Source organism: Odocoileus virginianus, chromosome 30, assembly GCF_023699985.2.
Source record: "Odocoileus virginianus isolate 20LAN1187 ecotype Illinois chromosome 30, Ovbor_1.2, whole genome shotgun sequence".
NCBI classification, from domain to species: Eukaryota; Metazoa; Chordata; class Mammalia; order Artiodactyla; family Cervidae; genus Odocoileus; species Odocoileus virginianus.
In genome coordinates, this window is record NC_069703.1 from 23,835,642 (window position 1) to 23,907,730 (window position 72,089).

Genomic DNA, 72,089 nt, shown 5'->3' on the forward strand with positions numbered 1-72,089 from the left:
AAATAAATTAATCTGGAGATCCAGAATTGTAGGGAAAACTTTATGAATTAAAGCTATGGCAAATTCTGGGGCTTCCCAAGTGTTGCTAGTGGTAAAGAACCTGTTTGTCAATGCAGGACACTTAAGAGATGCAGATTCAATCCCTGGGTTGGGAAGATCCCTTGGAGAAGGAAATGGCAACCCACTCCAGTATTCTTACCTGAAGAATTCCATGGACAGAAGAGCCTGGCAGGCTACAGTCTATGAGATTGCAAAGAGTTGGACATGACTGAAGCAACTTCGCACACACACACATGCCCCAGGCCTGACTCAAAGGCTGCAAGTGCTGGGTGTGGGCTGTGTGCTCATGAGCCCTCCATCACTTAAGTATCTGTCTATCAAGTTGCCAGCTCATGGCTCAACTCTTGCACCCACAGAAGGCTCTATGGAAGCATCCATTTTGGGGACAGCTGGAATTAATCTTTGAGCTTTGGGAGGTATGTAGTCATGAATATTGAAATAAGAACACTAATGATACTGTGGTTGATGGCAGCAGACAGAGTCCTGCTTTTTCTGTGTCTCCTTTTAGCCAAATAGAATACTGGCTGTGGAGTGCCAGAGACAACAGCCAGGGTAGTGACCAAAATCAGTGAATGAGCAGACTGTGTCAGCAAAGCCAAGGCAGAATGGGAGGATTTGGCTGCAGATCAGAAACATGAAAGACTGAGCACCTAAGCACAGCACAGAAACAGGAAAAGTAGGAAACACTGGGGTTGAGAACTAGGATGCGGGGAGGTTAAGGGACTAGATGAATTCTCTGAGCTGCAGTGACATAACCATACTTCTAAACAGGGCATCTGCTGCCTTTGTCTTGGGTTGGAGAGTTGCTGGTTTAGTCTCTGAATGGAGCTGTTTGTGTGGGAAGTCTTGGGACTCTACCAAGCTAGATGCTGAATCATCACAGGGAAGAAGGAGGATGGGTGAAACTGCTTACATGTTGGATGTGTGAAAAAAAAAGGAATGGAAAGGAAAGGAAAGTTAGTTACACAGTCGTGTCCGACTCTGTGATTCCATGAACTGTAGCCTGCCAGGTCCATGGAATTTTCCAGGCAAGAGTACTGAAGTGGATTGCCATTCCCTTCTCCAGGGGATCTTCCCAACCCAGGGATCAAACCTGGGTTTCCTGCATTGCAGGCAGTGTTTGAAGGCACTAGCAAATAGTCCAAGTAATTCAGAAAGTATTAACTAAATGTGGGTTATTTGCTCCAGATTACAATAGACATTACTGTGGGACACATTTTGGGGTCCTCTAAAGAAGCAGTGGAATACCCTAATTTTAGAGACCTAGAAGACCTTGTGGTCTGACCAATTCATGGAATCCCTCTCTACAAGGATTCTAGATTAGGTTCTACCACTTACTTGTAATGAAAAGCATGAAGCTATTAACTGACTCCTTAGAAATTATTTCTTCCTCTGAAAATTATGAATAATCCCTTCCCTGTGTGATAATGTGTCTGTGGGTGTAGGTACATTATAAACCTTCAAAGATTTTACAAATGCAAGCTTTGTTTCTTATGGTTAAAAGAGGAGTAAAAGACACCATGGGATAATAGGTAGGAGTGGATGATACAGCATGAATGTGGCTATGAAAGTAAGGTTTTTGCCAATTACAGGACTTTGATTTTTTAATTTTTTATTAAAGTTTTTTAAAAGATTTAAAAAAAATGTAGACCATTTTTAAAGTCTTTACTTTGTTATAGTATTGTCTCTGTTTTATGTTCTGAATTTTTGGCCATGAGGCATGTGGGATCTTAGCTCCCCAACCAGGGATTAAACTCACACTCCTTGCATTGGAAGAAGTCTTAACCACTGGACGGCCAGAGGAGATCCCCAACAACGGGACCTTGATAAGGCTGAACCTTCACTCACGCTTGGAAATTTGAAATCCTCAAATTTGGGGATATTCAGAGTGAGTCTTGCCATTGAATTCAGAAAGGTCAGGCCTTGGAAGACTGACCCAAGGTACTCAAATTCTAGAGAGACTGATATAACCAGACTACCAATGGTTTATTCCAATACTGCCCCCAACCCACCCACCCCCACCCGCCAAACACACATACCGCTGGTCAGCACTAAATGTTAAGATACTTTGATTCTGTGATAATCTTCATTCTGTGATCTAATGCATTTTGCCTATAGCCTGGTTTTGGATTAATACAAGCAACTCATCTTTTGCATTTTTTAAGTCTGAGAATTTAAGCTCAGTTCCCCTTTCTGATTTTACAGAGAAAAGAGACAAACACATGTTAAACAACTCACAGGTTACATAAGGTTTCAGGGAGAAGAGAGCAGGGTAAGACCTCCCGTGTGCTCAGTTTTACCACTTCTTGGGGAGGCCTGGTATAAGAAACTAATTTTAGACCTCTTTTACTAGTCATTGTTCTCTCATTAAGTGGCTTCAAAAAAATACCCTTACATAGGCTTGATTCAGACATTTATAAGGTGTTGGTACATTTTTTTTTAAGAATACAATTGGAGGAATAAATTTGGCTTGCCCATTAATACTAATATTAGACTCTTGGCATACTAATTTGTATAAACTCCCTTATGTATCTGCATGGCCATTTGGATGCCTACCTGCCCACCATACTCACATTTCTCTATCGATCAAGAGGGAAAAATAAAATCTTAAAAATTTACCAATTACCACTTTACTGTAGAAAATGTGCATAAGAATCTCCAGAGAAAAAGGAATGAATTACTAAAGTGTTATAAACATGAAGCTGGATTTTCCCTCATTTGCCCCAAGAAACACAAGGGACTCCTTCTAGTGCTAATTTAATAATATGCCAAGGTTCTGCATCTATGTGCATATCCAAAGACTAATTGCATTTTCAGAGGGTGTCTCCAGTTAAACTGAGTTTTGATAAGATATTTAAATATCCCAGGTGGTGTTAATGGTAAAAACCCACATCCCAGTGCAGGAGACAAGATCCAATCTCTGATTTGGGAAGATCCCCTGGAGGAGGGCATGGTAACTCACTCCAGTATACTTGCCTGGAGAGTCCCATGGACAGAGGAGCCTGGTGGACTACAGTCTATAGGGTTGCATGGAGCCGGCCACAACCAAAGTGACTCAACATGCAGGCATGCACAACGTGTATTTGGCTCTGCCAGGTCTTGGTTGCAGCATGTGGAATCTTTGATCTAATTGCAGTATGGGAACTCTTAGTTGCAGCATGTGGGATCTAGTCCCCTGACCAGGGATTGATCCCTGGCCCCCTGACACTGGGAGCCTGGTATCTTAGCCACTGGATCACCAGTGAAGTCCCTTGTGAGGACATTTTAGTGGGGTCAGGAGAATGACCTTCACAGATCTCTTCAGGCCAGGAATACCATTCCTGGGTGTGGGGGCTGGGGGTGGGGGCATGTTGAAGGGTCAGGTTGGGAATGTGCGTCCCCCTATAGTTTCACTGTTGACTGCCCAACAATACTCCCTTTCACACTCTGACAATAATTATGATTAATAACTATACTGCATGGCACTAATTATCTACTACAGTCTACAGATACCTTCATATTTTAAAAGAATCTTATTTAATTATTTGAAGATTGTGGAAGGTAGAAATGATCCTCCTTTTACTAATGAGGAAACTGAGGTCCACTGAGGTTCAGCAAGGTTTCTAAAGTTACCTGGCAGGTCATAAAAAGAGTTGGACTAAGGCCCAGTTCTTGTGACCATGGACCTGCTTTTCTGAATTATATCTCATCCATTGGAGGAGGTAAAAACACACTTTCCAAATTCACAGAAAATTCACTTTGCAAAAAGTTTCACAACAAAGTTCTTTGAATTATCAAGTTCTCCAATGTTCTTAAAAATCTGATCTAATTTACAAGCCATTGTTTATATTACTTTAGAAGAAATAGCTCCAGCATGAATATCTGTTCATACAAAGGGACATTGTATGGGATGGGAGGGAAGCCATTTTGTCTGCTTTAATGGCAGAAAAACCCAGCAGATCTCTAAATTACCTTTGGATGGCACCATTTGACTAACACCCAAAATATTTCACTGCTCAGATGCTGAGAACTTCAGTACTCTAAGCGTTGTTTATCTTGTTTTAGGAATGATGGGAAAATTCAGTAAGGATTTGAGTCTTTTATTGTTGCTATTACTAATGCTACCTTTTGAATGCTGATGAAAGAAAGCATTTCAATTGCTCAAGTTGGATTGGATCAGAGAAGACATTTTAAAAAATCAGACAGAATCATTCCGTTAACAAGATTAGTCCAGAGGTTGATGACTAAAGAAAATAGAAAAAAGCTAAAAAGAAAGACCAAAAGAACTTTCATTAGAGTAAGCCCATCTTATTAAAAGCTCAACTTTGCGGTCTTACTTATACAGTCACATCAGTGAAATTGACTGCTTGCAGGGTGTGATTAAAGCTATGTCTATACAACAGCAAAATGCCAAGTTGAAAAGTCAAAGATTCAATTGACAAACTTTTGTTTTTTTCCCTAAAAGATGTTGTACAACTGGTTTTGTAGCATTTTCCTCATTAGACGGACAGAACCAACCACTTGGTCTGGCATCACAATGATAGGGTCCATGAAATCTTTCTGAAGGTTTCTTCTCTTTCCTCTTGAGTGTTCATTGACAGATTTTTTTTTTTTCTTCCCTTCCTGGCCTTTTGCTGAAGTTTAACAACAATCCCTATGACTTAGGAAAAACACTGTCCCAAAGTTGTTCATGGATTTCAGGGCAGCTTAATTACATGCACCCCAAGCATTCTGAAACAACTTTATTCAGTGATTATCATGATTTCTTCATTTCCCAGTTTTTGCTTAAACAGATCCCATCTGTGTGTTTGAGGATCAGTGTGGGTGGGAAATCCAATTACATCAATATTTTATTTTCAGAAAAATAGCCGGCAGGAGGGTCCACCGAGACCCATTACATTTTTCGGAGTTCAGTACAATTGAGTACTATTAAATAAACCACTGGCATATAATCAACTGCCATTTATTTCCGTGAGGAATGATCTGTTACAGTGGATAGAAACCATTCAGTACCATCGACAAACAGATAGTTCACAGCCGTAAATTAGTTAGCCTATTTTTGTAATGAATAGAGACTTAATTCGAGTTTCCTCATCCTGGGAACATGAAACAAAATTATATCATACAGTGAGTAACGGTTTGAGAAACTTTTAATTTAGTTTGGCACCGCGGGTTCTTCTAATTACTGCTGAGTCTTCACACAGCAGAGACAGTGACCCCAAGCCCAGGAGCAAAACAGCTGCTTCTCACCTGCAGACTCATTATCGAACTAATTATTCTTCAAATAATTTTATAATATTCACACTGAACACCATTGTGGACCTATAAATATAGGCTGAAGTCACTTAGGGCGCGCTATCCTGCTCACTCCTACACCCTACCCCCACCCTACCGAGTTAGACACAGAATATGCCCCAGCCGCCTGGGGGTGGGGGGGATGGAATGTCTTTGGCTTTGAAAAAAGTTGGTTTTGTTTTGAATTAGCATTCTGAATTCATGTTTCCAGACCCAGTGTGGCTAGTTTTTGCTGTGGGCCAAAGAGTGTTTATAAAAACCTCCAATTAGTCATCAACATTTGGAAATTGGAGATTTTACATAGGAATCTACATTTCTGACTTTTCCTAGAGATTGGACTGGCAACACGGAACCTACTTTTCCAAGAGACACCAGTTAGCTAGGGCTGAGTCATAAGTTCCCCTTTCAGAAAGGGCATGCGCTTGCCAAACTCTACAGTCCATGTGGGTTCCAGGAATCAGTTACTGGTCATCATTCTATACCTGTCTCCATTTTATTTCCTACCTGGTTCTAAGGATTTGAATTTCATAGGCTCTAGGCATTCTAACTCTTAGAGGTCCTGTTTCACATCACATTAAATATATTTAAACCACATGCCACATTTAATAGAAATTTTTGGGGAAGGGAGGAGCCAAAAAGGATTTGGTAAGAATTATAAATTTTCTCTTTTGAAAAAATATGTTTTTCCATTTTCATATTTTGGAATATATGTCTATATTTGGATATAGAAACAAAATAGATAATATACATATGTATGTAAACATATATAATACATGCATGTATAATATGTATAATATGCAATATGGTATATAATTAAATATATAATAATACAATTAATTTATATACAAGTTTTCATACACTATCATAGATCCTTTAAAAGTGCATCTGCATAAGGCACTGCCTGAATTGCTTCAGGAACCAAAGGGGCCTACAGATCTCCATAGGTGTTTGAAGTTGACCCTTGGCTTGGCACAAATTGGCATTTTAGAGATTAGAAAACCCTGGACGGTATCCCAAAGGATGAGGGAGGAATTCACTGACACCGGAGTGGGAGGAAGAGTGTGGCCTCCCATGTCTTCCTGAGGTTTAGAGTTTGGAGATTTCATTCAATAAGAGCCCTGGGTCTTGCTGGGACACTGTTTCCAAGCTTGCAGTGGGATGTTGCTGGGGTGAGGGGATGGTTCTGGGTACCAGACACATTTTAAGACCTTGTTACCTTGAGCACATTCACTTTGGAGGCATCATTACATTCAACTTAATTAATTTATTTTTAGTTACAGTTGGATTTTACATTTGCAGACTTTTAATTGAGCCATGAATTAATTTTAGATTTTGTAGCTTTCTTTTTGCAGTTTGGAGCCAATGTGTTTATTTTATTCAGAGACTCCAGCTCTTTAATTTGCCCTTGACAATTTTTTAGGCCTGAAGCATGAACCTTTGTTGACTTACAAGGATGACACCTCTTCAGTAAACAGGCTCATGGTGTCTCTGGGGTCTGTAGGATTTCTGGCCAGATGGTTAGTGCCTCTCTCTGACTGTCTACGGCTTGACTTCTCTTCCCAGTTTTTAGCAGATGATGCCCAGAGAGAGCTGGTTTTTAATATGGCTCTCCTCAAAAGCCCCTGAATTCAAATCCATAATAGCACTGTAAGTCCCCTGATGGGGTGAGAGGAACTTAGCCCAAGGAGCGTGTCTTCTTAATACAGCTCATGCAACACCCATAAGTCTCTATCTCTCCCAGTGTTGAGCAAAAACTAGAATCAACTGGGAGTTTATTAAAAAGTATATTCCCAAATTCGTCCCCATAGTTACTGAAATTTTAAGCTGGGAAAGAATTCAGGGTACCTTTTAAATTGATGGTTAAAAATATGTTTATTTTCTGTAATCTCTAAAAAAAGATAGCGTTTTTATTATAATGGTAGGCAACAAAACATAATTACCATTAACTATGCCTGTGACTTGTCACAAGTGGAAATCACAGTTATTTTTATATTACTTTACAGTGTTGGTGAATATCTTGAATTGTCTTTTATGCCCCTTTCTACTTCAGAATGATGATAGTTATGGAACCAACAACTAGGTCTTACTACTTATTATAGTAATAGAGAAGCTTATGTATTTTGATATTTCTCATTTATTTCTCTATTATAATATCTTTATAACTGCATCCTGATATTGGTGTTCTTTGTTATTTTGTGTATTTTATTTTAGGCATTAAAGCATTCTTCTGAGAAGGTGTCCATAGAGTTTACTAGACTGCCAAAGGGATCACTGTTACAAACAAAGGAAGGCTGGACTAGAGCTGAGGTCTGGCTGGTAAGCAGATCAACCCTTCAGCATTAGGAGGACGATTACAGGCTAAGGAAGGAGGTGGAGCAAAAGGCTTTGTGTGGGAAAGGACCTGGGGATTTTAAGATCAGAAGAAGCCAGGGAGGTTAGAAGCAAGGGGCATGGAAAAAGTGGAATATATGTGGTTAGTGAACTAATGGGGAGAAAGAGGGGAGTGGATTTTACTCTGTGTTATCGGAAGTAGTTGGAGGGTTTTGGCAGGGAGTGATATGATTAAGTCTGTGGAGTAGAAAGGTTTTTTTGAGGAAAGGTATTAAGTACAAAAAAATCCCACAGAATTCTAGGCATAAGTGGAATTGCCAAACTATCAGAATACAATTATCAAAACATATCATAAAATTGTTACATAAAATATGTGTATTTTAAAATGCTGGAGAGGGTGTGGAGAAAAGGGAACCCTCTTACACTGTTGGTGGGAATGCAAATTAGTACAGCCACTATGGAAAACAGTGTGGAGATTTCTTAAAAAGCTGGAAATAGAACTGCCGTATGACCCAGCAATCCCACTTCTGGGCATACACACCAAGGAAACCAGATCTGAAAGAGACACATGCACCCCAATGTTCATCGCAGCACTGTTTATAATAGCCAGGACATGGAAGCAACCCAGATGCCCATCAGCAGACGAATGGATGAGGAAGCTGTGGTACATATACACCATGGAATATTACTCAGCCATTAAAAAGAATTCATTTGAATCAGTTCTAATGAGATGGATGAAACTGGAGCCCATTATACAGAGTGAAGTAAGCCAGAAAGATAAAGACCATTACAGTATACTAACACATATATATGGACTTTAGAAAGATGGTAACGATAACCCTATATGCAAAACAGAAAAAGAGACTCAGATGTATGGAACAGACTTGTGGACTCTGGGAGAAGGCGAGGGTGGGATGTTTCAGGAGAACAGCATTGAAACATGTATATTATCTAGGGTGAAACAGATCACCAGCCTAGGTTGGGTGCATGAGACAAGTGCTCGGGTCTGGTGCACTGGGAAGACCCAGAGGGATCGGGTGGAGAGGGAGGTGGGAGGGGGGACTGGGATGGGGAGTACATGTAAATCCATGGCTAATTCATATCAATGTATAACAAAAACTACTGTAATGATGTAAAGTAATTAGCCTCCAACTAATAAAAAAAAAAAAATGTGTATTTTATTAACACATTAAATAATAAGATATAAGGTGGAGGTAACCATTAAATATTATGTAGCAAGAGTAGAAGTAGAAAAATGAGAAAATTGGAAGACTCATATTTTCTAACGTCAAAACTTTATCACAAGGCTACAATAGCGAAGATACTGTGGTTTTGGAACAAGGGGAGACATGTAGATTAGTGAAGAGAATTTACAGTCCAGAAGTAAACATTTATGTTTGTTGTCCACTGGTTTTCAAAAAGGGTGCCAAATAATTCAGTGGGGGAAAGAATGTCTGTATTAACAAATACTGGGATAATAGTGTATCTATATGTTACAGAAAAAAAGAAAGAAGAAGGTAGATACCTTCATACAAGAAACTTAAGGGCCATGGATCACAGACTTAAGCAGAAGTGCTAAAACTATAAAAACTGTTAGAAGGAAGTGTAGGAGTAAATCTTTGTGACTTTTAATTAGGCAGTGATTTCTTAAATGTGATGCCAAAAGCAAAAGTGACAAAAGAAAATAATAAATAACTTAGATTTCATTGAAATTAAAAGTTTTATGCTACAAATGAAGCCATCAAGAAAGTGAAACAGCAGCCTGCAGAATGGGAGATGATATTTGCAAATCATATATCTGATAAGGTATGCGCATCCATATACAGAAGCCTTACAACTCAATATCAAAAAGACAAAGCAATTAAAAAATGGATGAAGGATTTGAATAGCTGTATTTCTCCAAGAAGGTATGAAAGTGTTAGTCACTCAGTTGTGTCTGACTTTTTGTGACTCCATGGACTATAGCCCGCCAGGCACTTCTGTCCATGGAATTCTCCAGGCAAGAATATTGGAGTAGGATGCCGTTTCCTTCTCCACTCATCTTCCCCACCCAGGGATCGAACCTGGGTCTCCCACATTGGAGGCAAGCTCTTTACCAACTGAGTCACCAGGAAAGAAGGTATACTAATGACCAATAAACACATGAAAAGATGCTCAGTATCAATAGCTATAAGGAAAATGCACATCAAAATCACAAGATACCACTTCACACTAGAAAGGCTATAATTAAAATCACAGAGAATAATGCATGTTTGTGACAATGTGGAGAAATTGGAACCCTGTATGCATTCCTGATTGGAAATGCAAAATGGTGCAGTCACTTTGAAAAAGGTATGATAGTTTCTCAAAATGTTAGTGGAGTTAGAGTTGCATGTGATCTAGCAATTCAGTTTCTAGGTGTCTACCCAAGATAAAAGAAAGCATATGTCTGTGTAAAAACTTGCATTCAGGTATTCACAGCAGCATTATTCATAATAGCCAAAAAGTGGAAACAACTCAAATGTCCATCACCTTCTGAACTGAAAAAGGAACTGTGGCACAGCCATATAATCAATGGCACTGGACAGTAAAAAGGAGTGAAATACGGATGCAAACTGCAACTTGGATGAACCTCAAAAACATTATGCTATGTCTAAGAATCCAGTCACAGAATAGCATGTATTGTATAATTACACAAATAGGCAGAGGCAGAACATAGACAAGGAGTTACCTGGGGCTGGGAAAGTGGGGTTAAAGTGGGAAAGTGACTTTTAATGAGTTTAGGATTTCCTTTTATGGTGATATAAATGTTCTGAAATTAGAGATTGATGGTGGTTGTTGAACTCTGTGGCTATGCTAAACATTAAATTGAATTTTACAATTTAAATGGGTGAATTCCTAGAATGTAAATGACATCTCAGTAGAGCTGCTAAAAAGGAAAAGAACAGAACCAGAGAAGCCATAGTTAGATGTTTCTAAATAGGAGAGAGGTATCAATAGCTTGGATTGGAGGGCAGTTGTGTTGATGGAGAGAAGTGGATAGATTTGGGACCTCTATATTTTTGTAGTAGAGCTATAAGACTTGCTAGAGGAGTGGATATAGTGTGGGGAAGAGAAACCTTAGAGGTGGAGCAGGTGTGACTCTAGTGGCATGGTCCTGTCCCGTTCTACATATCTATCATTCTATAGCTGAGTGGTCTATGAACATATCCAGTTGGGTTATTTGGGGTCTAGCTGGCTTGCTTATGGCATGGGGAACTGATGAGACCAAACTACGGTTACATGCCTGATGATGCAGTATCTACTTTGCTAGAAAACAGAGGAAGTGTCCAGGATTCAGTGAGAATGTCTCTGAATTTCCTCTTCAATTCTGGAAAAGTTGGCTATTTGCAGGGCTCTTGAAGAGTAACAACCATTTTAGCCCCAAATGTTTCTATACAGGTCAAAATAGTTTTTCTTCCTCATAAGCATTTTCTCTGAGAGTCGAGGGTCTGCTTTCAAGTTTAAAGCAGCTTTATAGTGGTATCGTCTCTTTTAAACCTGGATCAGAAGGTGAATGTTCTGGAGAGACTAAAATCACCTGGGTAACCGTTACAAAAGAGACACGTGCATTTAAAGACCACAGCACTACTGAGATAGGGAACTTTCAGTGTAAATTCAGCCAAAGCTGAAAGCCTTTATTTCCTTCCCGCTCTGTTTTTCTTCATGAGAAACAGGAACAGATATTTGAAGAGGGGGTGAGTTTCAAAACCCAAGCGATTTTTTTTTTTTCATAAGAATCCAGCTCAAACATAATCACTGAGAGATTTGTGAAATACATGGTCACCCTGAAAGAAGATGCTAACTTTGCTAAAAGGGACAGATTGCCACCCAGGATCCTTGTTTTATTTCTGAAAACATGTGAGCACTGAGTCTAGTCAGGGGATCTGGAAGACAGAGCGAACTGCAGGTTCATGCAAGAGAAAGCGAAGCTGCCTAGGCTACTGAAGTCTTTTTACTCCCAAGATAGAGGACCACTGGCAAAACATGAGAGTAAAATTCCTTTGAAGAAGGACCATTACCTGAATGGAATGCAGTATTTGAGCATGTGAGGTAGGCTAAAAAGGCGAAAGGACGCACAGTGTCCGCTTATAGACCTGGGTTCCAAGTCACTTAATCAGTGGAAGGCAGTGTAACTTCATGGTCATGAGCACCAGCTCCTTGACCAGACCACCTGGATTCAAATCTCTTGTTTTTTGCTTATGGTCTGCATGTCAATAGGCAAATTACATAACTGTTCTATGCTATAGATTCTGTATCTTATAATGCAGACATGCATGCTAAATCACTTCAGTCATGCCTGGACTCTTTTTGACGCCATGGACTGTAGCCCACCAGCCTCCTCTGTCCATGGGATTCTCCAGGCAAGAATACTGGAATGCATTGCCATGCCCTTCTCCTGGGGATCTTCCCAACCCAGGGATCGAACCCAAGTTCTCTTATATCTCTGGCATTGACAGGTGGGTTCTTTAACCACTAGTGCCACTTATGGGAAGCTCATAAATACAGATAATACTACCTAACTCATAGGGTTGCTTTGAGGATTAAATGGGTTTGTGCCTCAGAATGTTTATAACAGTACCTTGGCACACAGTATATGTTTAATAAATATTAGCTATTATCATCTATTGAGTATCTCTTACGTCCCAGCAAATGTATTATACTCGATTCTGGGATTGCAGTAGTAGACAAGATAGAAAATATCTGTGTGCTTATAGAGCTTATAGGTGATTAGAGTATAACTTGCACAAACATCCTCAAGGCATATGTGATCCAGAGGCAAGAGATACAATTCAGAGCTGCCCAGCTTCCAGTTCTTCTGTGATAATAGAGAGTTTATTTATGACAAAGATGTGGAGCCTGGATGCATGCACATAAAAGTCAAAAAGTGATTCTCAAATGTGGGCAGAATCGTGGCTGCCTGAATGAATCACTGTTACTCATGGGAGTTGTTAGGGGTGGAAATAAGTCTGTGAATCTCTGGCTCCAACCTCAGGAGGTGCTGTGTGTGCCAAGGTTTGTGTGTTCCTGGTTTGTGAGTCACTATCCCAGGAAAGTGAAAGTGTTAGTTTCTCAGTCATGTCTGACTCTGTGTGACCCCATGGCTGTAGCCTGCCAGGCTCCTCTGTCCATGGAATTCTCCAGACAAGATTACTGGAGTGGGTAGCTACTCCCTTCTCCAGGGGATCTTCCCAAACCAGTGATTGAACTCAGGGCCTCTGCCTTGTAGGCAGATTCTTTACCATCTGAGCCTAAGGCTTGCCTGTTAGCTTAGTGGTAAAGAATCTACTTGCAATGTAGGAGAAAAAAGAAAGAAAGAAAGTTGCAGGCAGATGGCCATCAGGGAAGCCCTGCAATGTAGGGGATGTGGGTTCAATCTCTTCATGGGGGTGGGGTGGAGGTGGGGGAGATCCCTTGAAGAAAGAAATGGCAACCCACTCTAGTATTTTGGCCTGGGAAATCCCAAGGACAGAGGAGCCTGGCAGGCTACAGTCCAAAGGAGGGGTTGCAAAGGAATTGGACATGACTTAGTGACAAACAACAGAAACAGTTCTAGGAAAGAGAAGGAGTGAATTGAGAGGCAGGTTTTCTATAGGGAATTAGAGTTGTGGCTGTTTCAGATTTTCTGCCTCCTTACAGTCCCATTGCTTCTTTCTCATTTAACCCCTACTGGGAATGGAGAGCTAGCATAATGATGCCCTGTCAGTATTTGTTAGGAGACGGGATCAGTATTAGCCAGGTTTAATGATTGAGGAAAACCAGGAAGACCTCAGTCTTCTCTAAAGTGCAGAGTTACTACCAGTGGTGACAAATCCGTTATCACTGTCCCAGGATGAAACCTGGACTGAGTTTCCAGGATCTTGACAGATAGGCCTCTGGTAGAGGGACTGAAGGGTCATTCAATTATATATATATATATGTATATATATATATATATATATATACATATATATATATAATTATTTTCTGCCATCCTCTGGTATCCATGTATATTCTTCATCAACTACCTGTCAGATTACTTTCTTTAGAGTAATATCATCTATCTTCTCACCTCTGTTATGTTGGGGGAAGGATAATTAAAGTCTTACTTGAACTTCTACTGGTTATATCCTACTGTCTTCTGCCAGTCCCAATCCAGAGAAGCTGAGTCAATTACTTATTATGATTCTCGAAGAAAATTCCTGAAGAAAATAGAATCTGCCATGAGATGGGTAATTAAACAACAACAGCAACAAGCCCATGCCTGGTAGAGGTTATGCACTGATTACAAAATAGTCCAATGTATGTGTTTATGAAAGTCCCCATATTATTTCTCTAGCTAGTGAAAACTCAACTTTATGATAAATCCATTTATCCTATCACATAATGGGGGGCAGAAAAATATTAAGTTCAGCAGTCAGGAAACATAATCTATTACCTTCTAAGGCTCAGTTTCCTCATCTGAAAAATGGGAATTCTAATACCTAACTCATGGAATTTTTATGAGAATCATGAGAGGTATTTAAAATTACTGAGTAAACTTTGAAAGGCCACACAAATATAAGGGATCATTTTATGATATGTCCTCACAATTTCACCCTTCTCTTGGTGGTTGCCACCCAGAGTCTTGATGCTGGTAGGTTGACTGAATTACTAGAATGATCTGGCTCAAGTAATGTTTTCTGTTTTTTTTCTCTATCCTAGCTTTTGTAGAGCTATTGCTTACTACAACTGTGTGGCCCACGTGATCCATCTAAATTATAAATTGTAAATGTGACCATGTTGTCGCATTATTTAAAAAATCATCAATTACTCCCAAATGTACATTGAAGGGAATTTAACCTCCTCAGTTGCCTTCTATCTCTGACTGCCTTTTCTGTCCTCTGGTTTCATGCCTAAGGTCTAGTGATACCACCTTCCAGTCTATATCTGCCCCATCTTTCCCCACCCTGACCCCAACCCCAGAAACACAGGGCATTTGATTTAATGCTTTGGTGCAGTTATTCATGCTGTCCGCTCTGTCTGAAAGGTCTTTCCAACATCTTCCACCTGGCTGGAAGATGGATTTCGTCCCACAATGTTCAATTCAACCATCATCTCCTCTAGGAAGCTTTCCCCAAGCCCTAGATCCAGCTAAGTAAAGAACCAGACTCAGTGTTCCCAGAGCCCCAGGGCCTCTGCCTTGTCGTCGTGCTTGCCTTGTAATCTTGAAATGATCTGTTACTGTAACTAGACCTCCTTGGAGGCAGACATGATATCTTCTGTATCATAATTTCCCTGGTATGTAGCACAATGCTTGAGACAGGAGGTACTCAGTATAAACTGAACTGAATTTTTTTTGCAAACTCTTGGTATCAATTACTGTCCAAACAAAAACAGCAAAGTGCTCTTATTATTGAAAACAGAGGCATTCCAATACAGCTCATTCTTTGTACAGAGGACGGCAGGGCTGACGAGCTGGATAGGGAACAATGAGGCCAATCAGAGAGCAGCAAGAGCAGGAATTGCTACCACCCTAGGGTGAGGTGGGTTTCCCTAGGGCTCAGACAATAAAGATTCTGCTTGCAATTTGGGAGACCTAGGTTCAATCCCCGAGTTGGGTAGATCTCCTGGAGAAGGGAATGGTAACCCACTCCAGTATTCTTGCCTGGAGAATTCTGTGGGCTAGAGGAGCTACAGTCCATGAGATCGCAAAGAGTCGGACATGACTGAGCAACTAACACAACACAACATAGGGGGAGGTGGGGTTGCTAGGACTACAGGGTTGAGGCCTCCAGGTAGAAGCCAGAGCCAAGGAGGGTCATCTGGAGGGAGTGAATATTTTTCAGCTGTGATGCATATGCACAATGATGGTGACTTGCAGATTACATCCCCACGAATGTGACGGACGTGCCCAGGGTTATTAGCCATTGCCAAGTGCATGCCTCTTCTCCTTTCCCATGACTCAAGAAGGACACTGGGATTCACAGAAGAGTGGCATTGTTATGGGAGACAGAGAAGAGATAAATCACCTATGACGGAGATACATTTCATAACCAACCCAACTGTCCCAGTTTCCTGCCACCAAGGGACTGAGAACCAGCAGTTGTGGTTAAAATATTCTTACTTCCTGCATAAATGAAGCAAGCTGATGTCTAAAATTAGAGTGGAAAATTGAAGGAGGATTTAAGAGAATTCATGTGAGAAGGATTTTTGCCTCACCTCTTTATGTATTTCAGCTGAAAGGATTATATTTTTTATGGACAATCGCCCTAAATATAAACTTTAACATGTCTGTGTATATATCATCTATATTGTATTACAGAGAGAAAACATTTCAAGAGGACAAAATTTGTGCAGAACTTATGGTTCATGCATGTTCAACCCACAGGGATACAGTATGTTGTTCCTGTGATTCTGATACATCCTTGTACTATTTTTTTTTTCACATTACAACTAGTTTTTAAAAATATAGAATGACCTCTGTTTTTGTTGTTGTTGTTTTTTTTTTGTTGTTGTTGTTTTTAGCATTAGGAAATCCTTGTGTTTTTTGGTTACTCTGGGCTATTGTGAAAGATCTCATTACTTTAAAGGAGTTAAATCTTTACAGAGATCAAGTTACGAACAATGCCCATTCCTCTTCAGAACTGGTATTATATTTTTAGAATTCAGGGGAAAAAGTAAAATACCATAAAAATAAACAAATCTTGCTTATGTTCATGATTCTTTAATCACGTGAATGCTGAATACATAAAATATCTCCTATTGTTAAAATCTCTGTTTGCCACTTAAAAATACTCAAGAGTATCCTATTTTATCTTCAGCATGTTACACATCAGAACTTATAAACAAATTTATTTATTTGCTTACTTGCTTGTTATCATTCTCCATCCCCAGTGGTGAGGACAAAGGTCCTTCTTGTCTTATTCTTTGATCTGTACTCTGTGCTTTGGAACATTGCCTGGCACACAGAAGTGGGTTAATAGATACATTTCAATGACTCACCACATTCCTTTTTGCATCACTCCTGAATGAAATATGAGAAAGATGAAGAGATTGACCTTACTGGCAAATTCTTTCCAAGGTCTAAAAGGTGTTGTCTAGACCTTGCTCCACTCCACTGAGCTGGGCCAAACCTTGAACAACTACTTGTGCGTGCAGGAACTCCAAGAAGAGGGAGCCTGTGAGCCTGATAATTGCAAGCTATTTCTCAGTGTTGCCAAAAGGTCACCACTATCAATTATGACATATATTTGAAGAAAAGGAAGTCCTGTCTATATGGCAATATATTCTACATTGTCTAATTTGTTTGCTGTAATAAGGCCAGGCTTAGTTATTGATGAATCAATCATCCATGCCTTGTATGCTGATGACACCACCTAAGTCCCTCTCTCAAGATAATGGTATTGCATATGGAGATTGGTGCTGGGCCATATATTATTAAACTCCATAAACATGTTGAACATTAATTGCTACTGCTGTGCAAGAAAACATTTTTTTTCCTTTTTGTGGTGGAGAGTTAAGTAATTTATACAGGATGACTCAAGCCGTGTCTCTAGGCAGCCAGTGAAATGCTGCTAAATCAATCCATATGGCCGTGTCTGCAAGAGAATCAATTGGATGACCTGCATGGGTGAATGATACAGGGCGCCTGAGCCACGCTGAGTTCTTTCTTTCTGTAAATGGACAAGCCCTGGAGGTTATGTCTCTACATACCTCATGGGAAAGAAAGTAGAAACAATTACAAGGTCAATTGAAACAAAAAATAAATGCTCATCTCAATCAATTCACACGAAGAGAACTTTTCCTAGATTTTCTTTTCTGTGTGTGTTCTCCCTCCTGCAACCAGATAATGGTCTTAATGCTCCATTTCACTTTTCTGGGACCAAATTAGGCTTGGTTCAGAGGAAATAAACAGCTTACTAGAAAGACAGAGCATGAGGCCTGAGGCTGGGCCTGGGGCAGGGGATCTGAGCTGTGAGTTCTCCGGAGAACCATATACCAAGTCAATGGTGTCCTCTGATTACTTTCTTTCTGTGTCCTACAGTCTTGCTTTAACTCTTTGACTTTATTTTTATCATTGTCTTATAACTCATTTATTAGCTTTAAAATTGTTTCGGAGAGCAGCTTGTGAAAAATGTGATCAAGGAAAGCAACTGCTTTCTCCCTTTCTCTCTGTCTCCCCCACATTTTGGCTTTATGTCTGGCTTGGTTGGTCTGTACTTCACTGGGGAGTGAGAACACTTCCTTAATTATTAATATGTATAGGATGAGATGGTTGAATGGCATCACCAATTCAATGGAAATGAACTTGGGCGAACTCAAGGAGATGGTGAGGGACAGGGAGGGCTGGCGTGTTGCAGTCCATGGGGTCGCAAAGAGTCAGACACAACTTAGAGACTGAGCAACGACAACATATTATATATATAATATTAATATAACAAAATTATATATTAATATGGTTGGAGAAGGAAATGGCACCCCACTCCAGTGCTCTTGCCTGGAAAATTCCATGGATGGAGGAGCCTGGTTGCCTACAGTCCATGGGATCACGAAGAGTCGGACACGACTGAGCGAGTTCATTTTCACTTTTCACTTTCATTCATTGGACAAGGAAATGGCAACCCACTCCAGTGTTCTTGCCTGGAGAATCCCAGGGACAGGGAGCCTGGTGGGCTGCCGTCTGTGGGGTCACACAGAGTCGGACACGACTGAAGCGACTTAGCAGTAGCTGCAGCGTATTAATATGATAATAATAAGGGTTCATCTACATTTTCTAAATGAAAAGATGCATGATAGATTCAAAGTTTTGCCTTCCTTTTGCATCCACATATGATGTTTATGTAGAGTGGTAGACTGAAGAATAATCTGATTTACATGGATTTATCAAACTTTGGTAATGCATAGTTCTTAACAGAAACCTACTTGGACAATATCTTAAATTTTCTTTGATTAGTGTTAAAGAAAATGGATTCATACTGAATGCAGGGCAGACTCAATCCACAGGAGTCTTTTGATTGTTGACTTTCCATTAGGAAGCATGAATTGGAAAATCTGGAAGACTCATGTTTTAGCTGTGTTTTGTAAAAGATACTTATTGTTTTCCTTCATCCAACCCTAATTCTGGTATCATTATTTCCTCTTTTAATGGGAGGGCAGGGGGAGTTGCGGGATCACTTTTATTTAATTCTGATCGGGGAGACTACTGCACTAACCACAAGGGCATAGAGGTGATTGTGTGACCTAGATTTGCTTTATCATAGTACCCCATCCCCTGGGTTAGGGTTAGGGTTATGCTTATAGTGATTGGTCCATGGATGGGTTTGAGACTCAAACCAAGTCAATGAGAATTTTTGCATAGAGTTTTCTACATGAAAACACTTTTTATCTCTTCTCAGATTGCTAGCTGAGCTGGAACAAGCCTGGAGTTGTCTAACTGTGCCTTCCCCAGGACTCGCTTGGCCCAACCTCACTCATGGAGAAAATGTACTGTAAGGAGGGAGTGAGGGCAACACATATGAGAAGAAGAGGTGGGAGGGGAGAGAGACAGAGAAAGAAAGATAGAGACACAGACAGACAGAGTACAAACATGAGAGTGAATGAAAGTGTGTAAATGCCCACTTTCCATCATTCCTTGAAGCCAGACCCTCTTCTCCACTCCCCTTGTTTTGTATGCTCATCACCTTTCATCTGACTTTAAGTTAGCTTTCTGTCCCTTTTAATCAGACAGCTTCAGATTAACAGGTAACATCCGATATTAAGCACTGATCACTGCTTTACTTTCCTATGGATTGCCATCAAGTCCGGGTTTTGGCAAGAGCTGGGACTCAGAGCAAATAGAATGACTCTGGGGTGTAGCCTGCCTATAGAGAATTCTAGGCAGCTCTGTAGCAGACAGTGAGGAGAAGGTGGCAGAAAGTTGCATTTACACCTCAACCTTAGATACAAGTAACTCGTCATCTCAAGTGACATTGTGATATTCTTCTGTCATCCCCTGAATCTTTTAGGACATGACTTTTCTTTCCCTCAGTTCCTTTTTATTTTTCATTTTTCATATACAGCTGTCAACAGATGCTTCTTTATTTTCTTGCTCATGCCTCTGATTTCTGTGTCCTATATTTTGAAAGATATATGCATAAATGGTAATTATTATCAAGCCAAGGAGACTATTACTTTTGAGATATTGGGTAAAGTGCAGGGGAAAATATATTTCTCCTAGCTTTCTCAGAGTGAAAGAAGATCCTCAGGCATGATTATTTGATAATTCAGTGACTAAAACATTTGTTTTTGTCCCTGATCTCTGACTTCTACAGATTTTTGACTACACTTTGGGAAGGTTAGTCTGCCTTCTCTGCAGAAGGCTCCAGGTCTGACCTCAGGCTTGTCTTATGGCCTTGGAAATGTGAATCATGGCTGTGAGGATTCAAGAGGTGAGGATGAGGAGAGTGTCTCTTCTGTTCACTTCCTCAAACTCTGTCATCATCTTTCAGATGGTTCACGGTCCTGCTGAGTTGTGTGCTGGCTCATTTCTTGGTTATGGGGCCACCTCTGATAGCTAGTGAGAAGGAATGCAGAGGAGAGAGCCCTTCAAGGTGATTTGAAAGCTGAGGTCTCCTACTTATCACCCTTGTTGCCAGAAGCACAGTTTCATTATAACATTTACTCCGGAGGAGACTGATGAGGGGTGGAAGAAGAGCTGGATTCAGAGAGACTGGGATGGAGCGTCAGCTTTGCTTTAATTCACTCTGAGGCTCTGGGTATGTTCCTTACTTTTACCAACTGGCAGATTAAGCTTTTTTGTAATGAAGAAGATGGCAGTACCTGCTTCATGAGATTATTTTATGAACTGAAATAAAGATGAGGCAGTAAATATGAAAGTAGTCTGTGGATGGATGCACGTGGCTCAACACAAAGTTGTGTTCTAAATAGCACCATTTAGGAGAACAACACAACCAAAATCAACTCTGCTCAGTGGAAGATGTTAATTTGAAAGAAAAAAAAATTTACTAGGAAACAGCCAGTTGTGGTGGTAGAAGATGCTGCATTCAGCATCTTTGCATGGTTTTAAATTGAAAAACTATGTCTATACCAGTAAAGTGAAAGTGAAGTGTTAGTTGCTCATTCATGTCCGAATCTTTGCGACTCCATGGACTATAGCCCCCCGGCTCCTCTGTTCATGGGATTCTCTAGGCAAGAATACTGGAATGGGGAGCCATTCCCTTCTCCAAGGGATCTTCCCCACCCAAGGATCAAACCCGGGTTTCTTGCATTGCAGGCAGATTCTTTATCATCTGAGCCACCAGGGTGGGACAGGCGAAAACTGTACTGAGCTAACAGATGCATTCATTGTAAGAAGTAATCTCTATACTTACAATTTATCCATATGTATCCACTAATTTGGTGTATTCTGAATTATTGAGTCACAACACATAATTTCAGAAAACTCAGAGCTGATGTGTAGACACTTGCAGTTGTACTGATTAGTGTGGCCACTGCTGTTTTCTCTAGGGAGAAGTTGAGATATCAATCTCCTTCTTTGCAACATGTGGACCTTTATACCACACACATGTGTGCACGTGTACACACATGCACACACACCCACACTCTTGACAGAGGACTGAAGTACTGAAGCTTCTGTGATAAGAATTAGTTACACTCAGAATTTGCATACCTTGGAGTCTGACTTTTCCTGGACTGTGAAAATTGCTGGTGGCCTCAGTTATTAAGTCAGATGATGTTCCCTGTCGAGGGCGTTATAAATGGACATATGCAAACCCTGGGGGATGATGAGGAGAGGAAAGGATTGCGGTGTTCAGTTTCAAAACTTCACGTGACAATGATGTGCTGTCTCTCACAGGCCTACTGACCTATTGCAGAACTGCTCAGGTGTCATGGACTCATGATGAAATGACCATTATCATGCATCACAGTTCTTTGGTTTTTCTCATGGATAATTTTGAAAAACAGCCCCAGAACAGTTAGTTTAGAAAATAGCAACAACAACAACTTCATGCCAGAAGAGTTCTGGAAATAAAAATAATATCCTTTTTCCTCAGTTTCTTCTCCAGATAAGTAAAAAACTAAGAGGTGACTGTCGGAGAGCAGATTATAAGGGGTAGTCAGAAGACATTTTAGAAATAGAGTTTCTAAACTCTATTTACATGTGTACACGATGCTTCTATCAACACAAGAAGACCTGGATGTTTATTAATGCAGAAGAATGTTAAGTAACCAATTCTTGAGAACTGGGACTATTTGGTAGAAATAAGCAGATGAATACATGGCAGACAGCAACAAATAGTTATATGTGCACAGCATCATGTGATCCTTTAAATACTTCTCCAAGAAAGGAAAGCAGCAAAACAAATAGAATCTCCTCTCACTGAGTGTGGTTAAGAAATAATAAACAAGAAAATTCCATGGAAGGCAATGTTCCTGTTGCAAATGATTTTGTTTTTCAAGTGTTTAATGTCATCTAAGTTCAAAACACTGGCTTATCAGCTCCTTGGAGGAGGAACAGGAAGGAAGAAAGAGTCACTGGAAGACCTAGAGAAAATGCAATAGAAGGAGATGGAGAAAGAAGTAAAGGAGGGAAGGTGAAGGGGATACTGAGGAGGTGGGGGAGGGAGTGAAGGGAGCTGCAGGAGCCTACCTGGAAAGGATGGGGTCCACTGGGGAACCCGTGTTTTGGGAATCCGTTTTGTTGGGAATCTGATGTCCCAGTGGTCTTAGTTATGTTTCTTTTCAGAGTATCCATCTCTCTTAAACTTCTAAGAGATGCCCAGGTCTCAGGTGGGAATACATAAACTTCCCTCCAATACAGACTTCTCTCTAATACCTGCTTTGCACTCATTAGGAAGGTTTTGCTCACGGAGACTCCCTCTCCGCCTTTCTAATGTTGAAGATGGGGAGGCTGTGAAGGGCAGGGTTTCATGTTGAGTCTGTCTGGGATGAATCCCTTTGGAACTTTCTCTCTGTGTGAGAAAAACCAGAGTTCCAAATTATAGGTCTGAGCCCAGTAGAAATCTTGAGTAGATGCAGAAATACCATCTTTATCACAAAGACCTTCTTCTGTAAAGCACACTGGAAGTATGTCTTACTAGAAGATGCATGTGTAGATATCTAGACTCTTGATGCAATTCTTTGAATTACTGACCACCTGTCTTAGTCAAGAATGATTAGCCTGTGTTGAGGAAATAAATGAACCCTGAGGTCTTGATGGCTGAATACATTTATTTCCTGCTCATGCAACTGGTTGGGACAACTTTCCAGGCAGGTATCTTGTTTTCTTCATGTGGCTCTGCTATCTCAACATGAAGCCTCCACAGTCAACAGAACAGAGAAGAAAATGATAAGACTCTTTCATTGCCTCAGCCTAGTAGTGATCCATGTCACTCTTGTTCATCTCATTGGCAGGGCCTAGTGTCATGACCCTGTCTACCTGCGAAGGGTTAAAAGACTTCCTAAACCCAGACTTTGCACAGGTCTCCTGACTCTCTGCCAGTTTTTTCCCTCCATTATACCATTGTCCACAGTGATGATCAGGTGCCTAGGACTCAGCACTTTGAGATGCTCATCCCTGCGCCCCACCTCTGCTCTGTCATGGTATTAGGCATGGGTCTCAAATGAATTGCCTGTTTTGAACCACTTAGTGTTGTCTCTGAGAGGGCATACTGTTTCCTGAGGGATTTGGGAAAATGAGTTGAGACAACTTCTGCTGTGCTGTACTTAGCTGCTCAGTCGTGTCTGACTCTTTGCAACCCCATGAACCGTGACCCACCAGGCTCCTCTGTCCATGGGGATTCTCCAGGCAAGACTACTGGAGTGGGTTGCCATGCCCTCCTCCAGGGGATCTTCCCAACCCAGGGATTGAACCCAGGTCTCCCGCACCGCAGGCAGATTCTTTACCGCCTGAGCTACCAGGGAAGCCCAATATCTATGTGAACCCCAAAGAGTTAAGGTCCCACTGCAAGGCAGGTGTTGAGGTCACTGGCAGTGTCCACAGGCAGGTGGCCGCAAAGGGGAGCTCTAGATAGCCCAGAGAGGGTGCAGAGCTGGGGGTTACTTCTGTGCCCATGGAAGTGGGACAGTTCCTAAAAGTCATATAATTAGGAATGTGGAGGAATGTTCGGTGGAGAGATGGAAAACTGGGAAAGGAGCCTAATCAAAGGCTGGACATTGAGCCCGGAGGAACTTGGAGCAGCTGCAGCTGTCTTGAGTCCCCATGGTATTCCAGCTTCCAGACAGAGAGGGAAGGAGGTTTTCTGAGCCTTCGTCCGCAAGGTCCCTGACATGCACAAAGCTTCTGGAGCTACTTAAGGATCATAGGCAACAGCAGTGAGGCTGCCTGTCCAAGAGCTGCAATTCTCCCTCAGCCAGTGCTCTCCTCTGGGAGGCAGCTGTTCCAGCTAGAACCCTGAGGCTCGTTGGGTGAGGAAGAATGTACCTTACCAGCCTCATTTAAAAGGTCCTGAGTAATAAAAGACAGACAAAGAAGTTTCTTTGTGGAAACCATCACAATATTTCCTGGGAAGGTTACGTAGGGAGACTAGAATTGTAATCTTTTGGACATCGCCCCAGGTCACTCACTGTCACTAGCAAGGGGGCAGGGGTCTGTCTGAGTCTCTTGCTGCATCTTATATGCTGTGTTCTCTCTCTTCTGTCAAGCTCTGCAGGGGAACAGACACTTGCTACCAGTCATCTAAGTCTCACCGAGGACATTGGTCTTTGGGACACTGACCAGCAGTTCTGTTTCTGCGGACCGCAGTCTGCAGTCTAGACCCATAACATCTCCTGTGGCCCCAGGAGCACAGTGTGGCCCATTACCAGCATTCTTCCTGAGTGTTTCCACACTCGTTACTGAGTCTGTGTCTCCCTCTTCAACGCATGCTCGTTCTTAGAGAGAACTTTTTTTTTCCTGGCCATTTTCTACTATTTTTCCATTCTCTTTATTCTAAACTTTTTTTCTTGAAGAAAAAATTAAAGTTAGCTATTATCCCTAGAAACAAAAAGTTCTCCTGCTTCTCTGGGGATCTTCTCATTCTAGGATGTGAAATATAATATCCAGCTGAAGGCTCAGAACATGAGAAAGGCACTTTCTAGGATTCCCAATAACTACTCAGGAACAGACTTAAAACTGGGAGGGCAAGTCTAGGACTCCCTGTCTTCTGTTTACAGTCTCAACCTATTTATATGTAGATGGTTCCTTTTAATTTTGATTGGGTAGTTTGCTTGGAACTTTGCCTTGGGGATTTCTTCTCCTCACTTCTTTATAAGGCCTATAAAGGCCTATATAACCCTTCATAAGGCCCTTCCTTGTGCATGTCTCTTGATGACATGAGAGTGATCTCTGAAGATTTAAGTTGTCTCCTAAGGTGTCCCAGACACATTTCATGAAGCAAATCTATTTCAAGTTTACTGTTCTTCATAGATTGTGAAGTTTGCCGATATTTTAAATAGGAGGACATTTAATAGAGAGAAAAAGGTGCTTATACAGTTCCCTGAACAGGAACTACTAGGCTGGATTCTCAGGGATGACTCCTAGACCCAGTAGAGAGTTCTCAGCTGTGTGCCTACCACTGTTGGTGTATTTAAGAGCACATCTCCAATTCGTGATCTAGGAATCAGGAAACTGGAATCAAGAAGCTGCCATCACTGCTGCTACGTTGTGATTGCTTCCTGATGATACCTAGGATGCTGGGAGGTGGACTCTGGAACTCAGCTATGAGAAAGCATCACATGTCCTGGAACAGACTTGCAAGGAGGAAAGCAGGAGCAGGCAGGTGGCCACCACCTCCCTCCTGCCTTTGAGATCTTATAGGAGTACATCTGTGCTATTTGCACAACTCTCAGTGCAGCAGAGTCTAGGAACATAGTTCTCAGTTTTCATCCTCTTTCGCTACAAGGTTGGTGCATAGAGGTCTAGGGAATGAATTCACAGCATCCACTTCAACTGTTGATGGGTTTTTACCCTCTGGTGTATAAATGCTCAGTGACACTGTCATTACAGAGACGTATATTGCAGAAAGAGACTTTGACAAGGGTATATCTAACCATCTCATTTTACAGGTGGGGAAACTGAGGTGCAGAGAAGTAAAGTGACTCCTCTAAAAGCCACACAGCTCATTTCTGGCAGAGTCAGAGCAATGCTGTCAGATCTTTGTTCTAGGCTGTTGCCGATTCGTTGCTTTACACGTGAGAGACTGTGGGCCTGCAGGGAGCCCACAGGGTTGTGATAAGAGTACAAGAAATCAAGGCAGTATGATTGTAACAGTGTTAATTCTGCTTAAGAGTATGGAAGAGAGGGTATTATTTGTATTAAAATGAAGTGCTATGCTATATGCACACATTTTTGCTACAGACACAGGTTTCACTGCGAGGGTGAGATGGGGTAAGGCAGCTTTGGGATTTTTTTCCCAGTGCCTCCGCATTCTCTCGGCTGCTGGGAACTTTCTGGGAAAGGGTTTGGTAGGCTCTGCAGCACCACATGCTGTCTCTCTTCTCTCAGATATCACACTAATATACTTTTTTTGAGTGACATGTAAAAATTAGTTTCATTTCCACTCAAATGCTACTTCTTCTGTTAAATCTTGTCTTTAAACTACTGCTGTAATTAATTGTTCCTTTGGCTGCACTCTTAAAACCTTGTATTTATTGCTGGATTAGAGTACAATTCACAGTGTGTTTTGCTTTATGGTAAACTCTGTCATGGGCCTCCATAGTGGCTCAGGCCTGGGAGACCCAGGTTCTATCCCTGTGTTGGAAAGATCCCCTGGAAAAGAGAATGGCTACCCATTCCAGTATTCTTGCCTGCAGAATTCCATGGACAGAGGACCCTGGCAAGCTACAGTCCATGGGATTGCAAAGAGTCAGACACAACTGCGTGCCTACACACACACACACACACACACACACATGAACTGTCATTCCTGTTTCATCTATCAGGATGTGAGCCCTTCATGGGCAGGGACTGGTCTAGTTTATTCTTGAATTCCAGCCCCCAGCACAGTGCCTTTGCATATGGGATAATATGAGAGATGCTACTTCTGGCTCCTTTTCCCCCTTGGGTAGCTTAAGATGAGACTTCTCTGCTCCTTGCAGGTAGGCAGGGCCATGTGACTAGTTCCTGACAATGCAATGAACAAAAGTGACATGGGAATTGAAAAGGTCTTGTCTTTTTCTTTTCTGCTTTGTTGATTCTAGGAAGCTTGAGATGATGTTGAGATGGCAGAGCCACAAGAAAAAAACAGGACAGCTGTTCTGGAGAATTCCTCCAACTAGTTGCACGAGCAGAAAATAAACTTTTGCTGTGTTCAGCCACCAAGACCTCAAGGTTTGTCTGTCTCCTCAACACAGGTTGATCATTCTTGACCAAGACAGATTGTTAGAAATTAATAGAATTGCATGAAGAGTCTAGATAGCTATGGATGCATCTTCTAGTTTGATACAGTTTATTTGTACCTTCCATTTTCTTTCTTGCTATCACCTCTCATAGACCTTGAGAATTCTGAAGGAGAAAGTATAACAAGTTGTTTAAACTCTATAGAGGACATGGAAACAATTGGGCAGAAGTTATCACCCAATTCAATTGTGCTGTTACCTAGCTTAGAAAAGACTAAGGCCATTTGGAAAGTAATGAATATCCCCAGCAGATGGCAAGGTACCATATCTCACCCAGGAGTTGCTGTCCTTTTGACACCTTAGGGAAATTTACAACCCCAGTGACTCACCTTATCCACCTTGGCACATGCTAATTTTACTTAATTGGGCTCCACAGACTCTAAGGAGTACAGACATTCCTGGGAGACACTGCAGGTTTGGTTCCAGATCACTGCAATAAAGTGAATATCATAATAACATGAGTCACATGAAGTTTTTGGTTTCCCAGTGCATATGAAAGTTTTGATTATACTACACTATAGTCTACTACATGTGCAATAGCATTATATCTAAAAACAATGTAAAAACCTCAATTAAAAAATATGGATTGCTAAAAATGCTATCATTTGCATCTCCCGTGAGTTGTAATTTTTGGCAATAGTCCCTCAAAACTCATGGATCACAGATTACAGTAACAAATATAATAATAATGAGAAAGTTTGAAATATTGTAAGAATCGTCAAACATGACACAGTAACATGGAGTGAGCAAATGTGTTGGGAAAATGACACTACAGACTTGCAGGGAGCAGGGTTGCCACAAACCTTCAGTTTGTAAAAAACACTATCTGCGAAGCATGATAAAGCTAGGGATGCCTGTACAGGGAGATGCTAGTTTACTTCCTGACTTTTCATTCCCTACGCATCGGTTTCACCTTGTTTATATGTGATTGGCAGCTTAACGTATCTTTAAAATTTATTTTCTTGCAGTATAGTAGACTTACAATGTGGTGTTAATTTTTGCCATTCAGCAAAGGGATTCAGTTATACACACACACATTCTTTTTCATATTCCTTTCCATTATGGTTTTCACAGGATCTTGAATATAGTCCCCTGTACTATATAGTAGGATCTGGCTGTTTATCTGTTCTGTATATAATAGTTAGTATCTGCTAAGTCAGAACTCTCAATCCATTCCTGTCCTACCCTTTCCCCTTGGCAACCACAAGTCTGTTCTCTATGTCTGTGAGTCTGTTTCTATTTTGTAGATAAGTTCATTTGTGTCATATTTTAGATTCTACATTTAAGTGATATCATACGGTATTTGTCTTTTTCTTTCTGACTTACTTCACTTAGGTTGGTAATCTCTAGGTCCATCCCTGTTGCTGCAAATGGCATTATTTCATTATTTCTTTATGGCTGAGTATCCACATTTTTGTCCATTCCTCTGTTGATGGACATTTAGATTGTCTCCATATATTGGTATTGTAAATATCAGGAAGCAATGTATTTATTATATATGTGCATTTCTTTTGTATATACATATTGTGATCACATATATGCAATATTTGCATGTTATTTCCAGGAACTTATAAAACCATGGAAGACAATAGGTATTTCTAACTGAACTTATCTTTTGCTGGTATAATCTCTAGAGTGTTTTGCCACCATTAATAGAAAATTTTCACTCTAACTAAATTTCAGGCAAGATATTTCTCCTCTCTGTACATCCATTTCTTTCTCTGGAAAATGTGCATAATACTTACTCTTCAGGTTGTGTGGGGATTGGAGAAAATGTTTGTAAAGTATTTAGCTCATTGATTGGAAATTTTCAGGTCAGGAAGCAACAGTTAGAACTGGATGTGGAACAACAGACTGGTTCCAAGTAGGAAAAGGAGTACAATGTATAATGTCACCCTGCTGATTTAACTTATATGCAGAGTACATCATGAGAAACACTGGGCTGGAGGAAGCACAAGCTGGAATCAAGATTGCTGGGAGAAATATCAATAACCTCAGATATGCAGATGACACCACCCTTATGGCAGAAAGTGAAGAGAAACTAAAAAGCCTCTTGATGAAAGTGAAAGAGGAGAGTGAAAAAGTTGGCTTAAAGCTCAACATTCAGAAAACTAAGATCATGGCATCTGGTCCCATCACTTCATGGCAAATAGATGGAGAAACAGTGGAAACAGTGGCTGACTTTATTTGTCTGTGCTCCAAAATCACTTCAGATGGTGATTGCAGCCATGAAATTAAAAGACACTTACTCCTTGGAAGGAAAGTTATGACCAACCTAAACAGCATATTAAAAAGCAGAGACATTACTTTGCCAACAAAGGTCCATCTAGTCAAGGCTATGGTTTTTCCAGTATTCATGTATGGATGTGAGAGTTGGACTATGAAGAAAGCTGAGCACTGAAGAATTGATGCTTTTGAACTGTGGTGTTGGAGAAGACTCTTGAGAGTCCCTTGGACTGCAAGGAGATCCAACCAGTCCATCCTAAAGGAGATCAGTCCTGGGTATTCATTGGCAGAACTGGTGCTGAAGCTGAAACTCCAATACTCTGGCCACCTCATGCGAAGAGTTGACTCATTAGAAAAGACCCTGATGCTGGGAGGGACTGGAGGCAGGAGGAGAAGGGAACAACAGAGGATGAGATGGTTGGATGGCATCACTGACTCAATAGATATGGGTTTGGGTGGACGCCGGGACTTGGTGATGGACAGGGAAGCCTGGTGTGCTGTGGTTCATGGGGTCACAAAGAGTCAGACATGACTGAGCGACTGAACTGACCTGAACAAATAATAATTGATGCCAATTATGTACTATACTCATGTAGAACATCACTGTTAAAAATATTTTATACTTAAAATGTTTAATTCATCCCCACAGTGGTTTTTTGGAGTAAGTTTTATTATTTCCATTTTGTAGCAGAAGAAAGTAATAATCAGAGAGGGCAATGTGCAAGGTCACAGACTAAAAAGTGGCAGAGCTAAAAATAAAAAACTAGATTCCTGACTCTTATCCTAGCACTATAACTTGGGGTGGGAGGGGGGTCCCACCTGAAGCAGCGGCAAAGAGATGAGCTCAGAGGAAAGGAGTCTGGGGTCAATAGCACAGTTCCTGGCAGAAAGTAGCAGTTCAACAAGTGACCACTTTTGTTGTATTATAGGTACCAATGACCAGTAGTTACATGTTCATGTTTATCTCTATTTAGGTGATCCACCAGGGACCTTAGCCTCATCCAAGAGACTTCTGTAAATAAGGCTGTTATGTTGTTTGGATTATGCTATGTAAACTACTATGGATAATCAAAGCATTGAAACAAGAGGACAAATTACTGTAAACTGTCCTGTTCTACGGGCTTGTCTGGTGGCTCAGATGGTAAACAATCTGCCTGCAATGCCGGAGACCTGGGTTTGATCCCTGGGTTAGTAAGATCCCCTGGAGGAGCAAACGGCAACCCACTCTGGTATTCTTGCCTGGATAATCCCCACGGACAGAGGAGCCTGGTGGGCTACAGTCCATGGGGTTGCAAAGAGTCAGACACTGCTGAGAGACTAAGTGCAGCACATCTTGCTGTGTATGTTTGGTTTGTAGTTTGTATACGGTCGTCCTTTGGAACAGAAGGCTGTTCTCTGTATATTAAAATGTTAGGAATAAAATATATGTTTTTTCTAGAGTATAATAAGAGAATAGAGCTTTATCCCTTAAGATGCATTACATCTCATATACCCCTATTCCTCCAAGATGCCAGAGCACCAAGATGCTGGCTTAGTTATGGGTGGAGAACAACTGTGCATGTCAGTACTTATCCCTTCCCAAGACTCAGATTTGTTTCTCTAATAATCAAATTGAAAAACACACCCTCCTTATAGCTGGCACTCCCATATACAGCATTCTTTCTGATATAGTTATTCATTTCAAATCATGCAAAAGCAGAGGGGTTTGAACTGCCCATCCATTTGGCAAGAGTTTTGGGAATGGGATCAAAGTTGTTTTTATTTCAATAGGGTCCCTAGTGAGCTGTTAATTACTTGGGTTTCAAATCAGATGGCATTTGAAATAGAATATTGAATTACACCTGTGTTTGGGGGTCAGTTTATCTTCTGATATGAAGGTAGATTTGTGGCAGGAAGGAACAGGAGGAAATGAAGTTAGTTTTCTTCCTGTGTTTGGTGGGAAAAGGCCTTTGTTGCTGAAATATTCCTCAGGGCTTTTCATACTGGGTTAGACCAGTAGGGAAAATTATGTTTCAGGAACTCTGAGCAAGAGCAGATCTCCAATTATTTCTCAAGCAGATTAAAAAAAGTAACCCTAGATTGTTATTATGAAATATGACATTTATATATATATATATATATATATACACATATATATATACTGAATTGAAAACTAGTTTGGTAGAAAACTAAGTAGTGGAAATAATGTTTCTGACCTCAGTATTCCAATATTTATCTCAAACATTTAGATTTTAATTTTATTTAAAATAAACATTTTGTTTACATTTATGACTATCATTCAATGATTTTCATAATTCAAGACATATATTTACAATGATAATTATAGGTGTTGCTTCCCCGAGGTAGGAAATGGCAATCCACTCCAGTATTCCTGTCTGGAAAATTCCATGGACGGAGGAGCCTGATGGCTTATAGTTCACGGGATCAGAAAGAGCTGGACATGACTGAGTGACTGAGCACACATGCACAAAGTAAGATAAAAATATACAATTGTAATATATTAATTTTGATATATTCAACATGACTATAATAGAACATAACTTCCTTGATTAGGTTATGATATATGGCTTCAAAAGAGATCACTCAAGTGGGCCACATTAATAATAAATTTTTAAAATCTACATGAAGGAGTCAGAAAGAAGAATACTGAGGTCCAGTATACTAGGAAGAATCACTGTACCATTGTTGGTTTAAAAATGGAAAGAGCCACGTGGCAAATAATTCAGGTGGTCTCTAGGAACTGATAGCCAGCAAGCAGATAGGGATCTGTCATACACTCACAAAAGATGACTTCCTCCAATAAGATTGAAGATGGAAGCCATCCTCATATTCCTGCGTCGTCAGTCCTGAACACTGTAGCTGGCACATTATGGTCTGAGCATCTCATTTATTTAGTGAGTGAATGAATGAACAAATGGATGACTGAACAAACTGTGGCCAAACCTTTCCTTTTCACAGAGCTCTGATAAAACCCTTAGGAGACTACCATGTTCATATTCAGCCCTTATAACTTAAAATACAATTTTATGAAACTGGATAGAAACTGTAACAAAGCTGTGTGCATAGATTCCACCACACTGGATGAAGAGCATTTTGACAGTGCCATGCATTTGGGGGCTGAGCTGTTAATGCAATAAAAATGCTGTAGTTTCTCTCTTGGCTTCACTCACTGTAGATCTTTGTTTATCCCTCCTTGGGAATCTCTCTGCTTGTCTTCTGTCTCCCTCTTATTTATATTCTGCTTTTTACCCTTATTTCTACCTCACAAAAACTGCTGACAGTTTTCTCATGGGTTAGCTAAGAAATAAATGCAAGCTATCTTTCTCTTATCAAATTCATAATGGCTATTACTTGTAGAACTGATGGCAACAAAATAGAACTGACAGTGACAAAAACAGCTTATAGTTGAATTTGTTCTTGGCTAGAAAATTGATGGCAAAATTAAATCCTCTTGACAAAATTTAGATGTGCAAAATTTGATCTGGGAAAATTGAACTTCATAGAAAGAAAAAACTCAAAATGGCAGAAGCCGTAACTGTTAAAATTGGATATCGCCAAAAAAAAAAAAAAAAACCAACCTGATTTAAAAAACATTTTTATAAAATTTCTAAAGAAAAGGATTGATGTTGACCCAGTAATATCAGTAAAACAAAAACAATGACAAAATAAAAGCATTTACATTATTTGATCAAGGGAGGATATGGCTGGAGGAACTCAATATATCTTAAAGTACAAGAAAGGTGATTTATTATACCAAAGACTGGACAGATGTTCTCTTTTTCCACTGATATAAAATGGGGAGTTTAGAAAGAACTTCCTGTGGAAAGTGGACTGGGAGGCCCTAAAATGCATTACCAGGAGGCAGAATGGTGAGGGACAGGAGGTTGGGAGGGTAGAGTATGGGGGTGTGTGTGTGTTTGTGTGTGTGTGTGTGTGTGTGTGTGTGTGTGTTAGGGGTATGCTGGGAAGACCTCTCTGAAGTTTCCAGAAGAAAGTATTGTAGAGAATTATCATTCTGAGGTGGTTTAAGTACATTTCTTTCTGACTGAAGACATAAAGATGAATGGGGAATTTTGGCACTCTGGAATATTCCTTTAGGCTCATATTTCTATGATTCTATGACTTTAAAAAATTCTATTTTACTCTTTGGTGAGAAAGTAAAATTATGCTATTTGGGAAACAGAACAATATAGCCTTATTGAGAGGTCACTTTATATCTTAGTACTCAAAATTTTTAGTTTTATTTAAATGTTTTAAAAATTATCATATTCTTATGACCTAGGTCTTGCAGTGCTACTATCTTTTAGGAAGCAGTTTTTTGTATGTGGAATTTTGTGAATAAATTGGCCATTGTGATGACTATTAAGGATATTGGCTTAAATTTAGGAGCAATAGAAGTTTTCCTCCAAAGGGGAAATAATGTCAGGATTAAGGAAGTGAAAATGATTTATTGTGATAGCAAAAGTGTAACTGCTGGTTTTATGAGAGAAAACATAGGGTATGCAGGTGAAGAATCTTTGATGAGAGCCTTATACAGGGTAACAAAAGGATGAAAATTATATGACTTGTTGTTGCACTGATTTCTAGGTCTATAACCTGTAATAAAGGATTGTACCATAAAGATGGAGAGAGAGACTGAGTGGAAAGGAAGTTCCCCTGGAGCACACCAGAGGATTGGAAGTGGCTCTCATTGGGACAGGGAAGTTGTTAGTGTGAATGAAAGACAAGATGGCAGCTGTCAACAACAGGCTGAGATTGCCCTCCCCTGATGAATGGGAGAGCTACTCTGACTTTGCCTGTAGTGTGTGTGCATCCCGTGGGATGCAATAATTATAAAGAAGGGGCCATGACATGCAAGAAAAAAGAAGCAAAGAAACCTAGTAAGTGGAGGGAAGCTGTAGATTAAAGAGGACTTGAAAGTGAATTCTAGGTTGTTTCCAAGTCACTGAGTTCATTGGGATGCTGGGAAATGCTAGGAGATTGAATATAGCAGTGAGTGCGGCTGCACGATGCTGGAGCGGTGGCTGTGTGGTGCTGCAGTGACTGTGAGGAGATACCCCATGTCCAAGGGCAGATAAACCCCAGCGAGATGGTAGGAGGGGCAAAATTGCATTTATAATCAAACTCCATACCTGCCAGAGACGCTCAGAGGGCTCAAACAAACCTTGTGTGCACCAGGACCCAGAGACCCCACAGAGCCTGAGACAGAACTGTGTTTGAGCATCTCCTGTGGAGGCACACGTCAGCAGTGGCCTGCCACAGGGGCAGGGGCTCTGGGTGCAGCAGACCTGGGTATGGCATAAGCCCTCTTGGAGGAGGTCATCATTAACCCCACCACAGAGCTGCCAGAACTTACACAGGACTGGGAAGTAGACTGTTGGAGGGCACAAACAGAACCTTGTGTGCACTGGGACCCAGGAGAAAAAGCAGTGACCACACAAGAGACTGACCCAGACTTGCCTGTGAGTGTCCAGGAGTTTCCGGCAGAGGTGTGGGTAGGCAGTGGCCTGCTGCAGGGTTGGGGGGACTGAGTGTAGCAGTGTGTGCCTGGGACCTTTTGAAGGAGGTTGCCATTATCTTCATTACCTCCACCATAGTTTGACCCCAGGTAAACAACAGGGTAAATAAACTATAGACATCCAAGTACTGTAGGGCCACCTAAGATGGACAGGTCATGGTGGAGAGTTTTGACAAAATGTGGTCCACTGGAGAAGGGAATGGCAAACCACTTCACTATTCTTGCCTTGAGAACCCCATGAGCAGTATGAAAAGGCAGAAAGATAGCACTCTGAAAGATGAACTCCCCAGGTCGGTAGGTGCCCAATATGCTACTGGAGATCAGTGGAGAAATAACTGCAGAAAGACTGAAGAGATGGAGTCAAAGCAAAAACAAACATCTAGTTGTGGATACGACTGGTGATGGAAGTAAAGTTCGAAGCTGTAAAGAGCAATATTGCATAGGAACCTGGAATGTTAGGTCCATGAATCAAGGCAAATTGGAAGTGGTCAAACAGGAGATGGCAAGAGTGAATGTCAGCATTTTAGGAATCAGCGAACTAAAATGGACTGGAATGAGTGAATTGAACTCAGATGACCATTATATCTACTATTGTGGGAAGGAATCCCTTAGAAGAAATGGAGTAGCCAACATAGTCAACAAAAGAGTCTGAAATGCAGTACTTGGATGCGATCTCAAAAACAAAAGAATGATCTCTCTTCATTTCCATGACAAACCATTCAATATCACAGTAATCCAAGTCTATGCCCTGACCAATAATGCTCAAGAAGCTGAAGTTGAACAGTTCTATGAAGACCTATAAGACCTTCTAGAATTAACACCTCAAAAAGATGTCCTTTTCATTATAGGGGACTGGAATGCAAAAGTAGGAAGTCAAGAAATACCTGGAGTAACAGGCAAATTTGGCCTTGGAGTACAGAATGAAGCAGGGCAAAGGCTAATAAAGTCTTGCCAAGAAAACACACTGGTCATAGCAAATACCCTCTTCCAGAAACACAAGAGAAGACTCTACACATGGACATCCCTAGGTGGTCAATATTGAAGTCAGATTGATTATATTCTTTGCAGCCAAAGATGGAGAAGCTCTATACAGCCAGCAAAAAAAAAAAAAAGACTAGGAGCTGACTGTGGCTCATATAATGTACTCCTTATTGCCACATTCAGACTTAAATTGAAAGTGGGGAAAACCACTAGACCATTCAGGTATGACCTAAATCAAATCCCTTACGATTATACAGTGGAAGGGAGAAATAAATTCAAGGGCTTAGATCTGATAGACAAAGTCCTTGAAGAATTATGGATGGAAGTTTGTGACATTGTGCAGGAGACAGGGATCAAGAGCATTCCCAAGAGAAAGAAATGCAAACAGGCAAAATGGTTGTCTGAGAAGGACTTACAAATACCTGTGAAAAAAAAGAAGCTAAAGGCAAAGGAGATAAAGATATATCTATTTGAATGAGGTGTTCCAAAGAATAGCACAGACAGATAAGAAAGTCTTCCTCAGTGATTGATGCAAAGAAATAGAGGAAAACAATAGAATGGGAAAGACTAGAGATCTCTTCAAGAAAATTAGAGATACCGAGGAAACATTTCATGGGCACAATAAAGGACAGAAAAGGTCACTTTTCGTTCCAATCCCAAAGAAAGACTACGCCAAAGAATGCTCAAACTACCGCACAATTGCACTCATCTCACACACTAGTAATGTAATGCTCAAAATTCTCCAACCCAGACTTCAACAGTATGTGAACTAAGAACTTCCAGCTGGATTTAGAAAAGGCAGAGGAACAAGAAATTAAATTGCCAACAACTGTTGGATCATCAAAAAAGCAAGAGAGTTCTAGAAAAACATCTATTTCTGCTTAATTGACTATGCCAAAGCCTTTGACTGTGTGGATCACAACAAACTGTGGAAAATTCTTCAAGAGATGGGAATACCAGACCACCTGACCTGCCTGTTGAGAAATCTGTATGCAGGTCAGGAAGCAATAGTTAGAATTGGACATGGAACAAGAGACTGTTTCCAAATCAGGAAAGGAGTAAGTCAAGGGTGTATATTGTCACCCTGCTTATTTAACTTATATGCAGAGTACATTATGAGAAATGCTGGAGTGGATGAAGCACAAGCTGAAATCAAGATTGCCAAGGGAAATATCAATAACCTCAGATATGCAGAGGACACCACCCTTATGGCAGAAAATGGAGAAGCACTAAAGAGCCTCTTGATGAAAGCGAAACAGGAGAGTGAAAAATTTGGCTTAAAACTCAACATTTAGAAAACTAAGATCATGGCATTGGGTCCCATCTCTTCACGGTGAATAGATGGGGAAACAGTGGCAACTGAGAGATGTTTTTTTGGGCTCCAAAATCACTGCAGATGGTGATTGCAGCCATGAAATTGAAAGCCGTTTGCTTTTTGAAAGAAAAGCTATGACGAACCTAGAGAGCATATTAAAAAGTAGAGACATTACTTTGCCAACAAAGGTCTGTCTAGGTAAAGCTATGGTTTTTCCAGTAGTCATGTATGGATGTGAGAGTTGGACTATAAAGAAAGCTGAGCGCAGAAGAATTGATGCTTTTTACCTGTGGCGTTGGAGAAGACTCTTGAGAGTCCCTTGGACTGCAAGGAGATCCAAACAGTCCATCCTAAAGGAAATCAGTCACGAATATTCATTGGAAGGACTGATGCTGAAACTGAAACTCCAATACTTTGTCCACCTGATTCGAAGAGCTGACTCATTTGAAAAGACTCTGATGCTGGGAAAGATTGAAGGCAAGAGGAGAAGGGGACGACAGAGGATGAGATGGTTGGATGGCATCACCGACTCAATGGATATGAGTTTGAATAAACTCCGGGAATTGGTGATGGACAGGGAGGCCTGGCATGTTGCAGTCCATGGGGTTGCAAAGAGTTAGACATGACTGAGGAACTGAACTGACTGTTTGCAACCTAAATAAATCTCTCAGAAAAGTAATAATAAGCCATCAATGTTATGGGTGATGTTAATGGATTTTTCATACTAAAGTGTCAGAAATTCTAAGCTACTGTTGGCCATTTCTTGGTCTAATGTTAAGTACAGATGATTTATTTCTTCACTATAACTTTGTGGTAAGAGTATTTGTCTTGAATCTCAAATGATGCAAAAGAATGGAATATGTGCCACCTGTTCATATTCTGAGGAACAGATTACTTAGGGGAAATTACTAAACTTTGCACAAACTGTGGTACTATACTAGTCAAGTAATGAATATTTTTCTCTTTGCTTATCTCAAAAAATAGTTATTTAAAAAAAAAAAAAACAGCCAAGTATTGTGATGATGCTGCTGGTAGACAGGAAGTTTCCCAGGAATAGATTAAACTATTAGTTCTATTTGTTCTGAATTATTATGAAGGCAATATGAATATATATAGCATATATACATATATGTATAATTTTTTGCTTCCACATGGTTCTACTTAGTTTCTTATAATAATTAGTGAAGAAGACGAATGTTTATTTTTCTGTTTTTACAAATTAAAGGATGGTGATGATGATTTTATTTTTAAAGACAAATTGAATGGATTAGACTTTTTATTTGATAAAAGTGTTATTTAGACCTCAAGATCATAACCATGACCTTGTCTGTCTGTTGCTGATACCCGTTTTCCAGGTTAAGTATCAACACTGCAAATTCAAGCTCCTATTTTGACAGTTTGTGTCTTGGCATTTCTTTTCTTCAGTAGTCTTTGACTAGTTAAAGTTTGATCTGGAGGAAAAAATAGAGAATTGACCTTAAACAAGGTGCTTTAGTGAGATATATTCTTGTAATCATTCATTGAGCAGAGGCCTGGCACAGTAAGCTAGTTTTGCACATTTGGACAGTAGGCTGCTAAAAGATTAGTTTATTATGGACACCTTAACTAGAGGTGAATTTCCAAGCTATTTATATTGGTCAGATTAAATTGCCTTATCTTACTTCTTGCTGAATAGACTTTTTCCTTATCTGTAGATAGTTTGAAGATAGAGTGTCTTTTTGCATATGAAAAACAGTATTGAAAGCCAATTTAATATTGATAGGATTATGGCCTCTGAATATTTTTAACACCTACAGAGCCGTATATGGATTTCCTGTTGTCTTTCCTAGAACACTATTCCTGGGATATTTCAGCTCGAATTAAAGTTTTGCCACCAATTTTGCTCCTGAAACACAAGAAAAGATGAACAGACGTCTGCTGCATTAAAAAAGGACACAGGCATGCATTAAATCCCTTATGTCTTACTTTTTAATGATGCAATTGTGAATTATGTTCTTGTTGCATTTGTAATTAGAGGCTGCGGCAGATGGTGAAGACTTATTTTAAAGTGATGTGTCTATTAAAATAAGCCACACTGCCGAATGATTGTTCACTGTAACAGCATCTTTACGCCCCTAAAACACTCCGATTCTTTGTTGATGTGCAGTTGATTACCACAGCTGATTACATATGTGCACATATTTGCTCAGAAATGTATCAGGGATATTTGATATGTGCAATACTTTATTTGAAAGTGTGTGTTATCACAATTATAGATAATGAAGCTTTCAATGAATTATTCAGTCATCGTCTACAAAGGGAATGTACTGATTTCCCTTTTCAATAAAATTAGGCATGAATCTCTCTAAACTATTGAGGCTAATTCTCTCTACACAGTGAGAAAAGCCTTGAATGGGAGTTTCTGAGTGTTGTAAGATTCTCTATGAACATTCTTTTAGAAAATAGTTTTGTTTGGGGTGAACTCAGTCCCTGGATAGTGATGATATCTCAGGCTAGGAGTAGGAACGGAGAGCCAAGTATAGGATGAGGGCCAGGTGGAAATGGAATAAAGTAAGTAGTCAGCTGGATGATATGCATTAGAATATGTTAGGCTGTGATAACAAAAAAACACCTAAATCTTAACTGCCTGATAACAGCAAAGATTCATTTCTCTTTCTGGTTGTGTGTCCATCATGGATCATAAAAGGGGTTCTACTTATCATAGTGCATAAGGATCAGACTGATGGAAGCTACATCTCAACACAGGCTTCCACAATCACCTTGCTAATGGTAAAAAGATGTGGTGGCTTACACACTAGCTTTTAAGACTTTGTTCTGGAAAAGTCACATGATACTTCCACTCATATTTAATTGGCCAGAGCAAGTCATTAAAGTAAACCTAACATTAAGAGAACAGAGACGTGACATCCTACTCTGTGCCTGAAGTGCTTGGTCAATAACAATCACGATCACCTCCTGGTGTATATTTCCAAAGCCTTCTGTAAGGCTGTGTGCTGAGATAGTTACTCTATCTGGCTACTTTGACTATCCCATTCCTCATTCTGGTCCAGAAATGTCATCAGTTAGGCTCTTTTGTTTTCAATAATGTGTATAAAGACTTTTTGAAAAAAGTGTGTGTTACCTGGAGGGGCAGAGAAGTCCTCCAGTTTAACATTTCCTAACCTTTGTTCTCTTGAAAGATGTTAGTGCAGAAATAAGCATTGTGGTCAATTGAGTCTGGAAATTTTGGGGTAATCGATGGCTCAGTGGGTAAAGAATTTGCCCACAGTGCAGGAGACACAGGAGACCCAGGTTCAATCCCTGGGTCGGGAATATCCCCTGGAGGAGGAAAATGGCAATCCACTCCAATATTCTTGCCTAAAAAATCCCATGGACAGAGGAGCCTGACAGGCTACAGTCCATAGGCTTGCAAAGAGTCAGACATGATTGAGTGACTAAGCACAGACATGCATGTACATACACACACACACACACACACACACACACACACACACAACCTGTATTCTCTTGAGAGATGCTAATGCAGAAATAAACAATCCATAGTTAATTGAGTTGGGAAATGTTGGGGTAAGTTATATAAATTTCTTTACTTCTCAGAGCCCTTCATATGTTGATGTGAATATCTGTGAGGTCAATATAGGATGTGGTATTTCTCAATTCTACAAGATCTCTTTTATTGTGGATCTTCCCAAGGGATGGTATTTTGTGGGAACACATCTTGAGCAATACTATTCAGGTCTCTCCATTGGTACTGGGTATCATGTTTGGTCATAATTTTAGCTCTGGGTTGGTGAACGCATCAAGATGCTGTAGGATTATCACCTGGAAACAGCATGGAAGCTCCACATCGCCCCACTCCTGTACCTTTCTTTATTCAATTCTTCCATTTGATTATTCCTGACCTGTACCCTTTATAAAGTCAGCAAACGTAAGTATTTTCCTGAGTTTTCTAAGCTGTTTCAGCAAATTATCAAATCCAAGGTAGGGGTTGTGGGAACCCTAGGTTTATTGCAATTGGTCTGGAGTCCTGGTGGTCCAGGGCTTCCCTGGGGGCTCAGCTGGTGAAGGATCCACCTACAATATGGGAGACCTCGGTTTGATCCCTGGGTTCGGAAGATCCCCTGGAGAAGGGAACGGCTACCCACTCCAGTATTCTGGCCTGGAGAATTCCAGGGACTATCCATGGGGGTCACAAAGAGTCACACAGCTGAGCGACTTTCACTTTCACTGGTGGTCAAGGACTTGTGATTGGCATCTGAAGTGAGGGCCACAATGTGGAACTGAGCTCCTTTAACTCATGGGATCTTCTGTTAACTCCAGGAAGATAGTGTCAGAATTGATTAAATTGTAGGACACCTGGTTGATGTCTGGAGAATTGTTGATGGTTATCACCCAGAAGTTACTGAGAGCTGCCATAGTCTTATCTCCTCCTCCAGTCCTTACCTTCTCTCTAGCCTGGAAAGGAAAGCGTGTGACTTTGAAGGATGTAGGGCAGAGGGGAAATTTTGTGATAGGAAAATACATGTCTCACATGAAAACATGAATCAACATGAGAGGACTGGCAGTCCTAGGGTGAAGAGACCTCAAGAGCCATGATTCCATACCCAAGAGGCAATTATCATCTTTTTCTGCAATTAAGCAATATATATATATGTGTATGTGTATATATATATATATAAAATATTACATGTATAATATATATGTCAACTGAAATAAAATATATATAGTGATATATATGCTATCTAGAACAAGGCACTTTTCAATATTATTATTAAGTTATTACAATAATAACAATGATTAAAAATAGCTAACAGTTCTGAATAGTTTATAAGTATTTTTAGCCCTGCATTAGGTGTATGGCATGGATTGCCTCAGTTTTTTCTTTAAAAAATCCCTATGAGAAGTGGCTACTATAATTATTCCATTTTATAGATTAAGGTAATCAGATTCAGATAGATTAACATATTTGTCCAAAGACATACAATAATAAGAAGCAAAGTTAGGATTAGATGAACCTAGGCAGTTTCACCATATTTTCAACCATTGGTCCGGTATAACAAATATTGCTTAAATTTGTTTGTGTTTTATAGTATTTAAAGCCATTTTGTGTAGACTATATCATTTGTCCTCCACACCAACACTGTTAGTCAGATGCCATATCTCCATTTTTTAGAGAAAAGGAAATTGAGTCTCAAAGAGTTAGTCAAATCTTATATTAAAAACAAGCAACTTGAATTCTGGTCCATTCTTTTCCTATGATATGTTTTGTTTCTTCCCACTTTTATTTTCTCTAGCTCTATCCCTTTTAGTTGGGTTTTCCTCTTCCTTCTCCCTTTATGTTACAATATGGATTTGTAGCATGAGAACAACGAGGAAGTAGTTTCTTGAGTTACTAAAATGTCCAGAGAAATATAATACAAATTGGAAAAGGATGTATCTGGTCACCTTAGCCCAAAATAAATGAATGAAAATCCTACTGCATTCCATTCAGCTTAACAGTTCTTCACCCAATACATTGAATGTGTCAAGCCTTTGAGACCGTCAAAGAATGTGCAACACACACACATACATGGGCACACACACACACCAATAAGTTTCAACAATCCAGAGGTCACAAATCCTGTCCAATGAGTGTTATAGAGAACTTGAACAGCCAAGCTCACTGTACTCATGTACCCTCTGTTGTCCTTTGTAACTTCCCTTTCATTACTCCTTTTTCAAGAAATAAAAACAGAGAGGCAGATAGGGCTACAGGGAAATGGGACTGAGAGAAGGAAATCATGGAAAAGTGTGAAGAAGATGGGCTGTTGACCTGCAGGACCATGGTTCATGGAGTGGAATTTTAGCTTGCTCTAACCATTGCAGGCCAAGTGCTAGTGTGTGCTGGAGAGAACTGCATGGAGCCATAGGCAATGGCTGTCTTGAGTGTAACAGTGAGCAGCTGTCTTTTTGCTAAAATAACAACATAAGAGAGAGAGCCGTGGAATTTCAGCATTTACCACCAATGTTTAACGCAGGGTTAAGTGGCAGCTGGTTGTCGTCCAGGCTCAGGAAATGTGAGGGTTGCAGGATAGCAATGGTGAGCACAGAAAAGCTGGGACATTCAAGCAACTGAAGAGCCTGAATGCCTTACAGCTATGGTTCATCCTTTCCTTTAAGTAATGAAGTTGTCCTTTTATAATAAACTGAATTAAACATTGAAAAATTATCTTAGAAATGACATACCCAGGGTCATAAACCATTAGATGATTTTGAAGATGTGTTTTGACTAAGTTGATCAATATTCGCAAAAAATTGATTTCAAATGCTTAATTTAGTATGCATGCATTCTCTAGGAGTTGGTTTTCTTTTTTTTGTGTGTGTGTGTCCTAGAGATACTTGGTGTAAGCTTATGGCTTTCTAGAAATTTGTGAGGCTTTTCTTGGTGGTAGGGGGTGCTCCATAGGTGGGTTCTTTCATAATATTAGTGTTTAGAAAAATAATGAATCTACTTTTATTTGAGGTTGAAATGAATAACTTCAGATATTAATGATACCTGTACCTTCATGAAGCGAAATTGTCAAACTGCTAATTTAACTGGGAATGCTGAGGTTGGTGGGACTTTGGTAAGACTGAAGTAGCTGTCAACCAGGCTGTGTTCTTCAAGACAATGGCCACTGAGATTTCCTTCGAGATGATTTGTCAGGATGGCCTGTCAGCTAATAGGAAGAAGGTAACCAGATACAGCTGAATCTGTATGTTGAGTCTGGTGATCTTTACTTTAGTTTTGGCTTTGCCAGTAACACTATGTCACCTTGTGAAAATTGCTGATGATTTCTGATTTTGGTTCCTCATCTGGAAAATGTGGAAATTGGTAAGATGTGGAAATTGGTAAGATGATCTCCAATGCCCTGTCTAGCTTTAAAATTTTCTGATGCCAGGAATATGGTTTGTCCATCAATGAAAAGTCAGTGAACTGACCTTGGAAATTGCTTCATGCCAGTTAATCTCTTTCATCCTCATACTAGAAAATGATCAGTAAAATGGTTTCATATTGTAAATCATGAATATATTTTCTCAGAACCCCTCCTCCACTGCCTTATAAAAACCAAATGCATTTGTGTCTGAGACGAGACAAAAAACAAATACTTCCATCAAGTTAACTCTTGAGATTGAGGTTGCTGTGTGAGTAACCTGTTTGGTAACTTATTTCTAAGAGGTTGGGGAGCAAAAAGAGGAAGTGGGATTGAGAACCTTTTTCACTTTTGTGATGGTTTGAAAAGCAGTTCTACTGGGGAATCACATTGATTGGCACACACAAACAAACAAACAACAAAAAAAGATCCATTTTGGCTATTGTATTTTAAAGCCCCTGGTAGAATTCTGACATCTGTGATGATGAGAGCCACTGAGCCTAATCTTTGTCTAAGTTAACCTTGATGCCTTTTTGGCCCCCTCCTATACCTTCCCCATCCCCTTCGCTTATTTCCCATTCACTGAAGTTCTGAATTTGTTTCTAGTTGTCCCCTCAGCTGGCTCTGGTCCACTCTCAGACAGTCAGGCAGTCTCAAGCCTCCTTGGTGTTTGGGTTAGTTTTGATGGGGTGCCAAGAATTCATTCCAAAAGACACACACTTTCATGTTTTCCTTCTGTGGCAAATGGGTCAGGTCAGAGACTCAGAATAAACAAATCCAAGAGTGCCTCATTTGCTAATCCCAGAATCTTATTTCCCATTCACTGGACATTTTTTCTAGATGGCCACGCCTTCTAGTGCTGAAACAATTACTGGAATTAAACAGGATTTCTTTGCTCTATGTGGTGACCACATGCTCTTGATTTTCCTAAATTTTAAAATTAGTATACTTTTTATTCTTGCTTAGAAAGATGACTGATGATTTGCTTAATGTAAAAATAAAGAGAACTTAATTGCACATCATGGGGATACATCTCATGCCTGATAGGAAAAATTCCCCTATTAGGTGATGTCACTGCATTGTGGTTTGAGAGACTGAGATTCCTACACTTACAAGCCTGTGTCTTTTTTTTTTTTTTTTAATTGGAGGCTAATTGCTTTACAATATTGTGGTGGTTTTTGCCATACATTGACATGAATCAGCCATGGGTGTACATGTGTTCCCCATCCTGAACTCCCCTCCCACCTCCCATCCCTCAGGGTCATCCCAGTGCACCAGCCCTGAGCACCCTGTCTCATGCATCGAACTGGGACTGGTGATCTATTTCACATATGATAATATACATGTTTCAATGCTATTCTCTCAAATCACCCCACCCTCGCTTTCTCCCACAGAGTCCAAAAGTCTGTTCTTTACATCTGTGTCTCTTTTGCTGTCTCGCATATAGGCTCATCATTACCACCTTTCTAAATTCCATATATATGTGTTAATATACTGTATTGGTGTTTTTCTTTCTGACTTACATCGCTCTGTATAATAGGCTCCAGTTTCATCCACCTCATTAGAACTGATTCAAAGGCATTCTTTTTAAGAGCTGAGTAATATTCCATTGTGTATATGTACCATAGCATTCTTATCCATTCGTCTGCTGATGGGCATCTAGGTTGCTTCCATGTCCTGGCTATTATAAACAGTGCTGCAATGAACATTGGGGTACATGTGTCTCTTTCAGCTCTGGTTTCCTTGGTGTGAATGCCCAGAAGTGGGATCGCTCAGTCATATGGCAGTTCTATTTCCAGTTTTGTAAGGAATCTCCACACTGTTCTCCATAGTGGCTGTACTAGTTTGCATTCCCACCAGCAGTGTAAGAGGGTTCCCTTTTCTCCACACCCTCTCCAGCATTTATTGTTTGTAGACTTTTTGATAGCAGCCATTCTGACTGGTGTGAGATGGTACCTCATTGTGGTTTTGATTTGCATTTCTCTGATAATGAGTGATGCTGAGCATCTTTTCATGTGTTTGTTAGCCATCTGTATGTCTTCTTTGGAGAAATGTCTGTTTAGTTCTTTGGCCTATTTTTCGACTGGGTCACTTATTTTTCTGGAATTGAGCTGCAGGAGTTGCTTGTATATTTTTGAGATTAATTCTTTATCAGTTGCTTGATTTGCTATTATTTTCTCCCATTCTGAAGGCTGTTTTTTCACCTTGCTTATAGTTTCCTTCATTGTGCAAAAGCTTTTAAGTTTAATTAGGTCCCATTTGTTTATTTTTGCTTTTATTTCCATTACTCTGGGAGATGGGTCATAGAGGATCCTGCTATGATTTACATCAGAGGGTGTTTTCCTCTAGGAGTTTTATAGTTTCTGGTCTTACATTTAGATCTTTAATCTATTTTGAGTTTATTTTTGTGTATGGTGTTAGAAAGTGTTCTAGTTTCATTCTTTTACAAGTGGTTGACCAGTTTTCCTAGCACCACTTGTTAAAGAGATTGTTTTTTCTGAATTGTATATTCTTGCCTCCTTTGTCAAAGATAAGGTGTCCATAGGTGCGTGGATTTATCTCTGGGCTTTCTATTTTGTTCCATTGATGTATATTTCTGTCTTTGTGCCAGTACCATACTGCAGACTCATGTCTTGATAGCACAAAAGATGATTCAATGGGATTAAAAAAAAAGTTAGGAATTAGTATGGTATAACAATGTGGTTTGCATTTGTCCATCAGAACTAAACCAAAGACAACAGCAAAAGTTCAGTCAGTTGTGTTCACTTCATACATGTGGATTAGTGGCTGAAATTAGGTGACGAACTCGATTGTGTTGAGCATGTTATTAACTGAATTTCTGTGTCTCTGGGTGTCCCTGATCTACCCACTCAGGCCCAGACAGACTGGCTGGTGCTATAAGTTTATGGCCCTGTAGTGCTCAGTGCTGGAGGCTGAGGAAGTTCGGAGCATAGTAAGGCGCCTTGTGTGAGGAGTGTATGGTGGAGGCTCTATAAGGAGGCGCTCAACACTCATACTTACAACACGACACTCATACAAAATACTTACTCATAAAGACACAGTAAAACAACCCAACCTAACCCAGTCAGATGAATGCACAGCTGCTCAGGGGGGCTGCTTAACTGCAGTAGAGTTGGGTAGAAATTTCCGGGTTTCTCCATAGAGGTGACCCCGAGGAAGGCTTTGGGAGATGAAGGGTGCATGGCAGAGTCGTGGGGGTGGGTTCTGGGAAAGAACGGGGAAGCGCAGGCAGGACCAACCAGCTTGGAGTAACTAAGTGGAGAATGGGAACTTGACTTCTGAAGGAAGTGAAGGCATTGGGGAAAGGCTTGGTAGGGCAGAGAAGGAGGATGAAATCCTGTGACGGAGATCTTCTTGAGGAGCCAATTTAAATCAATTGGGTTTCCCTGGAGGCTCAGATGGTAAAGAATCTGCCTGCAATGTGGGAGACTTGAGTTCTATCCCTGGGTCAGGAAGAGCCCCTGGAGAAGGGAATGGTAACCCACTCCAGTACTCTTGCCTGGAAAATTCCATGGACAGAGGAGCCCGGTAGGCTACACTCCATGGGGTCCCAAAGAGCTGGACACTTTTAAGGACTGGCTAACTTACTCTCTTGTCTGAGAAGATGGAGGAAGAGAGGAAAATGGGTAAAACATCTCCTAGCCCAGAGGCAAGTCCAGCACACCTGATAAAATCAGATTCATGTTTTCCCTTTGCTTGCTTCTGGGATGCTTTTTTAGCATCCAGTCATACTCTCTGATACTAAAATCCTAATTACTCATTTGTTTCCTCACTCTTTTTCTAAACCCTGCCTAGGGATTAGAACCTGCAGCCAGAGTCAGTCCTCACAAGGTGAAATTAGAAGCAGGTCAGGAGTCATGGGGGTAGGTTCTCTCCAGTCCTTTCATCTCAGTATGAGGACTCTCAGTCTTTGGCAGACAGATTAGCCTAAAGCTGGCTGCCTGTTCCCAGGGGCATGTCTGCCTGCAGTAACTTGCTCCGGAAGACTCTTTTGGGACCAACACACCAGTTCCCATACCTGAACCCACTCATCTCACCCTCCAGGAGAGGGAGAGGGCGTGTTTCCCTTGTGCTGACACGGAGAATGGGATTCTTTTCCTTCTGAGTAAACAGTTCTGCACTGCAGAGGGTGGGGACAGATTAAAACCAAAAGCCTGGGATTAGGTTGTTTGTCTAGCACCTGCCTCCCCAGGGTGAGCTCACAGCTCTTAATGACACCCTTCCAGCCCAGTCTGGCTCACCTTCTTTGGAACCCTGGGTAATGCCTGACATCCTCTCTGCTCTGTTGCAGCTGGGAATTCACCTTTTTTTTGTTTTTCCTGCCAGTTAAAGTCAGACGAAATCTATTTAAGATCCGTAGATAAGACCTGTGTAGATCTGTCAGTCATTAATCTGCATGCGATTGATGCATGCTTTTCATTTCTAATTAGACCTGTTTGTTGGAGAAGAACAGATAAAATCAACTCGCACTTTTTAATGCTGTGGGAGCTAGTGACAAGGTAGACTCCATTTTCTACTTTATAGTTAGTTTTAACATTCAAACTATAAATATGAATTACTTTTCTGTCTGACTCCTCTGATGTAGGTTATTGTTATGCTAATTCAGGTGTATGTCTTCCTGGACCTTATAAGTATATAAATCTTGTGTTCTTTTGAACAAATTGGCTGGTTAATCCTTTAATCAGTTATTGAGAGATTGCTACAAGCACAGAGCAAAGGCCAGAGCTCTAAGCTTAGCAATTTGAAGGTCATCATTATTATGCATTTGGTGCTTCTGCTTTGTTTTTTCTTTTTTCTTCTATTAAATAGGAAAGTTAGCCTAATCCTACAGCAAGCATTTTCCTTTAAAGTGGAAAGATGGAACCAGGGGAGAAGGAGATTCCAGTGATTCAAACAATAGGTAATGCTGCTGATGGGAACCATTTCTCATCTTTTCTTTTTCTCCCCCAGCTGCCCCCACCATCTCTTTTCTCTTAGGTATTTTCTGGGAATGGATAACTGTCTCAGCAGGTTGGCTGTATTTGTCATCTAACTTTTCTGTTTTCTCAACAAAGTATTTATATGTATTCTGTAGATAACCTTTTGTTAGCACAAGTAAGACGTTTTTCCTTGATGTGTCCCTGGAAATGTTTGTTGAGACTCCATCAATTGCTGAGAAATAATAGGTTAAATTCAAACACATCATTCATTGATAGCTGTTTTGGCATCAATGGGGGGAGGTTAAATTTGTGTGGACAATTAATGTTGCCAGTAGAAGCATGAGGAGATGATTTACCATCAGATTCTTTGTGTGTAGAGGTTTTGGCTTGAACCCTGGGCTACCTGGCTTGATAATGGACCTCTAGCCAGTCATGCCCCAGACACTTGTCCTAGCTCATTTCCAGAGGATGCCAAAGGTGATCTTGGCAGCTGCTAGGATTGTCCTTCTATCCTCCATTCCCTCCTTGGAGTTCTTCTGCCAGGATGGTGGACTGGGTGTGACTGGGGCTTGGCCTTCCCAGGCAAAGTCACAGGAATCCTGGCCTCTAAAGGAATTCTTCAACCCTTTGCTCTCTTGAAAGAAGCTGGTGTGGGGAAAACCTCAGAGCCTCTGAATGAGTCAGGAGATCGCTGTGGGGTCATCCCCAAGTCAGTGCCACATTAGATGCCAAAACCTGGCCTCTGTGCACTGGTGCCGAATGGAATCTGAGACTGAGTTTTGGGTGAAGTAGAAAAGAAGAGCTTTATTGTTTTCCAGGCTAAGGGGGATATAGGGGGTTAATGCCCCCTCAAAAGTGTTTGTCCCAGCCCAGAGAGATTTGGTGAAGAGTTTTATAGCAATGCTTCAAGTGTGTGTTGCTCATAAGGATCAGAGTGTGTCCAGGGGCTACAGTCCTTTAATCTGATCTCAGATGTTCTCCTGATAAACTTCTGTGGTTCTCAAGGTTATCAAACTGTGACCTTCTCCCTGGAATGAAAAATGTTTCATCAAGGAGTTAACATCTTCCATTTGTTGTGGGTTTTGTTCTACAGAAGAGTTCAACGATACTGCTATGTATATCCCTTGAAGTGGAATGAGGATGCTGCCCCAAGGCCACATTATTGTTTTTTGACTGCAGCTCCTTTGTTCCTGCATCCCCTCCTTTCTTTGATTAGCAACTATTTGAACCTGCTGTGAAAGTGTTGCACTTAATATGCCAGCAAATTTGGAAAACTCAGCAGTGGCCACTGGACTGGAAAATGTCAGTTTTCATTCCAATCCCAAAGAAAGGCAATGCCAAAGAATGCTCAAACTACCACACAATTGCACTCATCTCACATGCTAGTAAAGTAAAGCTCAAAATTCTCCAAGCCAGGATTCAAAAAAACATGAACCGTGAATTTCCAGATGTTCAAGCTGGTTTTAGAAAAGGCAGAGGAACCAGAGATCAAATTGCCAATATCCCCTGGGTCATCAAAAAAGCAAGAGAGTTCCAGAAAAACATCTATTTCTGCTCTATTGACTATGCCAAAGCCTTTGACTGTGTGGATCACAACAAACTGGAAAATTCTGAAAGTAATGGGAATACCAGACCACCTGACCTGCCTGTTGAGAAATCTGTGTGCAGGTCAGGAAGCAACAGTTAGAATTGGACATGTTACAACATACTGGTTCCAAACCAGGAAAGGAGTGCATCAAGGCTGTATATTGTCACCGTGCTTATTTAACTTACACGCAGAGTACATCATGAGAAATGCTGGAGTGGATGAAGCACAAGTTAAAATCAAGATTGCTGGGAGAAATATCAATAACCTCAGATATGCAGATATCACCACCCTTAGGGCAGAAAATATTATGGTAAAAAGAACTAAAGAGCCTCTTGATGAAAGTGAAAGAGGAGAATGAAAAAGTTGGCTTAAAACTCAACATTCAGAAAACTAAGATCATGGCATCCGGTCCCATCACTTCATGGCAAATAGATGAGGAAACAGTGGAAACAGTGGCTGACTTTATTTTTGGGGGCTCCAAAATCACTGCAGATGGTGACTGCAGCCATGAAATTAAAAGACACTTACTCCTTGAAAGAAAAGTTATGACCAACCTAGATAGCATATTAAAAAGCAGAGACATTACTTTGCCAACAAAGGTCTGTCTAGGTAAAGCTATGGTTTTTCCCGTAGTCATGTATGGATGTGAGAGTTGGACTATAAAGAAAGCTGAGCACCGAAGAACTGATGCTCTTGAACTGCGGTGTTGGAGAAGACTCTTGAGAGTCCCTTGGACTGCAAGGAGATCCAACCGGTCCATCCTAAAGGAAATCAGTCCTGAAATATTCATTTGAAGGACTGATGCTGAAGCTGAAACTCCAATGCTTTGAGCACCTGATGCAGAGGGCTGACTCATTTTAAAAGACCCTGATGCTGAGAAAGGTTGAAGGCGAGAGGAAAAGGGGACGACAGAGGATGAGATGGTGGATGGCATCACTGACTCAATGGATATGAATTTGAGTAAACTCCAGGAGTTGGTGATGGACAGGGAGGCCTGGCATGCTGCAGTCCATGGGGTTGCAGAGTCAGACATGACTGAGCGACTGAACTGAACTGAAGCTGCCCCTTAGAACTCAGAGAAAGTCATGGAGCCTAAGCCAATTTCCCACAAACAAGAAAATGGGGACACATAAAGGCTTCTGTGCCCAGCAGCCTCACAGGGTCCTGCTCAGTTTCAAAGACATATCATTTTATAGCCTCTCTTCTACCCAGGCCTCATTCAACAGAGCCCAGTGAGGGCCTTTTGGGGGATGCTCATCCAGTGAAGCAACCCACTCCAGTACTCTTGACTGGAAAATCCCATGGACCGAGGAGCCTGGTAGGCTGCAGTCCATGGGGTCGCTAGGAGTCGGACACTACTGAGCGACTTCACTTTCCCTTTTCACTTTCATGCATTGGAGAAGGAAATGGCAACCCACTCCAGTGTTCTTGCCTGGAGAATCCCAGGGACAGGGGAGCCTGGTGGGCTGCCGTCTATGGGATCGCACAGAGTCAGACACGACTGAAGTGACTTAGCAGCAGTAGCAGCATCCAGTGAAAGTCCCAGTAGGAACAGTGACAAGGGGATGCAATGACTTGGTTTCACTTGGACAAATGAAATAAAATGGATAGAGTGATAGAAATCCAGATCCTAATCTCACTAACTTCAAAGCAGAAAAATTCTTTGCAGCTCTCTGCTCCTCCCCATTTGACAGAGAGCCACGTCTTCCATGCTATGTCAGCCGCATCCCTGAAAGAAGATGGTGAAAGTCAGAGTGAATGGATTTGGCTGTCCTAGGCACCTGGTCACTAGGTCTACTTTTAACCTGGCAAAGTAGACATCTTCACCATCAGTGACCCCATCATTGACCTTAATTACATGGTCTACATGTTCCAGTATGATTCTATCCATGGCAATTTCCATGGCACAGTCAAGGCTGAGAATGGGAAGCTCATCATATTGGAGAGGCCATCACCATCTTCCAAGAGTGAGATATCACCAACATCAAATGGGATGATGCTGGTGCTGAGTATGTGGTGGAGCCCACTCATATCTTCACTACCATGGAGATGGCTGGGACTCACTTGAAGGGTGGAACCAAGAGGGTCATCATCTCTGCCTTTTGCCAGTGCCCCCATGTTTGTGATGGGTGTGAACCATGAGAATTATGACAACTTCCTCAAGATTGTCAGTAGTGCCTCCTGCACCACCAACTGCTTGTCCCCCACCTCCCCCCACAACCCCCCGGCCAAGGTCATCCATGACCACTTTGGCATGGTGGAGAGATTCATGACTACAGTCCATGCCATCACTGCTACCCAGAAGACTATGGATGGTTCCTCTGAAACTGTGGTGCGATGGCCAAGGGGTTGCCCAAAAAGTCATCCCTGCTTCTATTGGCACTGCCAAGGTCATGGGCAAGGTCATCCCGGAGCTTAATGGAAAGCTCACAAGCATGTCCTTCCATGTCCCCACCTCCAATATGTTGGTTGTGGATCTGACCTGCTGACTGGAGAAACCTGCCAAGTATGATGAGGTCAAGAAGGTGATGAAGCAGGTATCAGAGGGCCGCCTCAAGGGCATTCTGGGCTACAGTGAGGACTGGGTTTTCTCCTGCGACTTCAACAGTGATACTCACTCTTCTACCTTTGATGCTGGGGCTGGCATTGCCCTCAATGTCCACTTTGTCAAGCTCATTTCCTGGGACAACAATGAATTTGGCTACAGAAACAGAGTGATGGACCTCATGGTCCCCATGGCCTCCAAGGAGTAAGAGTCCCTGGACCACCAGCCCTAGCAAGAGCATGAAAGGAAGAGAGAGGTCCTCAACTCCTGGGGAGTCCTTGCCCCACCTTGATCCTCCAGCACACTGAGAAATCTCCCAAGTCCCACACAGTTTCTATCCCAGACCTCTTGAGGAAGGCTAGGGGTTAGGGAACACTACCTTGTCATATATCTTCAATAAAGTACCCTTTACCCCCAAAAAAAGAAGAAAAAAAAGGAAGAAAAATTCTTTCCAAACTTTCCATGGAGTTGGGTCAGGATTCAAATCAGAATTGGAAGCGTGAATAGAATTTACATAGAAAAGATGTTTGAAATCTTTGTGGTCCTGAGAGTTTCAAATTTTTCTTCTTTAAGAGTTCTTATCTAGAAATCTGTCTAAAATAAAATCTGCCTGGCCTGGTGTCTTCCAGCAGCCCTTGTCACACACCGGGCCAGTTGCTATGATAGCAGCCCTTTCTTTCCAGGATGTGTGTTGAGCATATATGGGCATTTATGTGTTGGACTTAACTGAGGAAGATTGTTTAGAAAATACAAATAGCGATTCCCTATATTGAACAATGCAGTCAATTCCTTTCAGAATACAGATCTATAATGATGATGATAACCAAAATTACCCATCAGTGAGCATTCATTGACCTTACTAGTACAAACCATGCAGTATTATCTGCTGTGTTATGGAGATAACTGAGGTTCACCTCAGTAAAACAAGCTAGTAACAGTACAGTGGGAATTTAAGTCTAGGTGTGTTGCCCACAGTGATTGATTCGGAGGTGGTCTTATAACCCAAGTCAGGACAAAGAAAGGTTTTAAAAATAATTTCAGAAACCTGAAAAATTAATTTTAAGCCTTAACATTCTGTGATAAACTCCCAAAGGAAGGTGTTTAACAATGAAACTAAAGCAGATGGAAGCACGAGAAATGGGGAAAACTGGATCTCTGAGGACTGGATTTCAGCGCCTAGAGATAGCTACACCTGAAACCAACTAGCCCTGGGTTGCTTAGTTACATGAAACAATAGATTCCTTTTTTTTTTTTTTTGGCTTAAGTCTCTGCATTGGGGAAGTTTGTCTCAAGCACTGAAGCAGGGGGTCTTCTAACCCCCTACTTACTTCACTATGTGAGAATGGGCTGTGAGCTTGGAATGTCTCCTTTCTATGAGATAAAGTCCCCAGAGCCTGTGCCAGGCTATCGCCTTGTGTGGGAATATCTTTCCTTATTTCAGATTCCATGTTTCCATGTGTGCTCCTTTTTTCTGCTTAAGCATGTGTGTGGTGACACCTGGCCAACTCTACTACGGTATCTGTCCTCTTTGGGGAGGGGACTGAGTCCTGTTACTGCAATCCAAGAGATCCCTCTTGCAGAACAACTGGCCTGCATCTGAAGCTGAGAGGGACCTGCTTACCCTGGGGCACCCTTGTCTAACTTGGAACTGATCTTGCTCTTTCCCTTCTGTGTGAGTAAAGCCTTGTCTCTTCCAGCACCTGGATGAGTTGTGCTGTCCTGGTGATTTCTTTACCAAGATGCAGTGGACAGAGTGTCTGGACTTCTGTTCCTGGTGATACACAACATATGCCACTTGCTCGTCACTCTTTGAAATACGTTTTTGCCTTGAAACGGGAAATGGAAAAGCTCTTGACTATCTCTGTTCCCAAACTTTGTCTGAATTTCCTAGTTAAACCCAATAATTTTATCTATCCTTCCCTCATACCTGAATCTGCTATCAATATTGTTTCATCACAATGGATGGTGGTTGCATTTTTTACGTATCTGTCCTTCACTAGACTGCAAAATCTTGTAAGGCAGAGATAATGCCTGTCTGTGTGTATATGTGTGCGTGTGTGTGTGCGTGTGTGTGTGTGTGTCTAATTCTTACCTCTAGGCCCCTTGAGAGATCCCTGGAGAAGGACATGGCAACCCACTCTGATATACTTGCCTGGAGAATCCCATGGACAGAAGAGCCTGGCAGGCTACAGTCCATGGGGTCTCAATGAGTCAGACATGACTGAGCGAATAAACACACACATACACACACAGAGAAACAGACATACAGGCCTAAATTGTCTCCTGAAATGCAAAGTAATAAAGATTTAACCAGAAAATTCTTCAGGAAAATTTAAGTATCAAGGTGCAGATTCTCCAACTCCTCCACAATATAATAACTCCTCCCATGATTCTCAAACTTTAACTTGCAAACAAATCCTGTGAACATCTTGTCAAAATGTAGATTCTGTTTCAGAAAAGTCTGGGGTAAGACCAGAAATTCTCAATCCTAGTAAGTCCTTTGGTAATTTGAGAAGCAAAATATTGGTTTGTGTCTTTAGTTCTCTTTAGGACGATGTCAGGTCAGAGCATGTAGGAAAATTCTGATAAATTTCTTATTTGAATTAAGTAAATTCCAACAGAGATTAACTTAATAAAATATTTTGAGGCACAAAGAGCCATTATTTTCTTAGGCAACCAATAAGTACTATTTTGAGCACTGATATGAGTCTGGCTCTCAGCTAAATATAATGACATACCAAAAAAATATGAGATTAGTTCAGTGGAACCCAGTTTAGTCTTGGAACCCATTTTAGTCTTGGAGAGGGATGAGTGCTGTTGACTTTAGGGGTGTTACCAAAGTTTGTCATACTTCCAAACTTTGACAATATTTTTACTTGACATTATAGAACAAGAACAAGAAAAGATTCTGGAACTCATCATCCATTAACACCTTGACATGAGTTAGTAAACTCTGCTTTCCTTTCTCTTACCCCAAAGAGATCCACCAAATAAGGAATGGGGATTTTGTTCTGGTGGCCAAGTCAATCCTCAGGAAAGGGGGATAATTCTAGAGGAAGACAGTGGGGACTCCTGTAGGGTGGTGTTCTCTATACTAGAGTTTCCCAAAAGGTTTCTGTGTATGACCCAAACCCAACTGTATTGCTCAGCAGAAATGGCACCAAAGGTAAGATGAAGACTACTTATACTGAAGTTTTACATCTGGACCATAAGCATCACTGAATATTAGTGACTGCAGAGAACTGAGTGATGGCTTGGTCCAATCCTCTCACTTCATAAAGAAGGAACCTAGAATCCCTAGTGGAGTTTGGCTTGCTCAAACACACTTCTCATGCAGTATGGGGCCCGTTCCTCCCAGTTGGGGTTCTTTTTGCAGCATGAGGGGCAGTGAAGCAGGGGGAGGCTGAGCACCCAGGCTCTCCTCTGTAGTCAGCCTGTTTGGCTTTAACTCCTACTTCTTCAGTTACTAGTGGGCTTTGAGTGAGTTTTTGTCTCTGTCTCAGTTTCCTTATTTATACAAAGGTGTTAATGATGGTAACTGCCTCTGCGGGGAGTGGTGAAGATTAAATGAGATGATCAGTTCAGTTCAGTTGCTCAGTCATGTTTGACTGTTTGCGACCCCATGAATCACAGCACACCTGGCCTCCCTGTCCATCACCAACTCCTGGAGTCCACCTAAACCCATGTCCATCGAGTCGGTGATGCCATCCACCCATCTCATCCTCTGTCGTCCCCTTTTCCTCCTGCCCTCAATCTTTCCCAGCATCAGGGTCTTTACAAATGAGTCAGCTCTTCACATCAGGTGGCCAAAGTATTGGAGCTTCAGCTTCAACATCAGTCCTTCTAGTGAACACCCAGGACTGATCTCCTTTAGGATGGACTGGTTGGATCTCCTTGCAGTCCAGGGGACTCTCAAGAGTCTTCTCCAACACCACAGTTCAAAAGCATCAATTTTTCGGTGCTCAGCTTTCTTTATAGTCCAACTCTCACATCCATACATGACCACTGGAAAAACCATAGCCTTGACTAGACAGACCTTTGTTGGCAAAGTAATGTCTCTGCTTTTTAATATGCTATCTAGGTTGGTCATAACTTTCCTTCCAAGGAGCAAGTATCTTTTAATTTCATGGCTGCAATCACCATCTGCAGTGATTTTGGAGCCCCCCAAAATAAAGTCAACCACTGTTTCCACTGTTTCCCTATCTATTTCCCATGAAGTGATGGGACCGAAAGTCATGATCTTAGTTTTCTGAATGTTGAACTTTAAGCCAGTTTTTTCACTCTTCTCTTTCACTTTTATCAAGAGGCTCTTTAGTTCTTCTTCACTTTTTGCCATAAGGGTGGTATCCTCTGCATATCTGAGGTTGTTGATATTTCTCCTGGCAATCTTGATTCCAGCTTGTGCTTCCTCCAGCCCAGTGTTTCTCATGATGTACTCTGCATATAAGTTAAATAAGTTGATACAAGTAAAGTAATGAGTACAGTGTGGGTCCATACTTTGTTCTGGACAAAATCTACTGGGAGCTCAATTTATCTGCTCTAGGCACTCCCGTGTAGTGCGAGAAGAGTGTTTTTTTTTTTTTCCTGGCTGAGGACCCAGCATGCTATCCTAAGTTGAAGGACAGGCTGACCTCTTAAGTCCACTACCCTAGTTGTCAGCTGGAGGCACTCAGATTTTGACAACCAGATAAGATCCCCTCCATCTCATACTTCCCCAGACAGGGCAAGTCCTCTTCCCACAAATGTCTGAACCCCACCTCACCCTGTATTTCTGCAAATTCTCAGACCCTTCATCTTTGCTCTGGGGCCCAATGTCCAAGAAGGCTTCCCTTGGGCTGCATAGACCAGGCCACAAAAGTTAGCATCTTTTTTGATCCCCTGCTCAAGAATTCCCTTGTATGACCACATTCATTTCTGAAACTTTCTCAGGGAAGACAGAAGAATGGTTTACATAACAAATCCCTCTTAAAAGCCAAACACACACACACAAAAACAACCCTTAAGAACATCACTTAGATATATCTCTTCCCCAAACTCCCTCAGCTTTTCTACCACTTGCTGGGGGTGGGATGGGGGTGGGGTTGGGAGTTAGGGGGTGGGTATGTTTTCTCTTGAGACCTTCCACCAGATTCTGTTAGTCTTGATTGTCCCAGATTTCTCACTCAAACAGGTTGTTTTTCTTTTGTTTATTTAAAGTAAACAAAACAATTCTCAAAGTGTGGTCTCAGAAACACCCTAGTCCCTAAGATCCCTTTATGGGGTCTGTGAGGTCAGACCATAAAAATACTAAGGGACTACTTGCTTTTTTCACTCCTTCTCTCTCTCTTTCAAGTGTACATTGGAGTACCCCAGGAGTTACATGATGTGTGATGACATTCTATAATGAAATGTGTCAACATTCATTTGAACTAATATTTTCCAAGTGACCAACACATGATGTTACACAATCATGCCTAAATGAAAGACCCATTCAAAATGCAAGAGACTTCAAGAAGTAAGTTTATTTATATAGTTTTAGGTTCTTCATTGCAACAGTCCTCTAAAAAACCACCACTTATAGAACTTTGGTGCTGCATCAAAGATTATCTATAATTATATGAAAAGGCTAGAAATGCTCCCCTCTGTTTTCCAACCACACATCTCTCTGAGGCTGGAGTTTCTTCATATACTTTAATGAAAGTGATATAAAACAACTTATCAAATGCAGAAGCAGATATGAGAATCCAGCGGATTCTATTAAGGCAGATAATAAAGAGCTTTGTTAAAGTGTAAAACAATGTCATTCTTCTCCCTAAATTATATTAGGAAAATAGTTATTTTTCATAAAAATATTTTACAAACTTATACTGGATTTATTATTTTTAAGTATTAGTTTATAAATATTTCAGTGTTTTCAGTTTTAATTTCTACTATGACAAATGTTGAAAGATACAATCTATGTAAACAAAGGCTCTTTGGTGTTCTTAGTAATTTTTAAGAGTATAAAGGCATCCTTGGACTCAAACTTTTGAGTACTATCATTTTAGAGCAACTTGTGTCTTTCATTCCTGCCTCAAATCTGCTGTACAAATACATGAAGTCAGCTAGGCATTGACCAGATTCCAGGTACTTTAAGTATTTTATGTGCAGCTTACTTATTGTTAACCTTGGGAGGTAGGTATAATTATTATTCACAATTACACTCAAGGAAACTGAGTTTTAGCGAGGATTAGAAACTTGACCAGCATCACACAACTAAAAAGTGGTAAAGGAAAAAAAGTAAATTTAGGTAGGCCTCCATCATATTTTTCAATCTAACTCAGCTGAAAAAAAACAAATTCCTTTTCATGAATGGACTCCACTTTGCTTAGAGAGCAGTGGACGTTACATGTTCATTTGACAAATATTGTTGTTTTGGTTATACTCTTTTCTGTGCTCACTTGGTAGATGTCTGGGAGCTGAAATTGACTCTATCCACCTTGAGCTGTCATTTGAGAAATGAAGACCTCAAGTGCGCTTCAGTCTTCAACCAGAGCAAGGATTGCCTGTCTTCCCCATTGACTGGCAACTTTTCTCTGGGTTCCTTCTAAAATACAGTCTCCAAGTCTCTTCCAAATGTGGACTTCTCCAGTCTCAGATGATGCTCAGCTATCACTCAGTGGCTGAACCTGAATATTTGATAGAGTGTGCGTTTAGCAGCAAGGTCAGGTTCCAAGTGGGCTCCTAATGGGCTACCTCTCACACTCCAGAAACTCAAGCAGGAGTTTCTGCCTCTCTCTCTCTCTCTGGGCCTTTCCAGACCCTATAGTATGCCCACATGGGCACCTGGAGCAGGAGTTCCTGGTGTCACATGATGATCAGTGATCTCATCACAACATTTTCGGTTGCAAAAATAAAGTCTGAGATGCTGTCACTGGGGGTCTCAGTGTGAAGGCAATCAGCATTTCAAGACACAACATCTGGAAAATTGTCTCTTAATGTCAATATTCTACGTATTTACTTAAGCTTCCTCCTGCCTCTGGGGCTTTCCAGGTGGCTCAGTGCAAAAAGAACGTACCTGCAATGCAGGAGGTGCAGGAGATGTGGGTTTGATCCCTCAGTTGGGAAGATCCCCTGGAGGAGGGCATGGCAACCCACTCAAGTATTTTTGTCTGGAGAATCCCAGGGACAAAGGAACCTGGCGGGTATAGTCCATAGGGTCTCAAAGGGTCAGCCAGTACTGAAGTGACTGAACACGCCAGCCTCCACTGCCCTTTCAGAAGCAAGAAAATTGTTCAAAAATCCAGACTTCTGCACATAGTATTCCTAAAGTATACCATGGGCAATGAGTGCAAACGTCTCTGCCCCACCAACTCTGTGACTGAGATGGCATTTCAGATTCGAGATGGAGAGTTATGGCATTTAACTAATTTGCCCAAAGGCACACAGTTAGTAAATGACTTTGGAATCAGCACATGGTTTAAACCTCAACTCTGATAGTAGATATTTGTGCTATTTCAGCACATCTTTTAAAATCTCTAAGCCTTGATTTCTCTATCCATAATATGAGGGTAGGGTACTGTGATGATTAATTAAGGAATTCCAAGTTTTGAGTAGAGCATTTGGCATATATTCAGTAAATTCAGCTATGATGGTTATTATCATACTGTTACTTTGATCATTGTTTTACAACTCTTATCTGTTTTCACAACCATTCCTTCACTTTCTGATATCAGTGGACAGTAGCTGTGTGTGTCCAGCCAATACTGAAGACAATTCTTGGTATTTGGGATATTGGATATGAGTTTGAATGAATGAATGAATGACAAATGAAAAAAAATATGATGAGGTCTTGACAGAGGAGACTTCTATTGATTAGTGAGTTTTTAAATTGAAATGCTAGGAAAGCTCATTGGAAAAAAATCAGAGTTTCGGAAGTGACTACTGAGAGTAAACTGTGATGGCCTAGGTTGAAGAAAGTCCTTTTGGATGGCAGCCAGAAAGCAGAGTCTCTAAATGACCCACGTGGGCCTCCGTACACAAGTGACTGAAGTGTGGCAAGTCCTTGCTGGAGGTCTATCAAAATGGTTCTATATGTAGGTAATTTGTAGACTAGGTGAAGCGCAGAGAATTGGTAAGTTTCTTCCACCTTCCAAAATTTGTCATTGACTAATGGGTCCTTTGGATTAACTAGCATTCATGGTATTATGACTGCAGTTTAAAAAAAAGAAAGAGAGGCCCATGCACGCCTATTTAACCACATTGAGAGGGTGTGTATATACATAACGTGTGCATGCGTACTCAGTTGTGTCTGACTCTGCAACCCCGTGAACTGTAGCCTACCAGGCTCCCCTCTCCATGGGATTTCCCAGGCAAGAATACTGGAGTAGGTTGCCATTTCCTTCTCCAAGGGATCTCCCCACCCCAGGGGTCAAACCCAGGTCTCTTGCATCTCCTGCACTGGCAGGCACATTTGTACCACTAGTGCCATCTGGTAAGCTCGTGTATGTACGTGGGATGGTCCTAGTCCATGAGTCCATTCAGGAACCCAGGTTAACGGATGTTTATCAAATCACCCTGGGGATTGTCTCCTTTGTAGTCAGCTGAATGAGGAAAAGTTTGTAGACAGCTGCTGGCTGGGAGGTGCTCATGTGCCAGACTTCAGGTATCACTTGTGACTTCTGTCTCTATTTCATTGGCCAGAATTATCCACCCCTGACCAGGGTGTGTCTGAAAGTCTGGGGAATGTAGTGACTGGCTGGCCAACCACTTTTCAATTACAACTGTGCAATAAGGAAGTGGAACAAACTTTTGGTGAACTGTGGACTGTCTTTGCCATACCTTGTAAGGAGCCAATATCTCTGGGAAGGGTGGTTTAGTGTAGATAAAACTGTCCCCACCAGATTAATGGCCCACCTCAGTCAGAAGGTTTTACCCCAGAAAAGTTACAGTTATAAAGCTGAGTGGTGCAGGCTATGGGAAAGATACTGGTCCTAGAGTCCTAGACTCTGGGTGTGAGAAGAGGGGCTTTAGGAGAGGATGGGAGAAGTGTAAGACAGAGACAGAATGGCTATGAAGTCACAGATTTGTTGAAGCTAAAACATGGCTGCCCTGCAGAGAGGTAACTTGGTGCTTGCGGGCGGCCTTTGCAATAAAGCACTTGTATAAGCCATCTCGGGGCTCCACTCAGGTGCCCTGAGCTGTGCGAGGAGAATAAAGACCTACCTCCCCCCTCACTGCTTTTCCTCCTCCAAGAAGGCGAGTCAGGCTCATTATGTCTCTAGGTGGATTTTATAGTTCTGGATTTGAGCCTAAAAGTTGCATGTGGTTTTCAAATACTTATTTTATCACACTCCATGATTACTTCCATTATGTGTGGCTAACATTTGAGTCTTTTCAGATTTAGGAGGGATATAAAAGGTTTAAATAAGTCCAATATCAGATGTGTCTGGGATTCCATTTCTTGCATGCACACTGTAAATAAACGCTGATGAAAAATATTTTAGTTCCAAATTCTGCCACCCCAAATCCTACAAATATGCACATTAAAGCCCCTTAATCTCATAAAAGCCTTTTTACTTGTAAATAACACTATCTTGTTTTCCATCTCAAATTTCTTCTCCTGTAATTACACAATATTTGGTTTCCCCTTTTTAGGCAATTCAAATTAAAACTTATTTCATTTCGTAATTACAAACATTCATTTTGAGTAAAGAGTAATCTGACGGGAATTTGGTTCCAGTGATATTGTAACCCAGACTTGCAATAGGAGGGCAATCCATCTCCTGACTAATGTCTTGGAATCTTTTAAAATTCTACTCCAGCTAAACATTTGCATTTGGAAAGTTTTATCCTCTTCCCTGAAATAATAATGCTTTATTAAGAGTGCTGTGTAATTTTATTTTTTTTAAATAATGATTTAAATCAAAGACCTCAAGATATACGGAATCTAAAGGGTGATCCATTTCACCCTCTTACTTTGGGGTGATTTTATAAATCCCTTGAGTTCTGGAGTAGAACGTGGCTTGGAAAATGTTCATTATTAAGTTCGTTTTCAACCATTTCCTGAAAAAGGAGAAAGAAAATATTCTTTGTCTGGGTATCATGAGAGGTGGTAATTTTGAAATATTAGATAAAATATATGTTATTACTATTTTCAGTATGGATAGAGGGGGAGAAAAAGAGGATGCTGACTGCACTTTAGAAATGGATAGTTACTATCTAGGGAAACACAGTGTTTATTAACTAAAAAACACATTGAGAAAAAGCCAAATGGAGTACTTGCATAATCATTGTTTATGCATTGCAGTGTAAAAACCAGTCCAAAACTGAGTGGTTTACAACAGTGATTTATCATGGTCTCTCTCCATTCTAGGGGTTGATGGGCTCAGCTGGCTAATTTTTTTGTTGTTGTTGAGGTCCTCTAGGTGGTTGCAGGCAGACGGACATTGAGGCTGGGGCATCCGAAGGCTTCATAGCCCACATGTTTGGCTCTGAGCTGGAACACCTGAGGGCTGATTGCGCGTCTCTCTCTCCAGCAGCTTCAGCACGTGGCCAGCTCTGCTTCCACACAGTGTGATGGTCTCTGGGTAGTCCCATTTTCTACTTGGCAGCTAACTTCCCCCACAGTGAGTGCTCCAACAGACCAAAGCAGAGTTTGCAAGGCTTTTCTCTACTTTGGCTTTCAAAGACCTTCAGGGCCTGATCTGCCTCATTCTGTGGGTTGTGAGTGAGTCCCAGGAGGGCCAAGTTCGACAGGAGGTGATTACCTAAGGGTGTGAATAGAAGGTGCGGTTTATAGGGAGCCATCTCTGTAGCCTGCCTACCACCATCACCAAGATGTTGATGAGGTTGCCTGCTCAGCTATTTTAATGGGTGAAATTGATGAGTGTTTGTATCCTGCAGGGATGTGAGCTGGTAAGAGCTGGGAGGGAAGGGACCAGATGGAGGCTCTATATTAGAAATATGTCACACTGCTTGAATGTTATACGTGTGTGTGTGTCTGTGTATCTGTGTGTGTTTGGGTGGTATTTTGAATTACTCTGGTTACCCCTGCACTTTGATTTAGGCTGGGGTCAGGATGAGAGAGATATCAAGTGCCCATTCTGTGCCAGTTCTGTTCTACACAATTTTAGTATTCAATATCATTGTTATGAAGTTAGTAATGTAAGGGTCATGTTCAAATCCTTGGTGGCTTTGCACTTACAGGCCATGGAACTTAGAAGAGGATGTTACTTCCCTGGGTTTTGTTTTCTCCTGTGCGATATGTTTGAGGGGCTTTTGCTCTTGGAGGGAACGACTCAGTTCTTGTTATGCTTTTTTAGTGTTCAATTTGTTAATCTTATGAACTTATTAATCAATGAGTATTTAAAAATATATAAAAGCTTAAACATTTCTCTCTTTTATGTACTATTTGTACAACGAATATATAAAAAATTCATGAATTTAACAAGTGGCATTTTTGAAAACATGTAAACAATGATTACTGATTAAATCTGAAATTTCTAAATATTTAATTAAAATTAAAAGTCTAATTTATCTTATTCTTGTAAATGTTTTAAACACTTAGAAGACAGACAACACTCATGCAATATTAACATATCTGCAGTACTTATCAGGACCCTCACACAAAAACATGGTATAAAAATGGTAATATACCGTTTGTTTCTTTGTTATCTCTAGTCTTATTCTGTTTAATTTTTCCATGACAGAGTGATGTGGTGCATTTACTCACCTGGAGATTCAGAATGGCATTTTCTGACCTATTGAGGTCATAGAAAGAGGGTTGTAGATAGAAGGTCATAGATAGAGGTTGACATTTTTCACTCCCCTGCTCCCTCCCCTCCATCAGATCTACTAATTCCCTACCCTTGCTTTATTTTTTTGCATAGCACTTATCATCAACTGTTATGCCTGCTGTACTTATTTGTTTATACGCGTTTTTAGGTATTTATTTGTCTCTGTATCACTGAAGATATTTTTTGCTTGTTTCATTCACTGCTGTAATCTCATTGTCCAGAAGAGCACACGGCACATAGGAGTTGCTCACAAAGATTTCTTAAATGAACAAATAATGGGGATTCTAGAGCAGGATATCAGTTAACTCGAGAGATGTGAGCGTCTCTTCCATAGAGATTTGTATTGGCTGCTCCATTGGGCAGGCTATGATTCAAGTCAGGTGCCATCCTTTTTATGGTGAACTGTTTCAATTATGGGTTTTGACTAAGGTGATAATTTTTATTCTTTGTGATCAAGCCTTTCTCCTATGTCACATAAATTTGTACTTTTAATAAGGAATCTGGTGAGTACATTCTAGAGTTGCTTGCTCTGACCTGGGACTTGGTTTATGTCAGTCAGTTCTGTTCAGTTGCTCAGTCGTGTTCGACTCTTTGTGACCCCATGAACCCCAGCATGCCAGGCCTCCCTGTCTATCAACAACTCCTGGAGTCCACCCAAACCCATGTCCATTGAGTTGGTGATGCCATCAAACCATCTCATCCTCTGTCGTCCCCTTCTGCTCCTGCCCTCAATCTTTCCCAGCATCAGGGTCTTTTCCAGTGAGCTGGCTCATTGCATCAGGTGCACAAAGTATTGGAGCTTCAGCTTCAGCCTCACTCCCTCCAATGAACACCCAGGAGTGATCTCCTTTAGGATGGACTGGTTGGATCTCCTTGCAGTCCAAGGGACTCTAAAGACTCTTCCCCAATACCACAGTTCAAAAACATCATTTCTTTGGCATGCAGCTTTCTTTATAGTCCAACTCTAACATCCATACATGACTACTGGAAAAACCATAGCCTTGACTAGATGGACCTTTGCTGGCAAAGTAATGTCTCTGCTTTTTAATATGTTATCTAGGTTGGTCATAACTTTCCTTCCAAGGAGTAAGCGTCTTTTAATTTCATGGCTGCAATCACCATCTGCAGTGATTTTGGAGCCCAGAAAAATAAAGTCAGCCACTGTTTCCACTGTTTCCTCATCTATTTGCCATGAAGTGGTGGGACTGGGTGCCGTGATCTTAGTTTTCTGAATGTTGATCTTTAAGCCAGTTTTTTCACTCTCCTCTTTCACTTTCATCAAGAGACTCTTCAGTTCTTCTTCACTTTCTACCATAAAGGTTGTGTCATCTGCATATCTGAGGCTATTGATATTTTTCCCAGCAATCTTGATTCCAGCTTGTGCTTCCTCCAGCCCAGCATTTCTCATGATGTACTCTGCATATAAGTTAAATAAGCAGGGTGACAATATATAGCCTTGATGTACTTTTCCTATTTGGAACCAGTCTGTTATTCCATGTCCAGTTCTAACTGTTGCTTCCTGATCTGCATACTGGTTACTCAAAGCGCAGGTCAAGTGGTTTGGTATTCCCTTCTCTTTCAGAATTTTCCACAGTTTATTGTGATCCACACAGTCAAAGGCTTTGGCATAGTCAATAAAGCAGAAATAGATGTTTTTCTGGAACATTCTTGCTTTTTTGATGATCCAGCAATGTTAGCAGTTTGATCTCTGGTTCCTCTATCTTTTCTAAAACCAGCTTGAACATCTGGAAGTTCATGGTTCATGTATTGCTGAAGCCTGTCTTGGAGAATTTTGAGCATTACTTTACTAGTGTGTGAGATGAGTGCAAGTGTGTGTAGTTTGAGCATTCTTTGGGATTGCCTTTCTTAGGGGTTGGAATGATAACTGACCTTTTCCAACCCTGTGGCCACTCCTGAGTTTTCCAAATTAGCCAACCTGATCACATGGACCACAGCCTTGTCTAACTCAGTGAAACTAGGCCATGCCATGTGGGGCCACCCAAGACTGACGGGTCACGGTGGAGAGGTCTGACAGAATGTGGTCCACTGGAGAAAGGAATGGCAAACCACTTCATTATTCTTGCCTTGAGAACCCCATGAACAGTATGAAAAGGAAAAAGATAGGACACTGAAAGATGAACTCCCCAGGTTGGTAGGTGCCCAATATGCTACTGGAGATCAGTGGAGAAATAACTCCAGAAAGAATGAAGAGATGGAACCAAATCAAAAACAACAGCCAGTTGTGGATGGGACTGGTGATAGAAGCAAGGTTTGATGCTGTAAAGAGCAATATTGCATAGGAACCTGGAATGTTAGGTCCACGAATCAAGGCAAATTGGAAGTGGTCAAACAGGAGATGGCAAGAGTGAACATCAACATTCTAGGAATCAGTGAACTTAGATGGACTGGAATGGGTGAATTTAACTCAGATGACCATTATATCTACTACTGTGGGCAGGAATCCCTTAGAAGAAATGGAATAGCCATCATAGTCAAGAGTCTGAAATGCAGCATTTGGATACAGTCTCAAAGATGACAGAATGATCTCTGTTTCCAAGGCAAACCACTCAATATCATGGTAATCCAAATCTATGCCCCGATCAGTAATGCTGAAGAAGCTGAATTTGAACAGTTCTATGAAGACCTATTGAACAGTTCTATGAAGACCTACAAGACCTTCTAGAACTAACACCCTAAAAAAGATATCCTTTTCATTACAGGGGAGTTTGTCAGTCATATCTAAAACTTTGGGTCAGTTTGGTGCCCTGAAATGGCAAGTTTCTTTCTCATTGACCATAAAAGCTATAATATTAAAACCTGCATCACAGGGTTGAAAGAATTAAAGGGATAATCCACGTAAGGTGAACAGAATCATGCCTGGTACATATTAAATTATCAATAGTATTATTTTTATTAATGAAGCTATTTTCAGTTATTACCCTTGCTGAAAGGAGAGTCATTTGTTTTCTTTATGGGTGTTTATGAGGAATTCCTTCATCCCAGTTTGAATGACAGGATATGTGCATCATATATTTGCACTTATAGAACCAAACCCCGCGTCTCTCACAACAGGTGCTAAGGAAATATAAGAAAATGAAAAATGAATAAATTTTAGAGCAACAAACAGTTGTCTGTTACTAGTTTTCCATTACTTTTTGCACAGATCCTTGACCTACAGGTTGTAGAAGCACAAACTCAGAGGGGACTAGTATTTGTTGAGCATGTAGTATGTGCTATGAATTTTGCTAGGTGATATACAACTGTTATTTTTTCCAACCAGCAGTCAACTGAGATCTGAGGGTTTTTTGAAGAAGATATCAGTTTTTTTACATGAATTTTGTAAATATGGAAACTGAGGCTTAGAAAAGTTAAAGCCACATAGCTGGCAAATATCAGAACAAGAGTTAGAACTCAGACATAATGGACTCCAAACTGATTTTTTTTCCCTGTTATACCTTTTCTTAAAGGAGAGGACAACAAGAGGAACATGGTAATAGCTACTTATTTTTCTTATTATTTTGTCAGTTGAATTATCTTTTCAACTCTCATTCTAAAAGAGTTTATTACTGAGCCTCTACTCAGTTCTTATTGGGTAAATTTTCCAAATGAAAACTTGTATCCAATATGGCCAGGTACCTAATGGCAATCAAATACATGGATGCTAATGACATTTATTTGTGGAGTTGACAATAAAATTATTTAAATATAGTAATGATCTCTTATGCTAACATATAATTTTGCTAGTATTTCAAGAGGATAAAGTCCTATAAATGGAAGTCATAAGTACACATTTTAAAATTAAATGGATATTGTAAAATTACCCTGAAAAATTTTTTGAATGATATACATCTCAAAATGTTTTTGCTTCTATAAATGTTCCCAGCTTTGAACATTTCTGTTAGTAGTTTTGGCAAATACTGCTTTAATGTGCATTAGTTTGTTAATGAGGTTGTGTCCTATTTTTATTTATTAGTTGTATAATTTCATTTGTCCAATGAATTCTTGTTTGTATTTTTTTGCCCATTTTTATATTGAATTTTAAAAAAATTAATTATTTGTACGAGATTTTTTTTGTATAGACATATTAACCCTCATCATTATATGTTACAAATATTTTTTGCATATTCTGTCATTTGTCTTTCAACTTTGACCACAGAATCCATTTTCCTAGCGAGATTATTTTGTAAATGTCACCTCAAGAGAGAATAAAATCTGTTATGGATGTTCATTGGATAATCACAGTATTAAATAAATATGTTTAATGTGTACCATAATAGTCACAGAACTAAATTATCTTCTGGACCAAATACCTAATTCAGTGTATAGGAGAACTCACCCTAGAAGACATAATAATCTAATTTTTCATCTACCCACGTATGGCACTATATTATAAACAGAAAAATGATTTTTAGAGAAATATATCTCAAAATAGAATGAAGACAGAACCATTTTAGATGGTAATAGCAAAATATGCTTAGCTTCTAGGGTTGACATGTCAGGGGGAAATAGAGTACAAAGGAAACTCCCCCCTTAGTGGCTCAGAAAAGCCCCATTTCAAGAAAATCTTTCCTCCTGCCAAACAAAACCACAGGACAATCTCCTTTTGCATGGGCATGAGTCCTTCCACTATTGTCTGTCCTTTGTCATTGTTGGCCCAGAGGGGATAATTACTAAGCAGTCTGAGGTGGCAGCAGTGATAATAGGAAAAGTCTTGACTCTACCACTGATTATTTGAAAGCACTCAAACAGTTTACTAAACTCTTGGGCCTCAGTTTCCAGCCCCTGTAAAATGGGAATAAGAATACCTACATACAGGGTGATTGTGAAGATTAACATGAGATAAAATGGATAAAATGGTTTAAAAACTCATACATTGCTATAAATTATGTTATTTGGTCTGATAAGTCATTTTAACAAATTTTTCAATAAGGAATACATTAATCAATTCAGGTAATTTTGCTGGGGAAATTAGGTATGGGAAGAAAAGAAGACATGAGTTCTGCTTTAATCAACTTTCAAATCTATAATTACATTTCACATTTATATAGCACCTTAGAGTTTATCAAGTGCTTTTGTTCACTATATTGTTTATCCACCCATTTATTCAGTCATGGAACTGGAGGATGGAGTCCTTGACCTCATGGTTAGAGAAAAAGCAAATATACAAAAGAGTGAATGAAATATGTACAAGTTATAATATCAATACTTGCTATGGAGGAATTGAGCATAGGACAGGATGCAGAATGATAGATATGGTGTGGATACAACATATATCTTAGTAGAGTGGTTGTCTTAGGAGGGTGGTTGGAGAATGCCTCACTGAGGCAGTTGTAGGCAACTGCAGTTGTAGGCAGTTAAGGTCCCAGGGCAAGAAAGAGTTTAGCACACTGGTAATGAATCTGCCTGCAATACAGGAGATCCAGGTTCAATCCCTGAGTCAGGAAGATCCCCTTGAGAAGGAAATGGCAACCCCACTCCAGTATTCTTTCCTGGAGAATGCTATGGACAGAGGAGCCTAGCAGGGTCCATGGGTTTACAAAAGAGTCAGACAAGACTTAGAGACTAAGCGACTGAACAAGAGCAGAACCAGTTGGGGGAGGTGTCCCTGGGGCAGAAAATGCCTTGAGCTCAGGATGGAGAGACAGCATATTGTTGGATCCTGGAGAGCTCTCTAGGTCACACTAAGGAGTTTGGACTTTGTTTTAAGTGCAGTGCAAAATCACTGGAGGCTTTTAAACCAGATAATTTCCAAATGTTGAGAAGATCGTTTTAGTGAGAATGGATTGGAGCAAGTGAAAACAGAGGTGGGGAAAACCACTAAGGAGGCTGTTGGATTAATCAGGGGAGAAAGAATCTTTACTTAATCAAGACCAATGGAGTTTGTTAGACCAGAGCAGACACTAAACTCTTCACCCACCTAACTTCATGTTGTCCGTCAGCGGAGCTCAGAGGAGGAGATGTGGTTTCATCCAATTCTAGCAGAGTGTGCTCTTTGTTTCAGGGGCTTTGAGAGGTGAGTGGAAACGATCATGGCAAGCAAGTGATTGTACTGCAGATTTATTTCAGCTGAACTGCCTTAGATTTATCCATATTGAACATCTACAGTTTTGGATTCTGTATTAATTTGCTAGGGATATCATAGCCAAGTACCGTAGACAGGTGGCTTGACAGCAGAAATTCATTTTCTTACAACTCTGGAAGCTAGAAGTCTGAGATCAAACTGTCCACAGGGTAGCTTTCATCTGGAGGTCTCTTCCCTGGGCTTGTAGACGGCCACCTTCTCTTTCTTCACATGGTCCTCCCTCTCCTTGTGCCTATGTCCTGATCTCCTCTTCTTATAAGGATTCCAGTCCTATGGGATTATGTCCCCCAAGTGACCTTATTTTTATTTATTTACTTATTTTAAAGACCCTATTTCCAAGTACAGTCACATTCTCAGGTGCTAGAAGTTGGGACTTCAACATATAAATTTTGAAATGGGCATAATTGAGCCCATAACAGATTCAAAGATGAAATCTGTGTGTGGGGAATCAGGCGTGGTAATGAAAATCAGGATCTAGTTAACTTATTTCTGGCGTGTGCTGAAATAGTTGCATTTCTCCTAAGTCTTAAAGAAAAAGACATAGTTTCCTTTTATAATTAGTGCCAGGCACTGTGATGACTTAAATACCTCCTCAAAGGATTGTTTAGCACATTCGCTAAGACTTCATTAGACCACCATGTTACCTCTTGTTCATAGTCATGTGATATGTGCTCTTCCTTTAAGAATAATGTTTTAACTTCTCTTCACCTAGGTAGATTTTGAGGAAAAATGCAATGAAAACAAACATGAGCTATTGTTGATACTCAGCATTTGGCAAATATGTGCTTTCCCCACTCTCTCTGTGATACCTAATTGTGAGTCAATTTCTGTGCACATTTGTAACTGTGCTGGTTAGAGGCACCAAATCCTTGGCTGAAGCATCCAAGGACCAAGCTGCAAGTTGCTTGAAAGGGATTAGCACTGCTGTCCCTGAACACAGCATAAGCTCATGAAAAGATGAAGTCAAGAGGAAGAGGTGGTCAACACGAGAAGTGGCTCAGGTTGGTGAAGGATAGGGAAAGTTTAGCAAATCTTCTGGTGGATACTCTCTGACCCATGGGTACGTGCTCACTCACATGTAGCTGTTTGAGCTTTCCTTACTCTTGCTTGGGAGAGAGATTTATAGTTATATGGAGTTCAATTGATATTTTGATATTAAAGTGCCTCATGCAAATTTTGCATGAGTTTATTACAAAGCTTTGA

The 72,089-nt window shown here is 40.7% G+C and overlaps 1 long non-coding RNA gene and 1 pseudogene across 1 annotated transcript; both read left to right on the forward strand.

Annotated features, from left to right (window-relative positions):
• The first annotated feature begins 5,857 nt into the window (after positions 1-5,857).
• Positions 5,858-38,983, forward strand: LOC110150454 (uncharacterized). The gene is made up of 4 exons (XR_002317731.2): positions 5,858-5,979; positions 7,546-7,650; positions 26,845-26,974; positions 38,879-38,983. It is a non-coding gene; the product is annotated as an uncharacterized lncRNA (long non-coding RNA).
• A 13,259-nt stretch (positions 38,984-52,242) lies between these two features.
• LOC110150450 (glyceraldehyde-3-phosphate dehydrogenase-like) lies at positions 52,243-53,256 on the forward strand (annotated as a pseudogene).
• The last annotated feature ends 18,833 nt before the right edge of the window (positions 53,257-72,089 follow it).